General features: G+C 36.8%; 1 protein-coding gene and 3 pseudogenes across 1 annotated transcript; all 4 read left to right on the top strand.

Moving 5' to 3' along the window:
• The first annotated feature begins 19398 nt into the window (after positions 1 to 19398).
• On the top strand, positions 19399 to 42793 carry LOC149158531 (organic cation/carnitine transporter 4 pseudogene; annotated as a pseudogene).
• A 16-nt stretch (positions 42794 to 42809) lies between these two features.
• On the top strand, positions 42810 to 44455 carry LOC149158530 (organic cation/carnitine transporter 4 pseudogene; annotated as a pseudogene).
• A 1397-nt stretch (positions 44456 to 45852) lies between these two features.
• On the top strand, positions 45853 to 46458 carry LOC149158529 (importin subunit alpha-2-like). Its single transcript, XM_089434024.1, has 4 exons — positions 45853 to 45967; positions 46050 to 46141; positions 46232 to 46363; positions 46453 to 46458. The coding sequence occupies exons 1-4, from the start codon at positions 45853 to 45855 to the stop codon at positions 46456 to 46458; spliced, it is 345 nt and encodes a 114-aa protein (XP_089290150.1).
• A 240-nt stretch (positions 46459 to 46698) lies between these two features.
• On the top strand, positions 46699 to 47559 carry LOC149158528 (protein RTF1 homolog pseudogene; annotated as a pseudogene).
• The last annotated feature ends 24530 nt before the right edge of the window (positions 47560 to 72089 follow it).

The raw sequence follows: 72089 nt of genomic DNA, 5'->3' as shown, positions 1-72089 counted from the left end.
GTCTATTAATAATAAAATAACTAATATTATTGGTATATCCTAATTTATTCTATAAACCTAAGGTCAAATAATCAATATTAGTTCAATATTTATTAATCCCAATAAATTATTAAAGGTAACTAAGACCTTAGGTAAATATATTATTACTTACACGATAAATATCAAAATATAGGGTTGATACGTCAATGTTTATTACTATAACTAATATTAAAGGTATATCATAATTTATCAATATTAATCCAATATCAAAGTTAATTATGTCATTAAGGTTTAAAAAGAGTTTTTAGACAATAGTTAAAGGGAGATTCAATTCTAAGGATATAATAGAAATAATTATGAAATTATGGAAAAAATCTAATTATAACATGCCCAATAGTATCATAAACAAGTTAATACAATACTTAGCCCGAAATTAATTCATAACATATTAATGACTCAAACACCCCATAGTAATAGGACAAATCTACCAAAAGAAAAATTAAAGGAGGGGGAAGACAGAAACCCTAAGACCTAACAAAAAGGGAAGAGGAGGCTAGGAAGACAAGGCTGGGACCCAGCAACTGCTAATCCTCCAGCCATCATCCCTATTAAGATTGTTCGGCCTCTTCTCAATCTCCAGGGCCTCTCTAAATTTGCAATGGTGAAACTGCGCAATTTTGGCAATGACTTGAGCCTCCTCTATACACACATGATGCATAGTCTTTTCCGCATGCTCAGCCAGGGCCGAGGACTTAGTCCTCCCATGTCTCAAGTCAGCCGAGTGCTCGCTAATCCGCTGATTGATCGAGCGACCAGTCTCACCAATATAAGGGGTCCCACAGGAATAGGGAATGACATAGACGCCCTTCATGTCCTTAGGGTCAATCGGGTCTTTCACAGACCTGAGGGAACTACGGATCGTATTGAGAGGTCTAAAAGTAGCGGGCACATCATACTTCCTCAGAATCCTCGCAATCCTGTCCGTGGTTCCTTGGATGTAAGGAAGGTTCACACCCATGCTACGATCGTCAGGAACCCTTCGGATTGAAGGCTCCTTCTTGGCCCTGAGGAAGGCTTTTTGCCCGAGGTGCCTATTGTAACCATTCTTCTCAAAGACTTCTAGGAGGTGAGCCTTCTCCATTTCCAGGCTCTCCTCATCCGAAATTCTAACAGCGCGGGTGGCAATCGTGCTAAGAACCCCTAACTTCTGAGCGGGGAAATGATGCGAAGAAGCATGCAAGTATTGCTCAGTATGCGTCTTCTTTCTATACACCTGATGCGAAAAGGAACCATCCACCTTCTTAGAGATGAGAACATCCAAGAACGGAAGGCAACCATTATCTTCTTTTTCCATCGTGAATTTAATGGCGGTGGATTGGTTATTGAGGTGACTAAAGAAACGATCCATCTCGTCAGGACCATGAGACCAGACAACACCAGTGTCATCAACGAATCTTCTCCAAAGCTTTGGTAAGAGACGAGAGGAGGCCAAAGCCTTAGACTCAAAATCCTCCATGAAGAGATTAGCGACGACAGGGGACAAGGGGGAGCCCATGGCAACTCCGCAAGTCTACTCATAGAATTCTCCCTCGAAGCTGAAAAAGGTAGAGGTAAGGCAAAGCTCAACTAACTTAGCCGTATCAGGGTCAGTTAGCTTATTAATTACCATCATGGCCTCATTGATAGGAATGCAAGTATAGAGAGAGACCACGTCGAAACTTACCAAAATGTCCTCGGGCTCAAGATTAATGTTCTTAAGATCCTCAATAAAAGAAGCTGAGACTTTGACAAAGGACTCAGTCTGCCCGGCCAAGGGTCTCAACTTTGCAGCGAGGAACTTGGCCAGGAGGTAAGTCGGACCACCAATGGTATTGACAATTGGCCTCAAGGGGACCCCATCCTTATGGATTTTAGGAAGACCATAAATCCTCGGAGTGATGGGGTTTCCCTCAATAAGTTTCTGGGCTAGAGGAATCGTGGAATTGCATGACTTGATCACAAGAGCGACTGCCCTGAAAATCTTTTTGAGGGGATTCTTCGAAAGCTTCTTATAACTCCCACTATTACAAAGATGGCCAAGCATCTTATTTCTGTAATCCTTTCTATCCATGATAACGACAGCCCCACCTTTATCAGCTTTTAAGACCACAACGTCACGATTTCCGTTCAAGCTCTTCAGAGCCTCAAACTCAGCCTTGCTGATAATGCTATGGGGAGGCTTAGCCCTCCTCAGGGTAACGGCACAATCCTGCCTAATCGTGTCTTTAATCTTATCAGGAAGGTTCTTAATACCATATTCTACATCGCAAATGATGTCTTCAATCGGGATTTTTCTGGGTGCTAAGGCAAAATTAATTGAACAACAATCGTTCAACATTCGATTGAACAACAATCGTTCAATCGATTGAACAGCAAAATCGTAAAATGAAAAAGTGTTGTTCAATTGATTGAACAACAATCATTCAACCGATTGAACAGAAAAACACACAAAGTGTTGTTCAATTGATTGAACAACAATCATTCAATCGATTGAACAACAACCCACACACAAAAATAAGTGTTGTTCAATTGATTGAAGAGCAATCATTCAATAGATTTAACAATAACACTCATGCCAAAACTAAGTGATGTTCAATTGATTGAACAACAATCGTTCAATCGATTGAACAACAACACAAACACAAAAATAAGTGTTGTTCAATTGTTTGAACAAAAATCATTCAATAGATTGAACAACACTTACCAAACACCTAAATATAAGAAAAATCCTCGTATTTACATGGTGATGCCTAACTGAATTGTAATAAATCGGAAAAGAGTATATACATTATTTACAGCTAAATAAAGGCACAATTTTACAAGAGAAAAATTGTCAGGTCATCACTCCTCGCAGCTAAAATTTGCATGGTGGGGTCCTCACATACTTGTTGGAAGAAAGACTCCTTGGTGAGTGGTTTGTGATAAAGACGCACCCAATTCCCATTCACCTTGAAAGAATGGCCAGACCCATCAATGGTAGTCAAAGTGAGAGTACCATTGTTATGTACTTCTTGAGTTTCATAAGGGTTGAGCCACCTTGTTTGTAAATTTCCCAGAAAGTCTTGGAATTTGGAGTTGTAGAGGAGTGCCCAAGCTCCTTTTTGAAAGGTCTATTTTTTTATAAGACTTTCGTGCCACTTTTCCCTTTGCTTCTAAATAATTGTAGTCCGTTACAGAGCAAGTAGTCAAGCCTCATCCACTTTGTTTATTTGTTGAAGTCGCTTGGTTTGGGATTCTGTTAAATCCAGTCCCACTTCTTGAGCCGTTCTTAGATTCTTTATTTCAAATTTAATAGTAAAAATTGGTTCTTTTCCAAACACAATTTGGTACAGAGAATATCCAGTAGTATTCTTCCAAGTTGTGAAATAGGCCAACAAGGCCTCTGGCAGTCTAGCAGCCCAATATCGTTGATGTGTTGAGACTGTCTGGGTCAGAATTTCTTTGATGACCTTATTGGTTCTTTCAACCTGCCCATTCACCTACGAGCGATATGGGGAAGTGATCCTGTGTGTAATTTGATTATTTCTAAGAGTGGATGTAATCTTTTGTCCTACAAATTTCCCTCCCTCATCTATTATCACTTCTCATGGTAAACCATACTGCACAACTAGCCCAAAAAGAAAGTTAATCACAACTTCCTCTGTAGTTCTTGGCAAATCTACTGCTTCTACCCATTTTGTCACATAATCTATGGCAACTAGTATGTAGGCCTTTTGATTTGATGGTGGATGGAATGGGCCAACAAAGTTCAATGCCCATCATTCAAAGGGTTCTATGACTAGTTGGGACTACAGTGACATTTCATTAGATTGGCCAAGACGACCCATTCTTTGGTAGCTATCACAAGCCTGGGCATATTTCTTAGCATCTTTAAAAATAGTGGGCCAATAATAGCCAATATCTAGTACCTTATGCCGTGTCCTACGATCTGCGAAGTTTCCCCCATAGGGCTCGTCATGGCAAGCCTTCAGGATGTCATAAATTTCATCCACGAGAATGCATCCATGTATACACATATTAGACCCTGTGTGAAAAAGATATCCGCTAATCCAAGAGAAACCGACATTGCACTGGACAATCTGTTTCCTTTCCCTTGTTGTCAAATGCCTGGGCAGCTTCCCCACTCCCAAATAGTTTGCTACATCTGCATACCGTGGCATCTTGATTGCTATGGCAAACAAATGCTCATCTGGAAATTCGTCGTCCACTTCCAGTGGATTATTTATCTTTGGGACTCGAGACAGAAAGTCAGCAATTTGGTTTTCCTTCCTCGGACGATCTTTGATAGTGATGTCAAACTCCTACAAAAGCAGTAGTCAACGAGTCACTTGACCATTTTTGATAGGTTTGTTAGCTAAATACCTAATGGCGGAGTGATCAGTATACAGAAAAACTTGATATCCAGTTATATAATGTATAAATTTGTTTATGGTATAAATGATAGCTAAGAATTCTTTTTATGTTACTGTATAATTAAGTTCAGCAGCAGTAAGATTTTTTCTTATATAATATATGGCATAAGGTTTTCTATCCTCCTCCTGGCCGAGGACAACACCTGTTGCTGGATCTGATGCATCCATGGATATGTGAAAGGGAAGCTCCCAGTTTGGTCCACGTAATACTAGTGTCGTCGAAGCTAGTTTCTTTAAACCTGTAAAAGTTGTGTCCAATTTGTCAGACCATTTAAAATCAACATTTCCAGTTAAAGAATATAAAGGCGCAACAATTTGTGAAATTTTTTTGATAAACCTACGATAATAGCCTACATATCCTAGGAAACTACATACCTTCGTCTGAGTATATGGTGTAGGTAGTAAAAGAATTACCTATATTTTTATTGGATCTACCTGTATCCCTGCTACAAAAATATAATGTCCCAAGATTACGGCTTTGGTCATCATCATGTGACACTTGACATTGCTTAAACACAACCTGGTAGCAACACATCGTTCTAGAACCTTTTCTAATGTTTGTAGCACTTGATAAAAGTAATCCCCATATGGAGTAAAGTCATCCATGTAAGCTTCAAGTCCTTCATTTATAAGATCAAAAAAATGTTGAGTATAGCTCTTTGAAATGTGGCTGGGGCGTTGCATAAGCCAAATTGTAACACTCTGTAATCGAATGTACCCAAAGGGTAGGTGAAGGTTGTTTTGTCTTGTTCTTCAGGGGAAATTTGAATATGATTTTAGTCGCTGAAGCCATCTAGAAAGGAAAAGAACTTCTTCCCTGCCAAAGTATCAAGGACTTGTTCAATAAATGGAAGAGGGAAGTCATCTTTTTGTGTTGCCTTGTTCAATTCCCGATAATCCACACAGATATGCCACTTCCCATTTTTCTTGGGGACAACTACCAATGGAGAGACCCATTTGCTATCTGAAATAGGATAAATGAAATTCATGTCTAGCAGCTTATGTAACACTTCTTTTACAGTGTCCTTGAGATGCGGATTCTAAGGCTACCAGATAGGATGAGGATCCTTTTCGGTGTAGATGTGATGTGTACACAACTATGGGTCTATACCCTTCAAGTCAGGATAATCCCAGGCAAAATACCCTTTATATTTTTGCAGGACCTAAACAAACTTTTGTTGTTGATCACAGTCTAGGTTGTCATTAATGTTTAAAACTTTTCCTGGTTCAACTTCAACAGGCTTGCTATTATGAACAACAGTCATCTGGATATGTTGATCATCGGTGTCCTTCAAAGGATCTTCCAAGGCTTCATTATCAAGAATTGCTTTTAACATTTGATATTTTACATTTGTTCACATTATCTGACTGATTGATAAAGTTGTTGATAACATCATCTTCAATCTGATCCTTGAATTCAAGTGCCTCTGCTACTGTGAGTGGTGAATGAATGCTTTCTTCCAGTTATGCGGGTGGTTGTTTACATACTTTTACAATGGGTAGACTTGGTTTGGCAGGAGGATATAAAACAAAAAAATTTACAGCATCCCCCTTAGCAATGGTCATGTTGCCTTCTCGGCAGCCTATATAAGCATCAGCTGTTGCCAGCCAAGGTCGGCCCAGAATCAGAGGGAGCCCATCCAATCGACTCTTTGGGTTTATAAAAAGAAAATCTACTAGATACTCCCATGAATCAAGAGAAACCGTAATATCCTGTAAAGTTCCCTCTGGCCTTACCATTGAACGATCAACAAGTTCTAGCAGGGTGGTGGTTAGTTCTAGAGCTATAATACCAAGTGTCTAACAGGTTTCTGTTGTTAAGATGTTAATGGCTGCACCCAAATCAACTAGTGTATTGGGAAAGGAGAGGCCATATATTTGAAGTATAACTATGGGATTCCCAGGATCTTCATACTTTACCGGAGTTTCCCCTTCCCAAAGTAAATCAGATAAGGTCCCTACAACATGAATCGTGTGTGAGCTTTTTGCTTTCCTCACAGGCTTCTTTACACATAACTCTTTAATTGTTTTAGCATAAATGGGAATATCTTGGATGTCCTGGAGGAGAGGAATTTTAATACAAATATTTTTTAGTTCCCCTACAAGATCAAAATTTGGATAAACAATTGGTTTAGGTATCATTAACCTTTTGGGGAATGGGGGAGAAGTGACTATGAGTTTCTCAGGATCTTTATGTTGATCTGTCTCTTCTCCTTGTTTTATTTCTGTATCAGTTATAGGTGGTGGTATATGTATAGGTGGGGTTTCGATCTAAATTGATGGTTGGTCCTTGTTTTCCTCAGGGGTGATGATACATACCAACTTCAATCTAAGTTCATTACATTTCTTTTGTTCAATCTCATAGTCTGAGATTTCGACAATTTGCACCAGCTGAACTGGTTTGTTATTGGGATTCAAATTCGGTTGAGCTAGCAATTGAGGGTGCAGAAGAGGCTGAGGATTTTGTTGTAATGGATATGGAGTTGATAATGCAGGTTGAGGTTGAGGACCTATCCCCATAGGTGTATTGGATATCCCCAAAGGTCACTACCAATTTGTAGACCAGTTCAGATTTTGAGAAGTGGAGGTAGGCCACTAGGATGGATAGGGATTACCTTGCCAAATAGGAGTAAAAGGAGAATTTGGCCAGCCATTACTCGGAAAGGATTGAGTTGGCCAAGGTGTCATAGGGAATGGTTGGGATTGCCAATTCGAGTAAGGTGATTGGCCTTGCCATGTTGCCCCAGGGTTCTGTTGCTGATTAAATGGTGAAGAAGGAAAGAATTGGGATGTGTCTTGTGACATACCTGTGGGTTTGGCCTACCACTGTCGACGCTGGTTCATTAAATATATTGGCTTTGTCTCTTCTTCTGCTTCCTTGAAAATTTCTTTCAGCCCTAGAAGTGATGGACATTGTTCAATGGTGTGATCCTTGGTGCATATAGTGCATGTATGAACCATTTCCAATGGACACTCCTGTTGGTTGTGCTTCTTCCGGTAGCATGGGCAGAAAATGACCAAGTTCTGTTCTGCTAAGTATTGTTTCTATTTATCCTGTAGGACGTCCAGCTACGTTATGAGGGTGCCCAGGATGTCCATCTTGAAATCTTCCAGGAGGTTAACGATTTCCATTCGTGTTACGCCTCCATTGTGTGGTTTACTTCCCCTGGTCATAGGATATCGGCTTCCTATTCCTATGTTTGCACTTCCTCGCAAACACCTGATACACAAGTGAATGATTTCATCATATTCTTCTTTAGAAATCTCTCCTTTCCCCATTAAATTTAGAGTTTCTATCCATTCTTCTTGCATTCCTTTAATTAAGATATCTCTTAGGACTTGTTTTGGTAAGGTAGTGTGTGGATATCTCTACAAATTATAATGAAACCGTTCAACATATTCTTCTAGAGTTTCACTATCCTTTGCAGCCATCTTAAAGATTTCATCTTTTAGTTCCCTAGTCTTGCAAAAGTCCTCGTATCTTGTGAGGAAGGAAGTTTTCATGTCATCCCAAGAGTTAATAGCACATCTACCCAGACCCATGAACCATCTCAAGGCTGCTCCCTTCAGAGTAGAAGGGAACAGTTTTATCTTTTAAGGGTTAGTGGTATACTCATACCCTCTGTAGAGGACATCAAACTCGAATAGGAAGGCATCAGGATCCTCCATGATCATCCATGAAAAGTTGGGATGCTCTGTAAAGGAATAGCTTTCATAGGAGCTTTGGCCACTTGGTCAACTATGGGGTATTCCAATGTCAAAGTTTGACCTTGAGGTGGCTGATTTTCCATTTGGTCAAAAATGTGCCAATATCCTTCAATAATTTTAGGGGGTGCTATTTGAGTAAGTGGAGGATTAGCAATCCAATTTGGCTTTGCAGCACTGTCTAGATTTGGGATCACAGCAGATCCTTGTTCAGATAGCTGAGGTCCTACCTTAGAAGTTCCAATAGTTTCTCCCTCTCCGTCTCTTAAGTTACATGGTTTTCCCTCTCATAGAGGATCAGAATGCAAACTTGCTGTAACCTGAAGACTCTGTTCAGATCCTCCAATTTAGCTTGAATCTCAGCATGGCTGTAGATGGTGAGCCTACTGCCTGAGGGATTACAATAGAGCTTTTCCTAGATACAGTCTGGAATCCTACTAATGCTTGAGACTTTACTTTTCTTGCAATTTCGTCTATAAAATTTGTCCTCCCAAGGTTCACCGATCCCTTGGGTTTTGTGGATTTAGGTGGGTGTTTCTAATCTTTTTCTATCTTTCTATTCCTATTCATTCATAAAAAACCTATTCCTATTTAACCTCTATACTTTTGCTGAAAAGCGAGCAGGTGAGCAAGCACTTTACTTGCTAGTTACACAAGTTCTTACCTCCTGTTTTTAAAACCCAATTATTTATAGAAAGATAAAATGAAATTACTTTGAAACACTCTCCCGGGAAACGGCGCCAAAATGTTGGTGCACTAAGATGTCTTTTTACATGAAACCTTAATTCTTACATTAATAATCAACCCAGGGCAAGTATTTTTATTTCAAGAGTGTCAGCACTATATATGCAATGAATTCAGAGGTTAACTGATAATGAAAGAAATTGGAATCATTGCAATTGCTAATGACTATTTTTTTAAATTCAATCCAAACCACTCTGAAAGAGATAACTCTAAAATAAAATCATAAGACACTTTGCAATTCTACTTAACCTATTATGAAAGCAAATGAATCTGAATATAGATAGAAAGAATCACACTTGGCAATCTTAACTAGAATTGAAACTAACTCATTTAATCATGAAAGAGAACTATGACAATTGAACAACAAATAGTAATTTAATAGCAATTGATAATTGAACGGAAAATAACCATATAAGCATCTCACAGAAAGCAATCAATTCTATCTTTGAAATCTATGATAACATTACTTAGAATGAACAACGATCTAATGCTGGAACTAACATAACCAATTCAATCAAAAGCATCACGCATATATAACACACGGCTAAATCTTGAATCAGCGAATGTAAATCAGAATCGTTAATCCTCACGATAATCAGAATGATATTAACTTAACAATAACAAACAGTAAACAATAAACAGAAAGGATTATAACACAGGTGAAGCAGTAGATCTTCTCTTGACTGGGCCCAAAGTCTCCATAAGTCCCCGCTATTAGATACTTAGAATATGATTAGGAATTAAACATAATATTCTTCATTAAAACAAGTAACATAGTTACAACATCACCAAGATGAAATTATTATACGTCAAAAAGAATAGTTACAAACTATGAATTTCTGAACTAGTTGTTCAGTTTGCCTTTCAGCCTTATATATCACATTTAGAAAAGTAAATAAATAAAAGTGAATCCTCAGGATCAGGGGATCCTGAGGATTTCACAATACTCGATCTAATTCTATCATAAAATAGCATCGGTCTGCCTGGTCTTCCACTGTCTTGCTTTGCCTCAGATGTTGTCTTTTTCCTTTACGAGCTACTGTTGTTCTGTCGATTGAACAACCATCATCCAATTCACATATTTTGCACATAAATATAGTAAAAGTCAGTTTTCCATGCATAGATTCGTCTAATTTGTTATTGATCACTTTTACCCAACTTCAATTGTTGTTTCCTCTACTTTCATCCATAAAATGGAGATAAACATGTGAAGACGAATGCTAAATAAATCTATTTACAAGGAGAAAACATACCTTTTTCTCGTCCCAATAGCCAAAACCTTAGTGAATTTTGAAATGGAAACAACTCATGCTCTGGAACAAAGAAATGAAGAAAGTTAAAGTGTAGTGGAAGCCCTTTGGGCCCAATGAATCTACATGGGATATGGTTGATCAAATGCCGACTATGTGTCCTTTATTGTTTGTTGGTTAAGGCAAATGAGTTTTGGTATATTTCTATATTTATGTATGGTTATTATTGTAAATACTACAACGCGTTCTATTATAAAGCTCCAATAAGAAGGATAGTTCTCATGTTATTATGTTTGTTATGTTAGTTTTTCTTTTCAGCAAGTTCATCGTAAATACTACATCGAGCTAAGTTATAAATCTCCCTAGGTAGTATGTTTTGGTTTTCATTGGTCTTGCTGGTCATAGGTGTCATAAAACACCAAGGAAAGTGTTCCCCTAAGGGAGAGGGGCCTTTAACAACCCTGTGTTAAAAGTTAATGTAATAAAGGTAATAAAGGAAGAATAAGACCAAGGTCGTGGGACACATATTCCAAGATAAATGTTGGGAAAAACATCCTAGTGGGTATTCATTTGGTTTATTATGCCTAAGGAAATTGGAAATGGATTTGAAAAGGAAAAGAGACATTAATTGCATTTTATTTATGAAAATAATGGAAAATAGGAGAAAATGAAGGTGAAAGGTCACAGATTGCATGTGACGAGGAAATTGAAGAAAAAATAGGGAAAATGGAAGAAAATAGAGGCCTCAATAATAAAAATGCATATGAAGTTGATTTCACAACCTTTATCATTTTTAGCTTGGATTTTTCTCTCTATTCTCTCTCTCATACTCTTGCACACTTAGAGCATTCTTGGAGCACTCTAGCACTGGAAAAGGAAGGAAAAGGAAAGTAAAGGAAAGCAATGATCAAGAAAGGAAGAGTTGGATCAAGTAGCTACATCGGGATTACTTTGCATGTATCGAGTTGCATGTATGATTCCCTTTCTAGTTTTGGCATGCATGCTACATGCATGTGTGTATTTGGTTCTATTTCTATCATTCACATGGGCTTTTCCAGGTGTGACAATGGTTTTTGCCTTGCCTTGACATTTCCAGGTAGTCATGGTGTGATGGGGTTCTTTCCGGATGGTTTTAGAATCGGGTGAGGTGGTCTTAGGAAAATTCCCAAAGGTCTAGGAATCCATTAACTGATAATAGCAAGATTACAATAAATCTTGGTAATGTATGCTTTTTTGGCCTAGGAATCCCTTGACCGATAATGGTGGGATTGCGATAAATCCTGGTTGTGTAGGTGCTTGTTTCAGGCTTATGAGTCACTTGATTGGTTTCGATGGGATTACGCTAAAGCATGAGGAAGCCTATTTGTTTTGTTGTGAGTCACACATTCATGCTTGGAATATGGCACAAGAGTGATTGGCTGAAAGAAATATTTTGTTCGACCCAATCTATGGCCAAGTGGTACATGGAAGTCCCTGACTTGGTTTGATTTTGCAAATGTGAATAAGAGATTTTTCCTCTTGTATTTTATGAGTAAATATACATTTTATGATGTGGCTTTGATGGTTTTTCTATCATTGTTATTATTCTTGTTATATGTTGGTTATAAGCATGGTTTTATGACAGATTATACTTATGGCTCTTATAATGTTTTGATTGGTAAATGATTAGTTACTGAATGCATGACATACTAGATGTTATTGCATCTATTATGAGAGTGCATTAGACCATCTTGATGATTTTCATATAAGTATGAGACCCCTGTGTTCAGATATGCATTTATGACCTATAGATTACATGTTCATAATGTCTTTGACGAAATGTATATTGTTGTTAGGCTTGGTTAGTTTAAGTTATTGACTAATTTTTGCATTAATTAATTTTTCTTTGTACATTGATCATTTTGGAAAGTTATATCAAATTTTGTGCAAAGGTCTGGATAGTAGCCCTAAAAAAGTGATTCAGATTCGAGGGTCACTAGGAAATCTAGAATGCAGTCATTGGGAGGCAGGGTTATCCATGTGACTAGAGAGTCACATCCATTGACTTGCATTATTATGCAAGAGACTAGGAGTCTAGATCACTAAGAAGGCAAGTTAGCTTAGGGTTTGGGCACTAGGAGTGGTTGTTTAGCTCCTGTGGATCTTATAGCTCCTGAGGAAGGTTAGTAAAGTTTTGGTTTGTTGTTTCCACTTTCTTAAATGTACCTAGGAGTTTGATTCATGTCATAGTATCCCTTATGTCATGTTTACCATGGTAGTCCAGTGAATGTGGGTAGATATGGGAGGGGTCATTACATTATTATATTAATGAAAGATATAGTGAAATATCATAGCAAGTTACAAAACAATATTTGCTTTAAGTTTTAGAAAAAATTGTACTACCTTATTTCCAATTACATAAAATAATTTAAATAATTAAATCTAAAAAAACTTCATCTCTCTCTTTATTACATGAGTAAATTTAACAAACTATTGACATAATAAAACACAAAAACACCGCATGAATCAACTAGTGTATGGGTACAACTTATTGTCACCATTGGTTGTGCTACCTAAGGGGAATTTTCTTCTTTATTGTTGTTTTTGATGCTTCCTTCATCATAGATGAGGTCATTGTTATTCCTTCCCTTTTTTATTGGTCTTGAAAAAAAGGAACTAATTGTTTTAGCCTAATCCATCCAACTCACTTGAAAAATATGTTTTTTGAGGTCTAAAATAAACTCTTCCACTGATCTATGTTGTACGAATACTGATTGAGATGGATGGTTTTCTTCTAAAGGAGTCTCTCTAATTTGTTTTAGTTTCATTTCTACGTCATTAGATTATTTTTGTCAACTTTTGGCTCATCCAAGTGAATATTCAAAATAGATGGACCTTCCTTAGCTATCAAGTGAAGTATTGAGGAATCTTTTTTTGAAGATGTTCGAATTTTTTTCAAGGAAGCTTATTTGGAGCCATCTTTTTGAGGATTAGAATTAGGTGATACTTCATTGTGAGTAATTTGATTATCTTCATTTCAGTCATTCCACCAAGTTGATTTATGATGGCACTTTTTTTCCTTCCTTGAACATTTAGGGAATTTTTTTCAAGGTGCATTATTTCAAACTAGGATCTACAAAATGAGTGAAAGGGTTGCTTTCTAACCCGACAAATGAGCGAGAGTCCTCCTTTTAGTATGTAGATGATTCTTTATTTTCTTGCCATAAAGAGACCACTATGCTGGCATGGTGACCAGATAATCATAGTGCCATTCACCAGGATATAAAAAAGTGATCAAGATGGCTCGTGATGAGACCCCCTGTCCTTCTGAAATTTTTAATTATGAAGAAGTTCATTACCTTAGTTTGGTGGCCAAAATGGAATGTCACTTGTTACATCCTTATGATCATGGTAGTTTGGCTTGTACTAAGACCCCCTATCCTCTTTAAGACAATGTTTGTTGCATTTTCATATTTCTTTATTTTCGTATTTTCATATTTCAATGCTTTTATTATAAAAAGAGGGAGGCTCATTTACTCCTTAAGAGTCAGGGATGGTGTAAGAAGTAAAAAAGTACCAATGAAATTTTATACTTTTACCCCCATATAATCATATCAAAGGGATTTATACATTTGAGAGTGTGAAATATAATTCAGCATGGTATTAAAATAATAAATCATTTTATGATGTGTCCAAAGAAAAGATATCCAACCATTCATTATAGAGATGCACCATGTCAGATTTTGAATAAAGATAACCATCAAAAGGTTTTATAGGTCATAATGGTACTAACATTACTAGTTTTCTTTATCTTAGGCACAAATCCAACTAGATGGTTTTTATTCGAAACATAAAAGAGAAATAAAAATGGTAAAAAGAATTACCAGCGATGAAACAGCAAAGAGAAATCACAATTGTTTATTCAACCAATTAAAAAACTACACACAAAAGAAAAATCATGGCTATTCAATTGATTGAACAACATTCACTCAAAAAGTGTTGTTCAATTTATTGAATAGCAACACAAAAACAAAAAAAGTGATGTTAAATTGATTGAACAGCAATCGTTCAATCAATTGAACAACAAAGTCGTAGAAGCGCTAAAATGTTATTCAATTTATTGAACAAAAATCGTTCAATCGTTTGAACATTGAAATAAAAAATAAAAATACGCAAAAGCGTTGTTCAAATGATTGAACAACAATCATTCAATCGATTGAACAACAAAATCAAATGGGAAAAAAACGCAAAAGTGTTGTTCATTTGGTTGAAAAACAATCGTTCAATCGATTGAATGGAAAAATCGAAAAATGGCAAAATGTGTTGTTCAATTAATTGAACAACAATCGTTCAACCAATTGAACAGAAAAAAAGGAAAATAAAAAAGTGCAAAATTTTTGTTCAATTGATTGAACAACAATCTTTCAATCGATTTAACAACAAAAATCGTAAAACACAAAAGTGTTGTTCAATTTATTGAACAATGATTGTTCAATCGATTGAACAAAAAAAATGGAAAATGCAAAAAAGTGTTGTTTAATTGATTGAACAACAATCATTCAATCGATTGAACAACAAAATCGTAAAATGCAAAAGTGTCATTCAATTGATTGAACAACAATCGTTCAACCGATTGAACAGAAAAACACACAAAGTGTTGTTCAATTGATTGACTAACAATCATTCAATCGATTGAACAACAACCCATACACAAAAATAAGTTTTGTTCAATTGATTGAAGACAAATCATTCAATCGATTGAACAATAACACTCATGCCAGAATTAAGTGATGTTCAATTGATTAAAAAACAATCGTTCAATTGATTGAACAACAACACAAACACAAAAATAAGTGTTGTTCAATTGTTTTAACAAAAATCGTTCAATCGATTGAACAACAATATGCACACAATCATAAGTGTTGTTCAATTGTTTAAACAACAATCGTTCAATAGATTGAACAACACTTACCAAACACCTAAAGATAAGAAAAATCCTCATATTTACATGGTGATTCCTAACTGAATTGCAATCAATCGGAAAAGAGTATATACATTATTTATAGCTAAAGAAAGGCACAATGTTACGAGAGAAAAACTGTCGGGTCATCACTCACCGCAGCTAAAATTTGCATGGTGGGGTCCTCACGTACTTGTTGGCAGAAAGACTCTTTGGTGAGTGGTATGTGATAAGTACCATTGTTATGTACTTCTTGAGTTTCATAAGGGTCGAGCCACCTTGTTTGTAACTTGCCCAGAAAGTCTTAGAATCTGGAGTCGTAGAGGAGTGCACAATCTCCTTTTTGAAACGTCTTCTTTTTTATAAGATTGTCATGCCACTTTGCCCTTTGCTACTGAATAATTTCAAAGCAAGTAGTCGAGCCTCATCCAATTCATTTATTTGTTGAATTCACTTGGTTTGGGATTCTGTTAAATCCAGTCCCACTTCCTGAGCCATTCTTAGATTCTTTATTTCAAAATTGATAGTAAAAATTGGTTCTTTGCCAAACACAAGTTGGTACAGAGAATATGCAGTAGTATTCTTCCAAGTTGTGCAATAGGCCAACAAGGCCTCTAGCAGTCTAGCAGCCCAGTCTCGTTGATGTGTTGAGACTGTCTTGGTCAGAATTGCTTTGATGACCTTATTGGTTCTTTCAACCTACCTGTTCACCTGTGGGTGATACAAGGAAGTGATCTTGTGTGTAATGTGATGATTTCTGAGAGTGGCTGTAATCATGTGTCCTACAAATTTCCCTCCCCCATATGTTATCACTTTTCGTGGTAAACCATACTGCACAAATAGCCCAAAAAGGAAGTTAATCACAACTTCCTCTGTAGTTCTTGGCAAATCTACTGCTACTACCCATTTCGTCACATAAGTTGTGGAAACTAGTATGTAGGCCTATTGAGTTGATGGAGGATGGAATGGGCCAACAAAGTTCAATGCCCATCATTCAAAGGGTTCTATGACCAGCTAGGGCTACAGTGAAATTTCATCAGATTGGCCACGCCGACCCATTCTTTGGCAGCTATCACAAGCCTAGGCATATTTCTTAGCATCTTTAAAAATAGTGGGACAATAATAGCCAATATCTAGTACCTTATGCCCTGTCCTACAATCTGCGAAGTTTCCCCAATAGGGCTTGTCATGGCAAGCCTTCAAGATTTCATAAATCTCATCCTTGCGAATGCATCTGTGTATACACATATCAAACCCTGTGTGAAAAAGATATTTGTTAATCCAAGAGAATCGGACACTATGTTGGACAATCTATTTCCCTTCCCTTGTTGTCAAATGCCTGGGCAGCTTCCCAACTCCTAGATAGTTTGCTACATTTGCATACCATGGAATCTTGATTGCTACAGCAAACAAATGCTCATCTAGAAATTCATCGTCCACTTCCAGTGGATCATTTATCTTTGGGACTCGAGACAGAAAATCAATGATTGGGTTTTCCTTCCCTAGACGATCTTTGATAGTGATGTCAAACTCCTGCAAAAGCAATAGCCAATGAGTCACTTGACCATTCATGATAGGTTTGTTAGCTACCTAATGGCAGAGTGATCACTATACAGAAAACCTTGATATCCATTTATATAATGTATAAATTTGTTTATGGCATAAATGACAGCTAAGAATTCTTTTTCTGTAACTGTATAATTAAGTTTAGCAGTAGTAAGATTTTTGCTTATATAATATATAGCATAAGGTTTTCTGTCCTCCTCCTGGCCGAGGACAATGCCTGTTGCTGCATCTGATGCGTTCATGGATATGTGAAAGGGAATCTCCCAATTTGGTCCACATAATACTGGTGTCATCGAGACTAGTTTCTTTAAAGCTGTAAAAGTTGTGTCAAAATTGTCAGACCATTTAAAATCAAAATTTCCAGTTAAAGCATATAAATGCGCAGCAATTTGTGAAATTTTTTTGATAAACCTATGATAATAGCCTGCATATCCTAGGGAGCTACGTACCTCTGTTTGAGTATATGGTGTAGGTAGTAAAAGCATTACCTATATTTTTACTGGATCTACTTGTATCCTTGCTGCGGAAATATAACGTCCCAAGATTACGGCTTCGGTCATCATCATGTGACACTTGACATTGCTTAAACACAACCTGGTAGCAATACATCATTCTAGAACCTTTTCTAATGTTTGTAACGCTTGATAAAAGTCATCCCCATATGGAGTAAAGTCATCCATGTAAACTTCAAGTCCTTCATTTATCAGATCAACAAAAATGTTGAGTATAGCTCTTTGAAATGTGGCCGGGGCATTGCATAGGCCAAATGGTAACACTTTGTAAGCAAATGTACCCCAAGGGCAGGTGAAGGTTGTTTTGTCTTGTTCTTCAGGGGAAATTTGAATCTAATTGTAGTCACTGGAGCCATCTAGAAAGGAAAAGAACTTCTTCCCTACCAAAGTATCAAGGAATTGATCAATAAATGGAAGAGGGAAGTCATCTTTTTATGTTGCCTTGTTCAATTCCCAATAATCCACACAGATATGCCACTTCCCATTTTTCTTAGGGACAACTACCAATGGAGAGACCTGTTTTCTATCTAAAATAGGGTAAATGAAATTCACATCCAGCAGCTTATGTAACTCCTATTTTACAATGTCCTTGAGATGTGGATTCTGAGGCTACCGGCTAGGACGAGGATACTTTTTGGTGTAGATGTGATGTGTACACAACTATGGGTCTATACCCTTCATGTTAGGATAATCCCAGGAAAAATCCCCTTTATATTTTTACAGGACCTCAACGAACTTTTGTTGTTGATCAATGTCTAGGCTATCATTAATGTTTAAACTTTGCCTGGTTCAATTTCAACAGGCTTGCTGTTATGAACAACAGTCATCTGGATATGTTGATCATCAGTATCCTTCAAAGGATCTTCCAAGGCTTCATTATCAAGAATTTCTTTTAACATTTGACATTTTACATTGCTCACATTAGCTGGCTGGTTGATAAAGTTGTTGATAACATCATCTTCAATCTAATCCTTGAATTCAAGTGCCTCTGCTACTGTGAGTGGTGAATGAATGCTTTCTTTCAGGTATGCGAGTGGTTGTTTACATACTTTTACAATGGGCAGACTTGGTTTGGCAGGAGGATATAAAACAAAAAAATTTACAGCATCCCCTTAGCAATGGTCATGTTGCCTTCTCAGCAGCCTATATAAGCATCAGCTGTTGCCAACCAAGGTCAACCCAGAATCAGAGGGTGCCCATCCAATCGACTCTTTGGGTTTATAACAAGAAAATCTACTAGATACTCCCATGAATCAACAGAAACCGTAATATCCTGTAAAGTTCCCTCTGGCCTTACCATCGAACGATCAGCAAGTTCTAGCAGGGTGGTGGTTGGTTCCAGAGCTGTAATACCAAGTGTCTGACAGGTTTTTGTTGTTAAGATGTTAATGGTTGCACCCAGATCAACTAGTGTATTGGGAAAGGAGTGGCCATATATTTGAACTATAACTATGGGATTCCTAGGATCTTCATACTTTACCAGAGTTTCCCCTCCCAAGAATAAATCGGATAAGGTCCCTACAACATGAATGGTGGGTGAAGTTTTTGCTTTCCTCACAAGCTTCTTTACACATAACTCTTTAATTGTTTTAGCGTAAATGGGAATAACTTGGATGTCTTGGAGGAGAGGAATTTTAATACAAATATTTTTTACTTCCCATACAAGATCAAAATTTGGATAAACAATCTATTTAGGTATCATTAACCTTTTGGGGAACGGGGAAGAACTAACTATGAGTTTCTCAAGATCTTTATGTTGATCTATCTCTTCTCCTTCTTTTATTTCTGTATCAATTACAGGTGGTGGTATATGTATAGGTGGGGTTTCGATCTAAATTGATGGTTGGTCCTTGTTTTCCTCAAGGGTGATGATACATCCCGACCTCAATCTAATTTCATTACATTTTTTTTGTTCAATCTCATAGTCTGAGCTTTCAATAATTTGCACCAGCTGAACCGTTTGTTATTGGGATTCGGATTCGGTTGAGCTGGAAATTGAGGGTGTAGAAGAGGTTGAGGATTTTGTTGTAATGGATATGGAGCTGATAATGCAGGTTGAGGTTGAGGACCTATCCCCATAGGTGTATTGTATATCGCCAAATGTCACTACCAATTTGTAGACCAGTTCAGATTTTGAGAAGTGGAGGCAGGCCACTGGGATGGATAGGGATTACCTTGCCAAACAGGAGTAAAAGGAGAATTTGGCCAGCCATTACCCGAAAAGGATTGAGTTGGCCAAGGTGTCATAGGGAATGGCTGGGATTTCCAATTTGAGTAAGGTGATTGGCCTTGCCATGTTGCCCCAGGGTTCTGTTGTTGATTAAATGGTGAAGAAGGAAAGAATTGGGATGTGTCTTGTGACATACCTATGGGTTTGGCCTGCCACTGTCAACGTTGGTTCATTAAATATATTGGCTCTGTCTCTTCTTCTGCTTCCTTGAAAATTTCTTTCAGCCCTGGAAGTGATGGAAATTGTTCAATGGTGTGATCCTTGGTGCATATAGTCCATGTATGAACCATTTTCAATGGACACTCCCGTTGTTTGTGCTTCTTCCGATAGCATGGGAAGAAAAAAACCAAGTTCTGTTCTGCTAAGGCTTGTTTCTATTTATCCTGTAGGACGTCTAGCTGCGTTATGAGGGTGCCCAGGATGTTCATCTTGAAATCTTCCAGGAGGTTAACGATTTCCATTCGTGTTACGCCTCCATTGTGTGGTTTACTTCCCCTAGTCATAGGATCTCGGCTTCATATTCCTCTGTGTGTGTTATGCTCTTAACCTACAAGATGATACCAGAATACCAAATATGCGAAGAAATATACCCAGAACATAGAAAAATGAGTAATAACATCAAGTATTTTATTATTCAAAAAGCAAAGTTCACTTGCCTCTTCTAAGGGGCTACCTCCAATAGAGTTGAGCTCAATTACAAAATAAGACACAATGCTCCTCGAAGGGAGTCTCTATCCTTTATATAGGATTCATACATGCAATACCATGGGGCAATACCATGGTTCTTATTAATACCATCTATCTAATACCATGGCCCATTTTCAATTAACTATGGTCCTGTCATTAAATGTGGGTTAACCACTTACAATTATTAATATGGGCTTTATTGGCTCTTTACTTAAGTATAACTATGACTAGATCTTATTACATAAATAAGGGGGTTAGGGTGGGACCCTAACATGCCCTCCCCCATAAGAATAGCCTTGTCCTCAAGGCTGAAGCTGCGGAAACTGCTGAAGAATAGTGGCTGGTTCCCAGGTTGCATCTTTCGGAGAGGTGTCTTTCCACTTGACAAGGACTTCCTTGATCATGTGGCCATGCAAATGTCATTCGCGTGTGTCCGGGACTTGTTCAGGTTGGAGCCAGATTGACCCTTCTTCATCTAGTTTAGGTAGACTAGTTTGAAATCTGCAATTATTCCCAATCACTTTCTTGAGGCATGAAACATGGAAAACTAGATGGATTTTTGCAGTGGGTGGCAAAGCTGGCCTATAGACAACTTCTCCAATGTGCTGAAGTACTTGATACAGTCCGTAGAATTTTGGAGATAGTTTCTGACAACCCTTGTCTTTGAGTGATGTTTGCGTATATGGTTTCAACCTCAAAAATACCTGATCCCCTTCTTGAAATTGGCGTTCTAAGCAATGTTGATCTACCTGTTGCTTCATGCGGTTTTGAAGTTGATGAAGATTCTCTCGAAGATGGGCCAGCATGGTTGTGCGATTCTGTAGGAGTTGATCCACTGCTTGTACCTTTGAGCACCCCTTGATATAAGAAGTAGGGGAAAGAGGGAGTTGACCATAAACTACTTCATATGGAGTCATTTTGGTGGTGGCATGATAGTTGGTGTTATACCACCATTCAGCTAGAGGTAACCACTGTACCTAGAGATATTACTTTTCTGAAGTGAAACAACTAAGGTAGGTTTCTAGACATTTGTCGATTGCTTCAGTTTGACCATCAGTGTGTGGATGAAAGGAAGTACTGAGTTGTAGTTGGGTACCTTGTAGCCGGAAGAGTTCTTGCCAAAATTTACTAGTGAAGACCGGCTCACGATCAGACACAATGGAAGTGGGCATGCCATGCAATTTGAAGATATGATCCATGAAAGATTGAGGGACCAAAGTCGGTGTAAAAGGGTGGGGTAGGGCACAAAAAAGAGCATACTTAGAAATTCTGTCCACAACCACCATGATGACTGACTTGTTTCCTGACTTTGGAAAACCCGTAATGAAATCCATAGAAACCTCCATCCATATTGATGTCGGGATGGGCAATGGTTGTAATGTGCCTAGTGATTTGACTATTTCTCCTTTGTGGCACTGACAGAAGTCGCATTCGGCTACAAAAGTAAGAATGTCCTTTTTCATTCCTGTCAAAAAAAATGATCTTCGAGTGCGAGCATACGTATTCTGAAAGTCTAAATGTCTTGCAGTGGGAGATGAGTGCAACTCCGCCAAAATGCGGCTTTTGAGGGTGGATGTTGGTAATATTACGACTTTGTCCTTGTAGCGAAGAATCTCATCCTGCCACGAGTAGCCCTCTGTGGAATTTGGATCCGCCTGCAATTGAGTAATGAGTTGGGAGAGACAGGGATATGAAAACCATTCCTTGTGAGCCTCTTCAATCCATTCTGGAATGGGAAGGGAAATTGCGAGCAGGGTACTTTCTTCCTCAAATTGGTAGGATAATGCATCTGCTAAATATTTTCGTGCCCTTTCTTGTAAATTATCTCATAATCATATCTCAACATTTTAGCGAGCCATTTATTTTGTTGTGGTGAGGATAAGTATTGCTCCAAAAAATATTTAAGGCTTTGATGGTCTGTGCGGATTTGGAAACGTCGCCCCAATAAGTATGGTCGCCAGGTATCTACTGCATGTAAGATGGCCATCATCTCCTTCTCATAGGTATATTGTCCTAGATTCTTCCCACTTAGTTGTTGGCTCGTGAAGGCCAAGGGTCGACCTTCCTGCATTAAGACTGCCCCAATACCCGTACCCGAAGCATCACATTCAATGACAAACTATTTGGTGAAGTCGAGTAGTGCTAAGACTGGAGTGGAACACATGGCATTTTTTAGAGCTGTAAAGGCCTGTTGTGCTTCATCATTCCAAAGGAATGAATTTTTTTTGAGGAGTTCAGTGAGGGGCCTCGCAATGCGACCATAATTGCGGACAAATTTGCGATAGTAGCCTGTGAGACCCAAAAATCCTCTCAAGCTCTTCAAGGTCTTAGGTTGAGGCCAATCCTGTATTGCCTGGATCTTTTTTGGGTCCACCCTGACACCATCTTGCCCCACAATGTGGCCCAAATACTCAACTTCTTCCATGCTAAAAGAACACTTGGACATGTTGAAAAATAATTTATGCTTGCGGAGCAGTTGCAAGAGCAGATCTACATGCTAAAGATGTGCGGCCCAAGTGTGACTGTAGATGAGGATGTCATCACAGAAAACAAGGACAAATTTTCTGAGATATGGTTTGAGCAGGTGGTTCATAAGGCTCTGAAAAGTGGATGGGGCATTACAAAGACTGAATGGCATGACCAAGAACTCATAATGGCCTTCCTGAGTTTCAGAAGCAGTCTTTGGAATGTCAACTTCTTTCATGTGAATTTGGTGGTAGCCTAAGTGAAGATCAAGCTTAGTGAAGAATTGAGCCCCATTTAGTTCATCTAGCAAATCATCGACAACTGGAATGGGAAATTTATCTTTGACTTTCAACTTATTAAGGGCCCTGAAGTCTGGACACATATGCCATTCCCCATCTTTCTTGAGCACCATGACCACTAGTGATGAATAAGGACTAATGTTGGGACGAATGACGCCTGCTTCCAAAAATTCCTTGATTATTTTTTCTATTTCATTCTTTTGGGTGAACGGATATCTATATGGGCACAAATTTGGTGGTTGGGCCCCTGGGACCAAAGTGATGATATGATCATGTTCCCCTCTTGAGGGTGGAAGTGCATGAGGCTTGTCAAAGACTGGCAGATGGTTATTTAAGATCTAGTGCATCTCAGGATGAATCTGAAGAGAATTTTGTTCGAAGGCCTAGATGGAATTAAATTGAGCTATAACTCCATGGTGCCCATTTTTTAACAATTTTTCCATCCGATGTGAGCTGATGATAGAGGGAGCTCCCACCTGGAGTCCGCGGAGGGTATGTGTGTGGTTGTTCTACTTAAAGCTCATATATAACTCTTGGAAATCCATTGTGATTGGGCCAAGTGTGCGAAGCCATTCAACACCTAGGAAAATGTCACACCCTCCCATGTGTATGGCAAAAATGTGGGTCTTTAACTGATAATCCCCCATTTGAAGTTTGACATTTTCACAACAGCCTTCACATTTCATTGTTCCCCCATCAGCAATTTGGACCTGGAAGTTAGAAACTACTCGTACAAAACAATGCACTGCTTCTGTGACTCTTTGATGGATAAAATTATGTGTATTTCCACTATCAATCAAGACTACTACTGGGCGATGCTTAATAAAACCTCTGATTTTGAGAGTTTGAGGCAAAGAAATCCTGACCAAAGCATGCAGCAAGATAACTGGTTCTTCAGGTACATTGTCCTACTGGTTATCCTCTTCTTCCTCCTCTGGTTCCTCAAGTGGTGGGGCTTCCTCCGATGAACTGTGATCAGTAGCATCTATTTGAAAGAATTTGGGCTCCTTGCATTTATGCCCGGGGGAGTATTTTTCATCACAGTAGTAACATAATCCTTGCTTTCTTCTTTCCACCATTTCTGTAGGGGACACCTTTTAAACCTTGAGTGTTTGGGTAGTGCTTTGAGCCTATGGGGGGCGACACTTGGCGGTGAAATATGGGCGATTGGATTGGGCTGCTAACGCACGTTCTACTTCACGAGCTATCCTGCAAGCCTATATCCATGAGTTAGGGTGGTGCAATTGGATGTGGGCTTGTATGGCTTCTTTAAGACCACTGACAAAACATTCCATGTAGAACTCATCTTGTAGACCTCCAGTGCGAAAATCTAAGGCTTCAAAGGCTGTAATATTTTCATCCACTGTTCTTGTCTGTCGGATCTTAGTGAGGCGACCCAAAAAGTCAGATTCATGGTCAAAGCGATCCATAAGAGCTTTTTTGAATGTCTCCCAAGTCAAGGGCCTTCCATAGCAACATTGATGCTATTGCCACCATTGCCATCTTTCATTATCCAAGTACATTATACCCACACTAAGCTGAGTGGCATTATCCAGGATGTAATTCAGATTGAAATATTGCTCCATTTGTGTTATCCATGCGGCCGAGTGAGAGCCATCAACTTTATACATGTCAAGCTTGGGTGGTTGCAGATGGGATTGTTGGTAGGTGCCAAAGAGGTGAAGAGACCAGCTAGACTCACCCTCACTGTGTTTAGTGCCAATATATGCCTCCTCGCGTGCCTCTACCTTGCCCTTAAATAGTGTTGCATTTAATTCCTTCAGCTGCAACACTACATCTTTCAAGGATGTTTCAAGGCTTTCCATCCTCTCATTCACCACTGCTTGAGCGCTAGTTTGTACCATGCACTGAGGCAATGTGCTTGAAATTTAAGATCGCCTGAAATTTTTTGGCGCTAATAATTGAATGGTACCACCTTACTCAGCTCGTCATCCTGATTCTTATGGGCTAAGTCACCAATAAGCATCCTAAGGGGTTCTTAGACTTTATTTATTTATTTATTTTATACTCCAAACGGAGTTTTACTCCTTCCTTAGGAATATTGCAGTATCTGAATCCCAGAAATGTCAATGCTGCCAAAAGTCCTGCGAAAATCATGCCCAGGTATAGGAACCCACACAACTACTCAGATTTGGATGGTGGATCTGATGGATCTGAGAGATCTAAATAGCGGAACTGATTGCTGCTACAGTGGCAAAAACCCCACTTGCAAGATCTGATCTGGCCAAGATTATGTGTGATCCAGAGATAGATCAGGGAACTATGGTCTCCAGGAGTGTCAGGTGCTACAGATCGAAATATACATAAGGGTCTGACAGTAGTACTTGGCCCAATTTTTCAGGGCACTAACCAAGGAGGATCAACCGTACCCTTAGCTGTACAACCCGACTACCCTATCATGCACACAAGTAATCTCTTCGAGTGTTGTTCTCGATGTACCGTAGCAGCAAGACGGCCGACAGTTTATCTATGGCGAGGTTACCAAGGGAGCTAGGGGGCTTCCGATATACCCAGAGGGTACTTGGTAGATAATCCGTGCACGGTTTTGTCTAATGTGCTACTACTCGAAGGGGTACCCACAGGGGTTAGAAGGGAGTCCAACAAACATGACCACCTCTTGTATTTCCTGCATGCTTGCCTCCATAAATCCACAGGTTTATGCGCTCAACGACAGATCCTGTGGTTTAAAGACACCGGAACATGTATCTAGCCAAAAAACATTTTGCTAAAAATTGGAGATCCCACGGACCCTAGAAAGCACTCTGATACCACCTTTTATGCTCTTAACCTGCAAGACGATACCAGAATACCAAATATGTGAAGAAATATACCAAGAAATAGAACAATGAGCAATAACAGCAAGTATTTTATTATTCAGAAAGAAAAGTTCACTTGCCTCTTCGAGGGGGCTACCTCCAATAGAGCTGAGCTCGATTAGAAAATAAGACACGATGCTCCTCGAAGGGAGTCTCTATCCTTTATATAGGATTCATACATGCAATACCATGGGGCAATACCATGGTTCTTATTAATACCATCTATATAATACCATGGCCCATTTGCAACTAACTGTGGTCCTATCATTAAATGCGGGTTAACCACTTACAATTATTAATATGGGCTTTATTGACTCTTTACTTAACTATAACTATGACTCAATCTTATTACATAAATAAGGGGGTTAGGGTGGGACCCTAACAGTGTGCGCTTCCTCGTGAACACCTGATACACAAGCAAATGATTTCATCATAATCTTCTTTAGAAATATCTCCTTTCCCCATTAAATTTAGAGTTTCTATCCATTCTTCTTGCATTCCTTTAATTAAGATATCTCTTAGGACTTCTTTTGGTAAGGTAGTGTGTGGATATCTCTGTAAATTATAATGAAACTATTCGACATATTCTTCTAGAGTTTCACTATCCTTTGCAGCCATCTTAAAGATTTCATCTTTTAATTCCCTAGTCTTGCAAAAGTCCTCGTATCTTGTGAGGAAGGAAGTTTTCATGTCATCCCAAGAGTTAATAGTACATCCACCTAGACCCATGAACCATCTCAAGGCTGCTCCCTTCAGAGTAGAAGGGAACGGTTTTATCTTTTGAGGGTTAGTGGTATAGTCATACCCTCTGCAGAGGACATCAAACTCGAATAGAAAGGAATTAGGATCCTCCATGATCATCCATGAAACATTGGGATGCTCTGTAAAGGAATAACCTTCATAGGGGCTTTGGCCACTTGGTCGACTATGGGGTATTCCAGTGTCGAAGTTTGACCTTGAGGTGGCTGATTTTCCATTTGTTAAAAATGTGCCAATATCCTTCAGTAATTTTAGGGGGCACTATTTGAGTAAGTGGAGGATTAGAAATCCGAGTTGGTTTTGCATCACTGTCTAGATTTGGGATCACAGGAGATCCTTGTTCAGACAACTGAGGTCCTTCCTTAGCAGTTCCAATGGTTTCTCCCTCTCCGTCTCTTAAATTACATGATTTTCCATCTTATAGAGGATCGGAATGCAAACTTGCTGTAACCTGAAGACTCTATTCAGATCCTCCAATTTGGCTTTGAATTTCAGCATAGGCTACAAATGGTGAGCCTGCTGCCTGAGGGATTACAATAGGGCTTTTCCCAGATACAGTCTCGAATCCTACTGATGCTTGAGACTTTTATTTTCTTGCAATTTCGTCTATAAAAGTTGTCCTCCCAAGGTTCACCAATCCCTTGGGTTTTGTGGATTTAGGTGGGGGGTTCTGATCTTTTTCTATCTTTTTATTCCTAGTCATTCATAAAAAACCTATCCCTATTTAACCTCTATACTTTTGCTGAAAATCGGGCAGGTGAGCAAGCACTCTACTTGCCAGTTACACAAGTTCTTTTCTCCTGTTTTTAAAACCAAAATTTTTACAGAAAGAGAAAATGAAATTACTTTGAAACACTCTCCCTAGAAACGACTCCAAAATGTACGTGCACTAAGATGTCTTTTTACATGAAACCTTAATTCTTACATTAATAATCAACCCAGGGCAAGTATTTTTATTTCAAGGGTGTCAGCACTATATATGCAGTGAATTCAGAGGTTAACTGATAATGAAAGAAATTGGAATCATTGCAATTGCTAATGACTATTTTTTTAAATTCAATCCAAACCACTCTGAAAGACATAACTCTAAAATAAAATCATAACACACTTTGCAATTCTACTTAACCTATTCTGAAAGCAAATGAATCTGAATATAGATAGAAAGAATCACACTTGGCAATCTTAACTGGAATTGAAACTAACTCATTTAATCATGAAAGAGAACTATGACAATTGAACAACAAATAGTAATTTAATATCAAATGATAATTGAACGGAAAATAACCATATAAGCATCTCATGGAAAGCAATCGATTCTATCTTTGAAATCTATGATAACATTACTTAGAATGAACAATGGTCTAATGCTGGAACTAACATAACCAATTCAATCAAAAGCATCACGCATATATAACACACGGCTAAATCTTGAATCAGCAAATGTAAATCATAATCGTTGATCCTCATGATAATCAGAATGATATTAACTTAACAATAACAAACAGTAAACAATAAACAGAAAGGATTATAACACAGGTGAAGTAATAGATCTTCTCTTGACTGGGCCCAAAGTCTCCATAAGTCCCCACTATTAGATACTCAGAATATGATTATGAATTAAATGCAGTCTTCTTCATTAAAACAAGTAACATAGTTACAACATCACCAAGATGAAATTCTTATACATCAAAAAGAATAGTTACAAACTATGAATTTTTGAACTAGTCGTTCAGTTTTCCTTTCGCCCTTATATATCACATTTAGAAAAGTAAATAAATAAAATTGAATCCTTAGGATCAGGGGATCCTGAGGATTTCGCAATACTCGATCTGATTCCATCATAAAATAGCATTGGTCTGCCTAGTCTTCCAATGTCTTGCTTTGCCTCAGATGTTGTCTTTTTCCTTTACGGGCTACTGATGTTCTGTCGATTAAACAACCATCATCCAATTCACATATTCTGCACATAAATATAGTAAAAGTCAATTTTCCATGCATAGATTCATCTAATTTGTTATTGATCGCTTTTACCCAACTTCAGTTGTTGTTTCCTCTACTTTCATCCATAAAACAAAGATAAACATGTGAAAACAAATGCTAAATAAATCTATTTACAAGGAGAAAGCATACCTTTTTCTCGTCCCAATAGTTGAAACCTTAGTGCATTTTGAAATGGAAACAACTCATGCTCTGGAACAAAGAAATCAAGAAAGTTAAAGTGTAGTGGAAGCCCTTTGGGCCCAATGAATCTACATGGGAGATGGTTGATCAAATGCCGACTATCTGTCCTTCATTGTTTGTTGGTTAAGGTAAAGGATTTTTGGTATATGTCTATATTTATGTATGGTTATTATTGTAAATATTGCAATGCATTCTGTTATAAGGCTCCAATAAGAAGTATAGTTCTCATGTTATTATGTTTGTCATGTTGGTTTTTCTTTTCAGCAAGTTCATCGTAAATACTACATCGAGCTAAGTTATAAATCTCTCTAGGTAGTATATTTTGGTTTTCATTGGTCTTGCTGGTCATAGGTGTCATAAAACACCGAGGACGATGTTCCCCTAAGGGGGAGGAGCCTTTAACAACTCTGGGTTAAAAGTTAATGTAATAAAGGTAATAAAGGAAGAATAAGACCAAGGTCGTGGGACACATATTCCAAGATAAATGTTGGGAAAAACATCCTAGTGGGTATTCATTTGGTTTATTATGCCTAAGGAAATTGGAAATGGATTTGAAAGGGAAAAGAGGCATTAATTGGCATTTTATTTATGAAAATAATGGAAAATAGGAGAAAATGAAGGTGAAAGGTCACAGATTGCATGTGAGGAGGAAATTGAAGAAAAAATAGGGAAAATGGAAGAAAATAGAGGCATCAATAATAAAAATGCATCTGAGGTTGATTCCACAACCTTTTATCGATTTTAGCTTGGAGTTCTCTCTATATTCTCTCTCTCATACTCTTGCACACTTAGAGCATTCTTGGAGCACTCTAGCACTGGAAAAGGAAGGAAAAGGAAAGAAAAGGAAAACAATGATCAAGCAAGGAAGAGTTGGATCAAGTAGCTACATCGGGATTACTTTGCATGTATGATTCCCTTGCTAGTTTTGGCATGCATGCTACATGCATGTGTGTATTTGGTTCTATTTCTATCATTAACATGGGTTTTTCCAGGTGTGACAGTGGTTTTTGCCTTGCTGTGACATTTCCAGGTAGTCATGGTGTGATGGGGTTCTTTCATTTGGTTGAGATTTGTATTTCCAGATGGTTTTGGAATCGGGTGAGGTGGTCTCAGGAAAATTCCCAAAGGCCTAGGAATTCATTGACTGATAATAGCAGGATGCAATAAATCTTGGTAGTGTATGTTTTTTTGGCCTAGGAATCCCTTGACTGATAATGGTGGGATTGCGGTAAATCTTGGTTGTGTAGGTGCTTGTTTCAGGCTTAGGAGTCACTTGATTGGTTTTGGTGGGATTGCGCTAAAGCATGAGGAAGCCTATTTGTTTTATTGTGAGTCACACATTCATGCTTGGAATATGGCACAGGAGTGATTGGCTAAAAGAAATATTTGGTTCAACCCAATCTATGGCCAAGTGGTACATGGAAGTCCCTGACTTGGTTTGATTTTGCAGATGTGAATAAGAGATTTTTCCTCTTGTATTTTATGAGTGAATATACATTTTATGATGTGGCTTTGATGGTTTTTCTATCATTTTTATTATTTTTGTTAGATGTTGGTTATAAGCATGGTTTTATGACAGATTCTAGTTATGACTCTTATAATGTTTTGATTGGTAAATGATTATTTATTGAATGCATAACATAATAGATGTTATTGCATCTATTATCAGAGTGGATTAGACCATATTGATGACTTTCATATAAGTATGAGACCCCTGTGTTCAGATATGCATTTATGACCTGTAGATTACATGTTCATAATGTCTTTGATGAAATGTATATCGTTGTTAGGCTTGGTTAGCTTAAGTTATTGACTAATTTTTGCATTAATGAATTTCTCCTTGTATCATTGATCATTCTGGAAAGTTATATCAAATTGTTGGGTCCCTATAATACTAGTGATTACCCCATTACTATTGTAGTTATACCCCTTATTTATATTGTTGTGCCCCTATTACCCCCATATTGTTATTTCTGTGCCCCATAGAATCCCTCTATTGTTATTTTTGTGGCTTTATATTATTATTGTTAGGTCGGCTGGATTATATTGTGACTCCTTAGACTCCTATATATAGAAAGGAGGTTTTGTCATTTGTATCATCCAAGAATTGTTCATTTATGTAATGTAAAGGAGGTTGATCCCTCGAAGAGGCTGAATTCTAAGGCGTTGATCTATCTTTTCTATCTTTTCTTGAGCTGGTTTCATAACATTTGGTATCAGAGCTTTGGATTCTAGGGTTTCGCTGCTCCAAACAGGTCATCGTGGCATTTTCGCTATAAATTTTTTTCTGTGACGTTTCAGAAGTCGCAAAAAAAACCCATTTGAGAAGAAATTGCGCTGAATCTTGGGTCCAAATTTCAGAGCTTTTCGCGCGATATTTGCGGAGATATGATCTGAGGAAGTTGGTCTTTTTGCAGACTCCTGAATTACATTCAAAACAGGTGACCTGGGGAAAATCGTCATAACTTTCTCTCTGGGGATCGGATTGAAATTTCGTAAGAAGGTACAGAAAGAGGACGGACTGTAGTTTCTTGTGTGTGTGTTTCAGATTCAAAGGTTGAAACAGTGACTCGTGGCACGTCGTACAAGTTCGCTCTACTGAACCAGTCTAAAAGCAAGTCACTGTGGGAGATTTCACATAACTCTTCCTTGGAGAATCCAATTTGGCTCAGACCTGTGGCATTGGAAAGAGGACGTAGAAGGCTACTACAGGTATCAATTTCAGAACTGGATGATCCGAAATTACAGAGATACATCAGATTCAATATCAGGCTTCTATAAAGTGAAAAAAGGTGTGTAGTTTTTTTTAAAATTTTGTGTAAGCTTGGTTTAACGAAATTCAAAGGGCATAGTAAAGCATTATTATCGGTAACTGATGCCCCGAGGAAAGAAAATGCAAACACCTAGTAAGGAACCTGAAAGCTCTAGCATGACTCATGAAGAAGAGGAAGAAATGCTACATGATATATCAAAATTACAAGAACAAGTGCAACAAATGTCACGCTCACAAAAGCTAACAGAAGCTAAGATAAGTGGCGTGGAATCTAAGATAAAGGGCATGGAAGCTAAGATGGATGATTCGAAGACAGATTTGAAGAGAGCCATGGCATATTTGAAGATAGATTTGAAGACAGACATGGAAGAATTGAAGAAGTTGCTACAAGAAAGGGTCACTAATGGTGAAAAGGTAGTAAAGGAAACTCATGATGAGAACAAAAGAAATGTTAATCATGATTCCATAGATGCTAATGTTGGATCGAAGAATCACCATATTCCAAAAATCGATATGAGGAAGTTTGATGGCAAGGATCCCGCCACATGGATATTACAGATGGAGCAATTCTTCGATCTCAATAATGTGCAAAACGCACAAAAGGTACGTATGGCAACTGTATATTTGGAACCAAATCAGTTTGTATGGTATCAATGGCTTTGCTCTCGTAAACAATTTATCACTTGGGCAATTTTTACGGAAGAATTGATAGCACATTATGAAGATACAAAAAGCAACACTTTTTTTAGCCAATTGATAAGTCTCAAACAAAAGGGTTCAATAATGGAGCACATTGAGGAGTTCCAAAAATTGAACATAAGGGTAAAAGATATTCCAGAGGAGCATAGGATTGATGTGTTCATAGGGTCTTTAAAGGATAATATCCAACATGATGTTCGCCTTTGGGAACCTGATTCATTAGAGAAGGCATTCAGGTTAGCAAGAAAAATGGAAAGCAAAATTATGGCAACCAGGAAGCATACCACTCACAACTATAAAGACGGAAGTGTTGTTGCCCCTAGTCTTCCACAACCTATAAGGTTGACACCACAACAATTGGAAGAAAAAAGAGCAAAAGGGCTTTGTTACAGTTGTGATAGCAAATACACTAAAGGTCATAAGTGTGCTGAGAAGAAATTATTCTACATAGATTGTGAAGAGGAAGAAGAAAAGGAGCAAGAAAGGTCAAAAGAAGAAAATATACTCCAGGAACAAAGCCTAGATGAAGAACAAATAAATCCGACCATATCTTGTAATGCATTGGCGGGAATTACCACTCCTCAAACCATCAAGATAGAAGGACAAATCAAGAAGAAAAAGGTAATAGTGTTGATTGATTCAGGAAGCACCCACAATTTTATTCATTGTAGGGTAGCAAAAGAATTGAATTGCTTCCTATATCCAGCACCAGAGTGTCAAGTGATGATTGCAAATGGAGGAACAATAAATTGCTCTGGAAAGTGCCATAATATCAAGCTATCCATGGGAGAATATGTATTGACTAGCCCAATGCTTTCCATTCCAATGGGAGGTGCTGATGTTGTACTAGGAGTCCAATGGCTACAATCCTTGGGTACAATAGCTTTTAATTTTCAAGAACTTTTCATCAAATTTTCTATGGAAGGAAAGGAAGTTGAATTAAGGGGTATTGCAGGGAAACCAGGAAAGATAATCAGCTCTAATGGTATGACAAAGCTTCTAAAAAAGGAGCAAAGAGGTGTAATTGCACAATTATGTTCGCTAGATGTTTCCACATTGGAATCATCTATTTCTCCAGATCTCCAAAAAGTCCTGGACAATCATTCCAAGGTATTTGAGACTCCCAAAGGTCTCCCACCTATGCGTGATCATGATCATGCTATTCATCTGATTCCAGGAAGTGTTCCTCCAAACATCAGGCCGTACAGATATCCCTATGTCCAAAAAAGTGAAATTGAACGTATGGTTGCAGAAATGCTAGAGGCTGGTATAATTCAACCGAGTCAAAGTTCTTTCTCAGCTCCAGTAGTATTGGTGCACAAGAAGGATGGATCATGGCGCATGTGTCCGGATTATAGGGAGCTCAACAAGCTCACTATTAAAGATAAGTTCCCCATTCCTGTCATTGATGAATTACTGGATGAATTGCATGGATCAATTTACTTCACCAAGTTGGATCTTCGTTCAGGATATCATCAAATCAGAATGAAGATTGAAGACATTCCGAAAACGGCATTTAGAACTCATGAGGGTCATTATGAATTTTTGGTCATGCCTTTTGGCCTTACCAATGCACCTTCAACATTTCAAGGTTTGATGAATTCAATTTTCAAACCATTCCTTAGAAAATTTGTGTTAGTATTTTTTGATGATATACTAATCTACAGCAAGTCTTGGAAGGATCATGTTGAACATGTTGACAGGGTGCTACAACTATTGGAGGAGAAACAATTATATGCAAAAAGATCCAAATGTTTCTTTGGAGTCCAGGAGGTGGAATATTTGGGTCATATTGTATCTCATGGAGTTAAGGTAGACCCTAGCAAAATTAAAGCCATTAAGGAATGGAAAATCCCCACATCCATAAAGCATCTGCGAGGATTTCTTGGGTTGACAGGGTATTATCGCAAGTTTGTTAAGAATTATGGGAGAATAGCAGCACCTCTAACAACATTATTGAAGAAAGATTCATTTTCATGGACTCCGGAAGCAACAAAGGCCTTTGAACATCTTAAAGAGGCAATGTGCCAAGCACCGGTCTTAGCTACACCGGACTTCACAAAAACCTTTATTGTGGAATGTGATGCTTCAGGAAATGGAATTGGTGCTGTTCTAATGCAAGATGAAAGACCCATTGCTTTTGAAAGTCGTCCAATCAAGGGAAAGTTTTTAAGCAAAGCTATTTATGAGAAGGAAATGTTGGCAATACTCCATGCACTTAAGAAATGGCGACCCTACCTAATGGGAAGACACTTCAAGGTAAAAACGGATCATGATAGCCTTAAATACTTTTTAGAACAAAGATTATCCTCTGAAGAGCAACAAAAGTGGGTCACAAAGATGTTGGGTTATGACTTTGAAATCATCTACAAAAAAGGGAAGCAAAATGTGGTGGCAGATGCACTCTCAAGAAAGGATGAGGATGTGGAAGCATTGTTGTGTGCCATTTCTATTATCCAACCAGATTGGATAAACGAAGCAAGGGAGGAATGGAAGAATGACGAAGAAGTGTGGGCACTTATTCGAAAGCTACAACAAGATTCCAGTACTTCTGATACATTTAGCTGGAAAAATGATTCGTTATGGTACAAAGATCGCTTATACCTCTGTAAGAATTCCCAGCTAAAACAAAAGATTCTTATGGAATTGCACACTTCTCCCTTAGGAGGGCACTCAGGATTTTTAAAAACTTACCACAGGGTTAAGAAGGAATTTTTTTGGGATGGCCTTAAATCAGATATTCAAAAGTTTGTGGCGGAATGTTTGGTTTGCCAACAAAATAAAGTTGAAACAATTAAGACACCGGGTCTATTACAACCTTTATCCATTCCAAGCCAACGTTGGGAGGAGGTTTCAATGGATTTTATCACAGGTTTACCCAAGTCTGAGGGAAAGAGTGTCATCATGGTGGTAGTTGACAGACTTACCAAGTATGCACACTTTTGTGCATTATCACATCCATTTAAAGCCAGTACAGTTTCTACTGCATTTATGGAAACAGTTCAAAAGCTACATGGAAACCCAAAGATTATTGTAAGTGACAGAGATCCCATTTTCACTGGAAATTTTTGGACAGAATTATTTTCTTGTCTTGGTACTCAGTTAGCTCATAGCTCATCTTATCATCCTCAATCTGATGGGAAAACTGAGATAGTAAACAAATGTTTGGAAGGATATCTTCGTTGCTTTGTATCTGATAAACAGACACAATGGGTCAAATGGTTGCCTCTGGCTGAATGGTGGTATAACACTTCCTTCCATACAGCAACAAAAATGACCCCATTTATGGCACTTTATGGGTATCAACCACCATCCATCACATCATATTTAAGAGAAAATTCTAAGGTTCAGGCAGTGGAACATCACATCGAACATCAACAACAAGTCCTCCAACTCTTAAAGGATAACCTCGTGTTGGCACAAAATAGAATGAAACAACAGGCAGATCAACATCGCAGTGAAAGAAGTTTTGATGTAGGTGATTGGGTATTCCTACGGCTACAACCATATAAGCAAATGTCCCTAAAGCAAGCTAAGAAGGATAATAAATTATCACCAAAGTATTATGGTCCGTACAAGGTGTTGCAAAAGATTGGTACTATGGCATACAAATTGGAGCTTCCTGCAGCTTCTCGATTGCACCCAGTTTTCCATGTTTCATGTTTAAAGAAGGTTATAGGTGACAAGCTCCCAATTCAAACAATATTGCCAGAACTTGACGAGGAAGGAAAAATTATATTGGAACCGGAAGCAGTCACAGAAACAAGAACTCGACAGCTACGAAATCGATCAATTTCAGAGTATCTTATCAAGTGGAAGAACTTATCCGCTGAAGATTCCACATGGGAGGATGAGAATTTTATGCAAAAGTATCCAGAACTACTCAAGCGTTGAGGACAACACTTTTTTGAAGGAGAGGGGCATGTTGGGTCCCTATAATACTAGTGATTACCCCATTACTATTGTAGTTATACCCCTTATTTATATTGTTGTGCCCCTATTACCCCCATATTGTTATTTTTGTGCCCCATAGAATCCCTCTATTGTTATTTTTGTGGCTTTATATTATTATTGTTAGGTCGGCTGGATTATATTGTGACTCCTTAGACTCCTATATATAGAAAGGAGGTTTTGTCATTTGTATCATCCAAGAATTGTTCATTTATGTAATGTAAAGGAGGTTGCCCCCTCGAAGAGGCTGAATTCTAAGGCGTTGATCTATCTTTTCTATCTTTTCTTGAGCTGGTTTCATAACACAAATTTTGTGCAAAGGTCTGGATACCAGCCCTAGAAAAGTGATTCAGATTCGAGGGTCACATGCTCTTAACTAGGAAATCTAGAATGTAGTCATTGGGAGGTAGGGTTATCCATGTGACTAGAGAGTCACATCCATTGACTTGCATTATTATGCAAGAGACTAGGAGTCTAGATCACTAAAAAGGAAAGTTAGCTTAGGGTTTGCGCACCTAGAGTGGTTGTTTAGCTCCTGTGGGTCCTGTAGCTCCTGAGGAAGGTTAGTAAAGTTTTGGTTTGCTTTTTCCACTTCCTTAAATGTACCTAGGAGTTTGATTCATTTCATATTATCCCTTACCTCATATTTACCATCGTAGTCCAGTGAATGTGGGTAGATATGGGAGGGGTGGTTACATTATTATATTAATGAAAGATATAATGAAATCTCATAGCAAGTTACAAAACAATATTTGCTTTAAGTTTTAGAAAAAAAATTACTACCTTATTTCCAATTACATAAAATAATTTAAATAATTAAATCTAAAAAAGCTTCATCTCTCTATTTATTACATGAGTAAATTTAACAAACTATTGACATAATAAAACACAAAAACACCACATGAATAAACTAGTGTATGGGTACAACTTATTGTCACCATTGGTTGTGCCACCTAAGGGGAATTTTCTTCTTTACTATTGTTGTTGATGCTTCCTTCATCATAGATGAGGTCATTGTTATTCCTTCCCCTTTTTTACTGGTCTTGAAAAAAAGGAACTAATTGTTTTAGCCTAATCCATCCAACTCACTTGAAAAACATGTTTTTCGAGGTCTAAAATGAACTCTTCCACTGATCTATGTTGTATGAATACCGATCGAGATGGATGGTTTTCTTCTAAAGGAGTCTCTCTAGTTTGTTTTGGTTTCATTTCTACATCATTAGATTATTTTTGTCAACTTCTGGCTCATCCAAGTGAATATTCAAAATAGATGGACCTTCCTTGGCTATCAAGTGAAGTATTGAGGAATCTTTTTGTGAAGATGTTTGATATTTTTTCAAGAAAGCTTACTTGGAGCCATCTTTATGAGGATTAGAATTAGGTGATACTTCATTGAGTAATTTGATTATCTTCATTTCAGCCATTCCACCAAGTTGATTTATGATGGCACTTTTTTTCCTTCCTTGAACATTTAGGGCATTTTTTTCAAGGTGCATTATTTCAAACTAGGATCTACAAAACAAGGAAATTTTTTGTTAATCTAACTTTTAACTCCATGATTTGTTTTCTCCTATCAAAATTTAATGCAACAAACTCTTTGTTAAAATCCATTTCAAATCATATTCAAACATATGTAAATATGCTAAAATTCTTTCTTTTATGACTTTTGATGTAGAACCTTCCAAGACATTTATTGATGACTTGAAGAGAGGATAGGCCCCAAAAATGGGAAGGTGGATTTGGGAGTGTAACTTGAACTAGAGTGGAGGTTAAAATATTGATCAATGGATCAAAGGAGTGAACCCTTGCATTCATGCATAAACTAGAATTTCCCCAATTCCAAGGTCTTATGGATAAAATATGGTCCCTATCTTATGGGAGATCAAACTCAATAATGAAAAACCCTTTTTTGCATAGGGATGAATAAAATATTCATCTTTCAGTTCTCGCTTCCAAAATTTTGAGATCCAATCATGGATATCAACTATATGAGGCCAAAAAATATTAAAAGGACACACTAAAACATTAGTACTAAGAAGAGCCTCCTTAACAATAGCATATTCCTCCATTGGAATGGATAAAATTAAGGCATCCTATAGTAAAAATGAATGAAAAAAACATTTGTATTGATTATATATCTAAAAGAAGGGCCACATTGAGAGTGACTTTCGAGGAGAGACAATTTCGCTTATCCTAAGACTTTGAATAGAAGAAGAGCCAAAATTCGACCCCACAATGTGTTATGGATTTTTATAACTATCCTATGATAGGGTTGTAGTAATGAAAATTTGCTATCAAGAACAAAACTTATTCAATCATAAAGTAGCAAACATCATCATTATAGTACCTACTAATAAGTTATGGATCACTTATTGAATAGACTAAAAATTGGAGATGATCCCACTATATAGTGTTTACTTTGATCTTCCACTCAAAGATAAAAAAAACTCATTGGAATGGAAATCAAAAAATAAAATTTTACAAGTGAAATGGTAGAAATGATAAACTAAATGTAACTAAACTAACTAACTAGGATCAACAAAGTTAGTATCCTACCAAATTTAAATAAACAATACAACAAAATGAATCAATTACAATGAATTAGAGGAAGGAAAGAAGTGAGCTCTCTTATTATTCAAACTAAATGAAAAATAATGAAACAAAGTCACTCAATACTTATTGTTGGCATTTCTTAGAACCTTCATCTAGGTTGCTCCTCCTGGGCCACTAAAGATATCTAATATCCCTAGAAATCACCTAGAAATAGGCATTTACCTAGGACTAAAACTTCAATTTCTTGCAGACTTAATCAAGAATTCAATAGTATAAGGGTGTTTCATTTCTCCTCCACTATAAGGCCTTATTTACACCATGGAAATATAGTTGGGGCTGTGATTCATATGCTACTAGAATTAATTGACTTACTAAACCCATAAACTCCACCCAAAGAAGCATATTTTGCACACATTTTATATTTTTTTGTGGATTATGTGGCATACACACTTTATCCAACACATAGTAGTGTATGCACACATGTTTCCGAAGAGTAGCTACAACTTCATAAAAGGAGTTTTTTAAATATATTCGGGATTAATATTCATCTACAACTAATGGAGACTCAAGGATGAAGGCCAATAAATTCATCTTAGGCATAGTGGGGTGGAAAAGAATGTTATAACTTATGCCCCTTAATGTCTAAGGTTAGAAGGGACTATGATGGCCAAAATACATTACAAGACCTAGGAGGAACTAGTGAAGTGAGCCTAAAAAGAGTTTAAAAGAAAAGAATAAAAGAATACCTAAAAGGGAGACCAAGTCTGAGATAACTTTGTTCTCAAGGTGGACATGCCCATGCTCGAGTGTAGAAAAGAATGATCATCAAATTAAGTACACTATGGATCGATGAAGTATATATATAAGTAGTAATCATGACCATGAAAATGAAGATACATTGGATCCATGTGAAAGTAAACCATGGCCATGATTAGATATATAATGGAACTATGTATCAATATATATTAGGAGGATAACCAGAATCAATGAAATCAGTAAAGTGATCCTCCAAAAGTACAATTTCATATATGTAAGTGATGTTGTCTGACACAACTTAGGTGATAACATAAATATGTGATGCTACTATGAACCTATGGACTTCAAACCGAACTACTAAAGGTATGAATCTACTCCATGTGAATACATGAGATGAAGTCAGACCCAGGAGTATTTTTATTATTATTAGTATATTGTTAAAAAAAATGCAGGACAACCCACCTATAATGAATGATGGGCATCAAGGTATATAGTAGATTATAGCATATGTGAATGAATGAGTTGACATTGGCAGTTGTATAATTTATGGATCAAGGGACGTTGATGTTCTCCCACTCTCATAAGTGAAGGATCTTACCATTGATGGCTACAAGCGCCAAGGTACCATAAAGTCTTTAGATCCTAATCTTATAGCAAATGATCTTATAGAAAATGAGTAAAAATTATAGGGAGGAAATCCATTAAAAGGAGGGAATTAAGGCATCCCCCATCATCTAACATGAGGAAACAAATGGGAAATGATTTTGAAGGACTAAGACAAAACATGGAAGGGCATGCCATTTAGTACATCTCTCACATGCACTAGATGGAATAACACACAAAAGAGACCCTCCAAACAATTACTGATAATGAAAGTTGTTGATAAAAATGAGGACTTCGCCAATGATGAAAATGGAATCTAAGGTATTACATGAATCCCAAAGTGTAAATAAAGGTCTTGATGTCAAAAAAATGGGAAATCACTCAATCAATGATCATTCATGAAATATAATCTATTGAGCACAAGGTAATCAAATCATGATGAAAATATGCCTAGAGTGTTACTCTCGGTCAAAATATTAGAGCAATATATCATAATTGACAAGAGGTAACTTGCTAAAGATGTAAATGGAAACCTTCCATACTTGCATCAACATAGGACATAGATATTTGTTAAACTCAAAAATCCATCCCAAAAATGCGTATTTTGCACACATTTTATATATTTTTAAAATTCATTATAATACATACATACTTTTTTTAAGGCATAGTAGTGTATGTATGCATGTTATCTAAAGAGTGGTGGAAAACCTAGTAAAAGGAGTTTTTTAAAGAGATTTAAGATGAATCTTAATCTACAATTTACGTAAGCTCATTGATAAAGGATAATAAGTATATCTTAGGCATAATGGGGTGGAAAAGGATGTCATAACACCATGGCCAAACTAGGATAAAAAATATGAGATGAGAAACTTTTTTAGATGGTTGCCACCAAGAAGAAAGGCTCCAAAAAAAGTCTTTAAAAGAGAAAAGCAGCCATTCAATGCCAAATCTAGGCCAAGAGGGAAATTTGCATATAGCTAGGACATAACCCTAAATGCCACTACCTAGAAAGAAACTCTAGCACATTCTTTTTTTAATAAATTCTCTTATTAAACGAAGCTTATAGTTTAAAAGAATCTATGTAAATAAATATTTTATAGGCCTCTCCCAATGCTACATAATACCTTACTATTTTCAACTAATTCAAAAACTATCCATCAACTACATGTTTGGATTTTCCAATTTTCATGCCTATTTCAAAATTTATTGTTAAATTTTATTATTTGGAATATTATTATTAAATTAAAAAATAACTAATATTTTTTAGTTAATAAATTAAATTATTTTAATAAAATAATTATATATATATATATATATATATATTAGAAAATAACTAATATTTTTTTTAAGTTAATAAATTAAATTATTTTAATAAAATATATATATATATATATATATATATATATATATATATATATATATATCTGAAAATTATATTTAAAAAAATAAAAACAAAACAAAACCAAATTTTTTTTTTAAAAAAATTCAATTTTACTTTAATTACGCCGTAAGGCGTTTCCTTTTGAAATGAATTGCCCCAGCCGATGACGTGTCCTATTGTTGACCGTGGATTTGTGGTGTTAGACGATTGAATGAAGTTTGGTCGTTGATCCTCACACTGTCCTTTTGTCTCCCAACCCATTAGCCTCTCTGTCTTCAGATCTGATCTCCGTAGAGTTCGGATGGTGGCAGATTAAGCATTTCTTGCTGTCGAACCTCGCATGGACATTGGAGGCCTTTCATACGATGGTCATGATTTTCGCCGACTATGAACCCCATTGGCATTGCAATGGAGGGAAAACCCCAGAGGATTTCCTTTCCATGAAGCCAAGGTTTGAATCCTGCAGCCCAACGGGATCTATATGCTCCATGGATCGGGCCTCATGGGACTGGGACGGAGGCCCCGGGGTTTCGGCGGTCTCCGAATGGGACCTCGTCTGCGGCCAGAAATACAAAGTTGGGTTTCTGCAGTCTACATTCTTTGTCGAGTGTTTGCTCGGTAATTGATATTTTCAGCCCCTGTGCACTTTTATATCTGATGGCTGATCGCCATTAAGATTTTCTTTCAGTTTCTGATTTATTTTTTGATACAGGTGCAGGGATATTTGGGCATCTATCGGATTCTTTGCTGGGGCGTAAGGGTGTCCTGAAGTTGGTCTGCATCTGCAATGCCATTTTTGGTTTCTTGACGGCAATGTCGTCGAATTTCTGGGTTTATTTAATTCTCTGTCTATTGACGGGAATTAGCAGCGGTGGCCTGGGGTTGTTGTTATTCGTCTTGGCGACGGAAGCCGTTGGACGTCCAAGAGAGGACCGGTTGACATGTCGACTTTCTACTTCTTTCTTCTCGGCATAGCAGTGCTGCCGGCTCTGTCCTACTTTTCCGGCAACTGGAGATATCTATACGTCGCGAGTTCGATTCCCTCGGCCTTGTATTGCATCTTTGTTCTGCCGTTCATTTCGGAGTCCCCGCGGTGGTACCTGGTGAAGGGCAAGCTGCAAGAAGCCATGGGCATCATGAGATCAATTGTGGCCAGGAACGGTAAATCACTGCCGGTGGGAGTTTCTTTGGCCTTGGCAGGCGACGAACAGGATGCGGCGGACTCTGACGAGTCATCGGGAGGCCTCGTGGACGTTTTCCAGTCGCGTGTGACGCGGACCCGAATGGTTTTAATGGTGTTCATTTGGTTGGCCTATGGAGTGGGATACTATGGTTTGAGCCTAAACGTTGTAAATCTAAGTACCAGTTTATACCTGAGCGTTTTCCTCAACGGAATAGCAGAAATGCCCGCCTTTGCCTTGACGGCGGTCATGTTAGAAAAATTTGGACGGCGAGCAATGCTGGTCCCCACGATGTTGCGATCTAATCTTCGTAGAGTTCAGACAGTGGCAGATTAAGCATTTCTTGCTGTCGAACCTCGCATGGACATTGGAGGCCTTTCATACGATGGTCATGATTTTCGCCGACTATGAACCCCATTGGCATTGCAATGGAGGGAAAACCCCAGAGGATTTCCTTTCCATGAAGCCAAGGTTCGAATCCTGCAGCCCAACGGGATCTATATGCTCCATGGATCGGGCCTCATGGGACTGAGACGGAGGCCCCGGGGTTTCGGCGGTCTCCGAATGGGATCTCGTCTGCGGCCAGAAATACAAAGTTGGGTTTCTGCAGTCTGCATTCTTTGTCGAGTGTTTGCTCGGTAATTGATATTTTCAGCCCCTGTGCACTTTTATATCTGATGGCTGATCGCCATTAAGATTTTCTTTCAGTTTCTGATTTATTTTTTGATACAGGTGCAGGGATATTTGGGCATCTATCGGATTCTTCGCTGGGGCGTAAGGGTGTCCTGAAGTTGGTCTGCATCTGCAATGCCATTTTTGGTTTCTTGACGGCAATGTCACTGAATTTCTGGGTTTATTTAATTCTCTGTCTATTGACGGGAATTAGCAGCGGTGGCCTGGGGTTGTCGTTATTCATCTTGGCAACGGAATCCGTCGGACGTCCAAGAGAGGACCGGTTGACATGTCAACTTTCTACTTCTTTTCTCTCGGAATAGCAGTGCTACCGGCTCTGTCCTACTTTTCCGGCAACTGGAGATATCTGTACGTCGTGAGTTCGATTCCCTCGGCCTTGTATTGCATCTTCGTTCTGCCATTCGTTTCAGAGTCCCCGCGGTGGTACCTAGTGAAGGACAAGCTGCAAGAAGCCATGGGCATCATGAGATCAATTGCGGCCAAGAATGGTAAATTGCTGCCGACGGGAGTTTCTTTGGCCCTGGCAGGCGACGAACAGGATGCGGCGAACTCTGACGAGTCATCGAGAGGCCTCGTGGACGTTTTCCAGTCGCCTGTGACGCGGACCCGAATGGTTTTAATGGCGTTCATTTGGTTGGCCTGTGGAGTGGGCTACTATGGTTTGAGCCTAAACGTTGTAAATCTAAGTACCAGTTTATACCTGAGCGTTTTCCTCAACGGAATCGCAGAAATGCCTGCCTTTGCCCTGACGGTGGTCATGTTAGAAAAATTCGGACGGCGAGCGATGCTGGTCTCCACGATGTTGCTCAGCGGAGTGGCTTCTGTGTTGGAAGGCCTGATGTCGGCCCTATTCCATGTTCACAGTTCGAATCCCAACTCCACAATGGGCATGTCAAGCTGGGTTGTCGGGCGCATGCGGGGATTTCTGAGCAGCGTGCAGTTAGCATGTGGCGTGGTAGCAATGTTCGGCATGGCGGGAAATTATAATTTGATATATATATATACACATGTGAGCTGTTTCCAACAGTAGTGAGGAACGCAGCGCTCGGGCTGGCGAGCAAAGCGGGACAAATCGGCGCCATAATCGCTCCGCTGGTGGTGGTGGTGGTAACTGTAAATCCTTCCTTGCCATTTGCAATTATTGGTGTTTCGGGTATTGTGGGAGGGTTTCTGGCTTTCAAGCTTCCCGAGACTTTGCATCGCCCTCTGTATGAAACCATGGCAGCTTTGAAGCGCGCAGAGCCCACTACATGTGCTTAATTTAATTGTTTCAAAACACAGGAGAAACGATGGAATGGGGAGATTTTCCTCCCATCAATGGTTAATGTGATGTTAATGAAGCAACTGCTTTCAGAGGTAATTTTGGACTTAAGAAAATATTGAGATTTGGCAAATTGAAAAATCATACTAAAAAATCATGCTATCTTACCATGAATCATGACTCATGAGTTTTGTAAGGGGACTCAACTTTTCTGCTATTGCAAGACTGTAACATTTTTCCTCCAGAAAATGATCATATAAACAGTGTGAGAATAAAGATGATCATGCCAAGACCGATGGATGAAAAATGAGGCATCCCATTTAGACCAGGTGATAAGAAAAGACCTGAGAATAGCATTTGGTCCTGACACCATAAAAAACCTTTGTGAGATCGATGATGTTTATGATCAAATAATTTTTGCAGCATTCAAGACTGAAATGATCGAAACATTTGAAAATGATAGAAGTAATAGAACTCAGCTCATACTGAATCCCCAACCACTAAATAGAGGGAAGATATGGGAGAAACTGACAGTCGTGCTTCGGATAGGGGTTGGAAAATTAAATTATGGAAAGGCAGGTAAAAAATGATATTTATGCAGTAAACTATATATGTATATGTAATCCACTTCCCCTGGAAAGGCAAGTGCAATAAAAAAAGCAACTTAGAACCAATAAAAATTGATATTTATGCAGTAAATTAGTTCTATTTCATGAGTCCCCAACTGGCCAACCCATGAAATGTTTGGGGCTGTGCTCTGGTCGTTCTAAACACCCCTCCTCCTATCTCCCCAGTTCAGCTGTCCTGGAAACTTGTACACATAGTTCAAATTCAATTGGGGTGCCCAGAAAGTTTGTTTTCCGATCCAAAAAATGGACTTATGCAAATGGGGAGATGTGCTTCCTTTAAATTCCAGAAGGATTACATTTGGGCTAGACTATGTTAGGCTTTGCAAGTGGCCCAGTTTTGGGGTCTTCTAAGATGAACCATGCATCACAATCACTTTTGCTTTGCCAAGCTGCGGCAACAGGGAGTTGCTCTTTCCATAAAAATAAGACAGTGCTTAAATTTTGTCCCAACCGTTTATTCGTGCTGTGGAAGACTAGATCTTTGGTGCATCGCCTGACACACCATTTCATTCACCATTGAACAATGATCTCATTGGTTGTTCAGCTGAAATTTCTATTTTTTGAAATTGCTTACTTTATAACATGTTTTTAAAGGCAACACAACATGTTGCAACTTGCATGACAAGTAATGTCCAACTGTGGGACATGCAAGGACAATGGGTTTAAATTTCTATTTACAATTGTGCATCAATTACATATAAATAATGACTTAACTTAAGCCCAAATATGTTATAGCCAAAATATAACAAGGGAGTCTTACTAAGATTATGTTGGATATGTTACAGTTGGAGAGTCTCCCTGCAATGGTAGCAGGGGTCTGGTCTGATGATCATACCATGCAGTTAGAAGCACCAACTCAATTCAGGAAGCTTCTCTCTGTTGGTAATAGTCTTGAGTATATGTATCTTTATTACCATTTTCTTTTGTCTTTAGGAAATGGCCATCTGAAAAATATATGTGACAGAAGGTAGTCCTCCAATTGAGGAAGTTATCACTGCGGGTGTGGTCCCTCGACTTGTAGAGTTTCTTGCAAGGGATGATTTCCCTCAGCTTCAGGTATGATCTGTTTTTCAGTTGAGATTATAAGTATTGAATTGACATTATATTGTGGTAATCTAATATCGTTTTAATTTTGTCATATTATAGTTTGAGGCAGCCTGGGCTTTAACAAATATTGCGTCTGGAACCTCAGAGCATACCAGAGTTGTGATTGATCATGGAGCTGTGCCCAAGTTTATGCAAGTTCTTAGTGTTGCCAGTGATGATGTCAGAGAACAGGTTGCATTTTGGACCTTTCCATCCATTTATGTTACTTAGAAATATTTTTGAAATTTGCCATCTCTATGTTCAATGTGCTTTCTTTACAGGTCTAAGGGTTCTTTTGAACTAATTGAGATAGTAATGTTCGTTTCATTGTAAGGACCATGTATTACAAAACGTAATGTCGGTGATGTACATTTATTAAGCTCCATGGTGTGGTTTGCCTCTCACAATTTTAATCTGTTTGATGGATAGTAGGTTGCAGGTTTTAGATTTTAGGTTTTGAGAACCGCACCACATACAAGTATTTGAATTGTTTCTGGGGTAGCAAGAGCAATGCAACAAGATGGCAGATGGCCAGGGTGTCTGATTCACCTCCACTTGAGAAAGATTTTTTAGATTGGGAACGGGAAGTAGAACGCAGTGGTGGTCGGATGATTAGTCGAGTAGAAGTTGAGGAAAAAATAAATGCGCTAAAAAAGATAAATCAATTTGTGTATTCTGCAAAAACTGTAAAACAAATGTTGCAGGAAAAGAAGTTGGCTTCCAAAAGGCCATCGAATGTGGCTGCTGAAAAGGACATGGTTAGAAGAGAGATGGAGCTAGCGGAGAGCAGGCATGATTATTCAGAAGTTGAGAGAATTAAAGTGAGATTGAAGGAACTAGAAGTCCTTTCTCTTCAGAGCAAAAGCAAGGATGCAAAAGCCTTGATGTTAGTAGAAATGAATAAGAAAAACAAAGCTAAAAATTTCAAGAATGCTTCTAAGATCAAGCCTCTAAACCTTAATCGTAAAGCAGGTGAAGCAGGGTATGATCCTTTCACTCGATGTTGGACTCAATCTCAAAATTATTATGATACAAAGGCGAAGGTTGTTGAAGACAACACTGATGCGAACAAAGAGGCAGATGCAACCAAAGTAGAGGAAGCCATAGCAATAGAAACTGCTAAGGATGATGGAAAGTTTGTCGAAACTGATGCTCCTATATCAGAAGATGCAAGGGTGTATTCTTTGCATGATTTTGAACTTCCAATTTCACTTGCTGGACTGCAGAAGTATGGGGGTGCTCAAGGGGCCCCTTTAGTTTTTATGGCTAGAAAGCAGAAGATTGAGTCAACTTGTGGAGTGCAAGTTCCTAGCAATGATGGAAGGAGGCATAATCTGACATTAACTGTGAATGATTACAAGCGTAGAAGAGGCCTGCTGTTAAAATAAATAATGATATTTTCTCTGCTTGTTGGTTTCCCCATTTAATTTTTATATGAAAGATTCGGAAATTTCCTTTTGGGATTGCCAGAAACATATGCAGAAAAGCCTTAAAGTGAACATTTTTGTAAATTGTTTCAAATTCTATATGTAGTGTGCCATTATAGGCACTTTAAAACACAACTGCAATAACCTAGTCAACCAAGGATTGTCTTTTAACAGTAGCAACATCATGGATTGTTGGCAGGCATGAAATCAACAATGTGTTAGAAATATAGGCTGTATTTTCTTGGCATCTAAAGTTCAAGGGTGTTTTTTTGTCTCAACCATTCTGCTAAAAAATGGTATATAATGTTCCAAAAGGATTCCTTTCCTCTAAGTAACACTATTCCACTGTAAGTTATCATGCAGTTGGTGAAACATGGCATTTTATGTTGTTTGAGATTGATGTTGAGTGATGCCTTTTTCTAAATTATTGTTGAAATATGTATTGTTTTTCATATTCATGTAATAAATGCTATGTTTTATTAATTTCTGTTGTTGTAGTATAGTTTGCTTAAATGCTTTTAGAGTTGTGGTTGTTTTGTTGTGCTTAGTTGTTTATCCTTGCTTTCGATTGATTGTAATTCTATCTAATAAGAAACTATCTTTTACATGGTAAAAAAGTTTGGCTGAATCGAGGAAAACATTTGAAAATCTGGAAGAACTTTGGTACAGCCAAATAATTCGGTTTAGTTGGGATTCGTATAGTCAATCTGTTGTTTGTCCAAAACTGAACCAAACCAAATCCAATTTTAACCCAAAAAAATCATCTTCCCAAGAAACCCTAAAGAATTCTTAAGAAAATGCATTTTAACTTTCAAGCCACCAATGAATATGATATTTGCCCATTTCTTCTCCCTGTCCTGCCAATGCCTGTCACTACTCCCTCGTTTAGGAGATAGCGATGGGAGATTTCAGGAGACTATGTTGTTGTTGATGCCTAGAGAGGTTTTTCTATTCTGTTCATGTGTGAAGTCTCGAGGAGACTGCATTTGTAGTTGGAAAACTGTTGCCTACACCTTAAAGGCCTGCTTAGACCTTCATAAACAATGTTACACTCAAATGAAGCATGCCAACCGAGCCAACATACTAAATAAGTAGATTCCACTAGGTATTTAGTCATATATTCTCTGTTTGCTATGTTCTTATTTAATTTTTATTTTTCAACTTGAAAGGGTGTACCTAATGTCTGTGCATATCCTTCTTACTTCCAGAACATCTAGAACGGGTTACATGACCTGCATTATCAAAAGTAGAATCACAACACACGCAAACAAATACATATGCCCACCAAGCACAAGAAAATAGTGTGATGGCTATCAACTTTTTAAAATCAAACTTGTAATAATCTCAATAATAAATCTAATGTTCTTTAGAGAAGACCTGCTACTTTTTGCTAGGTTTCGTACAGTTTATTTTGTATGATAAGGAAATACATTTTCTTAAAGGGATTGCATCAGAAGGCTCAACGGACCTTTGAGCATTTTTGTAGGGGTTTATGTTATCCAATCATTAAAAATTTTGATAAAATTAGTCTGCACTATCCACATACCTATTTTTTTCAATAAATTTGAAGAAGTGCATGTTTTTTCTTTAATAATATGTATACTCCTGAATTTTCTGAACTGTTGTTTCGTGGGCCAATTGTTTTCTGTATTGTATGGTATCCACATTTGAATTTAGATTCTATCTTGATAACTATCATTTCTTAGTATGTTTTTATGAATATATTGCATTGTAAGTGTTCTTTCTCTTCTTACATTGGACAAGAGAATATGGCTATCTTTGACAATGTGAAGTTGTTGAAGATGCAAAAATTCCCTTGCTTTACATGAGCCAACTTGACCTTCAATAGAAACGTTGCTAAACACAATAAGAAGTTTCATGTTTCTTTAGAGAGCATCCTGAAAGGCTTGTGTAATTCCTGCATTGTTTTGGTTGATGCCTTGCTGAGGAATCATTGAGACTCGTCATGGTTTTGTGGTCCAATCAGAACCTATTCAATACTCACCTTCATTGCCTATATTAGTTGGACACAAACCCTATCAAAACTCTCAAGCCAGTAGGGCTCGGGCACAATGTTAGTTCCTCAATACGGTGATCAAAGTCTGTCTTCAACATTAGAATTGTCTTCACGCATCCTTTTTCTAAATAAATCTATATTACATGCGCTTGAAGGACTAGCTTTGAAGTCTCTATTCTCCGGCAATGTTCAGGTCTAAGTTCATGTAGGCAATTCTATGTTGAAATTATACTTGCATACCAGAATCTTATATTGGTGAAAGACCGTTACTCAAATGTCTGCCAAAAAGAGCACCCATTCTGACACACCACCTATGCAAAGGAAGAAGCCTCACAAGTGTTTGGGCTCCTTTTCTCTATCATGGCTGGGGAAGTAGCCAAGAGTAAATATCTCTGCAGGCATGAAGTCCAATAAAAATAATGTATAAGACATATTTGACAACCAACAATTGCATCTAAAATGCAAAATATGTTCCCGGCCTTTCAGAAAATGTGGAGTCCAGCAGAATGTGAGGCCAACACTATCATCGAAATTCCAACCAGATATGAATCTTTCAGTCTTACGGTATTATGGGACAATAACATCACTGATATATGAACTATATATCAAGCTTTCAATCCTAAAATATAAGTGTTGGATGCTTCACTGCAAAGCCTAGAAGCCTTCTTTCAAATGTAACAACTGGATGATGCACAAAAGTTGATGCTAATAGAAGTCTGTATGGAGCGACCAACCCTTAACATGGTGGTGGGCTCTTGTACGAGAAGCCTTCTTTCAAATTTAACAACTGAATGATGCACAAAAGTTGATGCTAAAAGAAGTCAGTATGGAGCGACCAACCCTTAACATGGCGGTGGGCTCTTGTACGAGACTTAGTCAACTCAAATTCACCTCCTACACAAACTTTGATATGGTTCAAGCAAGAAATGCAAGATAGGTTATACCTGAAGGGGAAAGCAGAGGAAATCATGAAGCAATGGATTCACGTAAGGCAAGTACCTGGTCAAAGGCATCAAACAATATTTTTGATGGCTTCAAGTCCATGGTGATGAACTTGGAAGTTCCTCGACTCACTTCTCAGAGGTCTCTCAACTAAAATATCCAAAGAAAAATGGACCTGCTTAGTATAAATGCTTTGGAGAATTCTTTACAAGTAGCTTTCGAGTTTGAGGCCAAAGCTTCAGAAGAAAATGTACTAAGCCTCCACCAACTAAAGCAAGGTTCTCGAAGCCTTATCTTTTAGAACTGTCTCTATTAGTAACTCAGAGCAGCCTTTAAATCAGGGAAATGATTACACAGTAGATAAAATTGGCCAGCACTTAACAAAAATTCCATCCAGCCAGATAGTCGATGCTCAATCCTGCTTTATATTTTCTAAGGACAACCAATAACTCCACGAGGATAACATGATCCCTATTTAGCAAATACACCGGCTGCCCGCTCAAATGGCTGGTACCTATAATCATAGCCCTGTATGGATAAAAACTGATGACTACGAGTTACATTGGCTCTATATATTGATGACAGTTTCTTTAGCTTTGCCAACAATCATTGTACTCTAGTATAGACTAAATGGACACTGGAATTTCCATTATCCAGAAGATGGAATCTTACCCAAGGAATTTACAAAAGTTGTTGCCAACCCACAACTGGTTGAAAATAATCTCCATCATCATAATAAACTTTATGCCCATAATATGCACAAATGGTAACACATGATACATCTCCCAAACCAATGGAGTCCAACTAAAGTCTAATCCAAGATCCTCCATTCTCAACACTTTATACATAAAAAAACTTGTCTGTAATCGGCCTCTCTTTGCACTTTTTGGGGCAATTGCTAGTTATATTAAGTTACTTGAAAAATCGGTCTCCTACAATGTATTTTAGGTATCAGAGGAGGGAAACGGTTATTTCCATTGATTGAGGAATCATTTAGGCAATTTCAGGCTTGTAGAAAAGATTTGTGTTGGTTTAGCCTGGGCTCGAAACTTTTTCGTTGTCATCTAATTAATGAATGCATTAGGTTGACCATAACAAAATATCCATTTTCAGAATACACATTATCCTCCACCTTTGCTTTCAACAATGCCCATTCACATGTCGCTATTCTTCCCCACTCTATGCCTTACCACTCTATGCCTTACGGCGTTTCCTTTGCAACATAAGGTGCAAATGCTAGTATAGTAATATAAATTAACAATATCATCTTCTTTTCGTCATTTTTTTTAATTATCCAAAAAACTTTTTAAAAAATTCAATTTTACTTTAATAAAGTAATATAAATTAACAATATCATCTTCTTTTTGTCACTTTTTTTAATTATCCAAAAAATTAACCCTCTTACCAACTTTTATCCATTCATAAATGAATTTTTTTTTCAGAATTTAAGAGCTGATACATATGTGAATAAATAACATTGCTGAGATTAAGACACATTGAAAAAAATGTTTAGAACTAATTCAAAGATTATAATGGAGGGAATCTCTTTTTATATTATTATAATGCTTGAACAAAATGTTTATAATGGAAAAGCTATGTATCAATTAATATGTTCACAATTCAACCTACTATTTTAAGGGATTCTTCGATGGCCTAAATTGCTTTCAATTCACTTATATTCATAAAGTTGCAATCATTTCACTAATATTGTGTATAAAATATAGCCAAATATTTAAAAAAATTTGTCCTTTCTAATTATTGTGTAATATAGAGGTTAGTGGATGGAAATAACTTTCTAATTAAGGTGAAGTGTGCTCGCATTCTGCGCTTTAAAAATGTTTGACGTGTACTATGTTTATTTAAAAAATGTGTTAGTTGACAAAACACCTAATCAGGTGTGTTGTGCTTGGCATTATCACATGGAAGATGTGTATTAAAACAATTCTTGCACTGTTTTCTGGCAAGTATGTACAATGAAATATTTGAAGTTTGAACACACTGGACTACACGTTTCAATATTTCTGATTATAAATGGATAATGGCGATAACGTTTATCGTCTCATAATTTCTAATTCAACGAAATTTCCAGGTTTCGGGGGATCCAGCATTTTTGCGGGTCAGAGATTCATGAAAGAAGACGCGCGAGAACATTGAATTTAAGGTTTCTTCACCAGGAGGAGATTCTGAACATTTTTTAAAAGAAGCTTTTCATTTTTTTATAAAGAGAATTAGAGATTTGGGGTGGAGTCGGTAGGGGTGGGACTGTCATTATAAACCTAACTTAATGTTTAGCGGTAACTACACACTAGAAATCTAGTTAGATAGGTAAATTAAGTTTCAAATTTTTACTTAAATAGGTAAACCAAGTTTCAAATTTCTAGAAGATTTTTATATTAATTAATTAGTTAATATTTTTATCTCTAAAGCAATCACCCACAAATATAGTTAGATAGACCTAGTTTCAAACTTCAATAGAACTCCTCAAGCAACTACCGACAAAGCAACCACCCACAAGTTTAGTTAGACCGGTAAACCTAATTTCAAACTTCAACCAGACTCTTAATACTCTCATATATAGAAAGTTCACCATTTAATGTAATCCAATAAACAGAAAACCCTAAAAATAAGGTGTTTCATACAATTTTTCAACGATGACAAATTCAGAATTATATGCATAACATCCACCATTCAACCTAATCCAATAAACTGAGAGATATATGCATAACATTCACCATTCAACCTAACCCAATAAACTGAGAGCCCTAAGAGATGACCTAACCAGATAAACCCAATAAACTGAGAGCCCTAAGAGATGAGGCGAGAGGCGCTTCAGACTCATGTTTGGCGAGGAAGAGGTTTCCTTTGAGACGCCCGTTTTCCCGATACGTTCGGACGTAGTAAAGATGTTGTGCCTTCTTCCTGCACTGCAACACGAACCTGCCATTCTGTTTATGGGATTTCAGCGACATTACAGAAAGAGAAGGCAGAGGCGGTGGAAATGATGAATTTTCTCTGTATACGTTTTCCACGTTCTCTGCAGTCTCCTCGTCACGAATTTGTTTCCCCAATCGCTCCCTGTGAAATAACGCAGCATCTCCATTCCCATGACCATGTAATTCTTTTTCTGCGCTCTCTTTTAGAGCAGAGCTTCTCGGCCTCTCCTCCTGGTGCGTAATGTGATTTTGTTTCTTGAAAGTGCAGATACCGAAGCATCTCCCCATGGAATCAGAGCCGAACCCAAGACGAGTATCAACCACCATACCCAGTTGTTTCAAAAAGAGCTGATAATAATCTAATTCTAAGAAACACACATCAAGAATGATACACAATCAAGAATGAATACTGGATTGTGATGTTTGTGGGATGGAACAAACCATATTTACACCCCCAACGTCGTATATATATATATCTACAGGCCCTCTCTCCACTCTTGCGTTTCTTTGCTCGTGATTTGTCACCTGTTGTGCAGTCTCCTGCTATTGTGGCTATGGATCCAACGTGTTGCCTCCGACTTTCAAGGATGGAGGATGAAGGTGAACTTTCGTTCTCCTTTGGCCTCTCCTTTGGCATTTCCATTAGAAAGAGGTGTCTATTTTTATAGCTCTAGGTGTCTCGTTCCGCAAGTTTCGTTGACTCCACTCGTCCTTTCATTATTATTCACAACCATACTATCATTAAGATTAAGATTTTTTTTTCCATGGTTAGGCTATGTCTTTTGCCAATAAAGATGTTGTAAGAATATGGAAACGACATTGTGGTGAAGTTAGAAGAGTAGTTGTTCTTATTATGTCGGATATTTTTGTCCTTCGATTTTTTTTCGTTAAACTTGGCCTTGTGTTTGTGTTTTTGTTGGTTAAACTTGTTTTTGTGTTTTTGTTAAACTTTTAAGTTGTTGGCTAGTTTATTGGTACTTGTTTTCCTAAATTTAAAAAGAAAAAGAGTATACATGTACTTTGAAATAGTGTAATACTGATTTTCAACTTTTCTCATAAAATTTAATATAAAATTTAATAAAAGCTACATCTCAAACAAACTATCTAATCTAACTCTCTTAGATCCTATGATTATGATATATCTCTAATTTAACTTTAACTAAATGTAAACATTGATCAATTTCTCTTTCAAAAGTATATTGAATCCCCCATAATATTAAAAATAAATCTTTACATAATTAAAAATAAGAAAAGGAAGGAAAACAATAAAGGAAAGAAAGAGTTCACCTCGTTCCTCTATTTCCTCATATTTTTGAACTTTAAAATCTTAGAGTTATACTCTTAAGTATAACTTTTCTTTCACCTTTAATATTACAAACACATTATTGTCAAAGATCTAAACATAAAGGAAAGAAATACTTCACATATCTTCTCTATTTCCTCATATTTTTACCTTAGAATCTTATATTTGTGCCGTTCAAATATACCTTTTCTTTCACCTTTAATATCACAAACACATTATTATCAGAGCTCTTTTTAGACCCATCCATCATATTATCTTTTTATCAACCTAGATAACTAGAGGATTGAGAACAACACAATGAGGTATTTATTGCTCGAATTCCATAAGGATATTGTTGCTTATATGAAGTAGGCTCAATTAGAGGTATGGGTTATTGGTGTGGATCTAGGTTGCCAACAGATGCAAATGGGATAGGCAAGGAAGTATGACTCATTTGAAAAGCCTGTGTAAATGTAGGAAATAGGTCCAAGGAATTCGACTTGGAAGCCAATTTCCCTTCCTAATGACCTATCCAGGAAGGCTTGTTCGACGAGCCTATGAAGCTGCAAGAAATAGGCTTAAGGAATTCCATGTTGAAGCCAATTCCACTTGTTAATGACCTATTGTTTGATTGCTTGGTGGTAAGTGTGATACTCATTTCACATAATGCCCAAAAGGAGAGTGTAAGTGTGGACCACAATGGAGAGTCGAAGGGTTCTCCAAGATAGGTAATATGTTTTGCCAATTTTCATTTTGGATCCCTTAGAGTTGATATTAATATGATCAACCTTAATATTGCAACTTATTAAAAGAGAACTCATTTATAAAATTGTAAATTAAATTTATATATATATATATATAAATGAGTAGAATAATTTTGATTGAATACAAAATTTGTTTAAAAAAATTGAGAGAAAAATGTTTATGTGATTGATATCAACTCTTAAAATAAGGCTAACAAAAGATATAAATATAATTTTCTATGTCATAAAGCAACATAAAAGATAGAAAATTACATAATGTTCCATTTTAAATCACATGTGAAGATCCCTCTTTTAGTTACTCAACAAAAAATTGGGATAGTTTTTACGAACTTAGATAAATAGCATCTTTGAGATTCACCAAGATTGTGCAGGGACTTTAGTAAACTGAATTTGAAATTAGTAATGGATAGTTTATGATATTATTTTTAAAATTTGAAGTAATGATAAGTCGATAAGAAACACCTTATCAAATTCATTATCAATCAAATTTGTACTTATTAAGGACATTACTTCATCCTTTAAAATAGTTCCAATTATCTAAATAAAAGTAAATAGTTAAAAAAAAATCAGATTAAATTTCTTGATAAGTCACATATAAAAAATATATAATTCACATGGTTTAGAATTTTTTTATTATCTATTGAATATCTTGATGAGTCACATATAAGAAATATATAACTCACATGGTCTAGATTTTTTTATTATCTTTCCAACCTTCATAAAGAATGTTAATTTTTTGTTGTAATAATTTAGTTTTGATTCTTGAGTTAAAACACAAGCAATTTCTTTTGCTAATCTATATCTTATCACATTCATTAATAAATGCAATATTAAAATTATCAAAAGTATAGTCAATATATTGCAAGTAGTGGTGAGAGAACGGAGGAGGGTGGGGGGTGTTATATGTATTAAAGGGTATAAAAAAGTGCATTTGGTGTGTTTATATATATATATATATAGCATCCTAAAGTTCTTGATGAGTCACACATAAGAAATATATGATTGACATGGTTTGAATTCTTTTATTATTATTCAAATCTTTATAAGGAATGTTAATTGTTTCTTACAATAACCTAGTTTTGATTCTTGAGTCAGATCAAAGGGGCTTCATTTTGTCGACTTATATTTTATCACATTCATTAATAAAGTGGTAATAAAATTATAAAAAATATAATCAACATATTGCAAGTATTGGTTGAGGAATGTAGGATGTTCAGGAGCATGAGAATTGAGGAGATGTGTTATAAGTATTAGAGGGTATATATATCTATATATATATATATATATATATATATTTGAAAAGGGTTTTACAAAAGTATTTTCAAAAGTATTTATCAATATCTAATAAAATTAGACATATTATTTAATGTACCATGAATACATATGCTATGTTATAGGTTCACTGTGTAAAAACCTTGTAACTTATATTGAGCAAATTAAATATATATGATTGATATTTGACTATTTTAATAGATATTAAATGTCATAAAAAAATCTATTAAACTTCATAGAATAAGTTTAATAATCTCTTTATATACATATATTATATATACACTTGTAATATAAAATTCAAATTAACAAATATTCAATAAGAAAATATTAATTATATATATTTAATTTACCTTAAAATTAATATAATTCTTAGTCACCATATGGATAAATAATACCATCGTGCATTTTATATTATGTTAAGTTGGAAAAATATGTGGGAAAAATCAAATAGAATGCAAAACTCAAATATAATGCAAAAGTACCCTGATCGAGGTGTGTGCCGAAGGATGGCAGGGACGACAAACAATTATGAGGAGTAAAGGAAAGGTACCACCCACCGCCCCCACACGCTCATGGTGATGGGTGCGATGGCCCTTCACATGAATACATGTAAAGGTGGTGGGAAAGGTGGCAGGCACGACAAGTATGAGGAGGGAGGCGCAACAGTTAAGGTAAGATAGGGGAGCAGTAATTGTATTGTTTTTTGCAGAGTTAAGGCAAGACAGGGAAGTGGTAATTGTAGTGTTGTTTGTAGAGTTTGGAGTTGAAGCACGGGAGTAGGGAGGCACTGGAACCATTGATGGCATCTACGGAGCGAGAACGAGTATGTATCTTGGTCCTGCTACCCTCTTGCAATGGCAACTTGGTCTGTTTCTTGCTCAAGAGATAGGGAGAAACCTGGGGAGGGCAATTGGGGGACTGGCTGTAGAAAGCGTTGTAGACATTGTATGGTTGTTGTCTGGTTCTGCGTCTTAGTTATAAGGCATCCAAGTATCGACCTGGCCAATGACTAGCAAGCCCCTCCCGTGAACTGCAATGTGACCTCGCGTGTGAATTGGGACAGAATGGGAGAGGTTGAGTACTGGGGATGGGTAGATGATAAGAGAAGCAAAGGAGCGGTGTAGTTTGATTAGGCAGAGGGGAATCGAAATGCTTACCTATGCACGGGGACTTTTGCATGGCAGAGAGAGGGGACCGCCAACCATTCAGGGTATGAGTGGCACTGGGAAGGGAGAAGAGAGAAGAATGACAGGCTATGGAGACTGGCCTTCTCTTCTGACGAAGTTGTCACCCAACTTGCAACCTGCTCCGAGAGTAATTGGGCTAGGAAAAGGATTAAGGAGAACATCTGAAATAAGATTCAAAGCGAGAGGTTAACACCTTGTTCCTATGAACAGATCTTGAACAAAGTGGAGATGGATCATCTTGTGAGAGGAAGAGGATGTAGCAGACGTGGGGGGGAGCCTGCATAGGCCAAAGACCCGAGCACTTCAGAACCACATAGAGGAAATAAGTCTGTTGAACACCTCATTAGTGAAGTCGTCGCAGCATTCACAAGGGAATGGATGTAGGAATCTGTAATCTGCTCGAAGAATGGGAGGAAGAAATTAAGGAAAACAATGAGAAAGAGGAGGAGATAGAAAACTAGAGGACCTTAGTCCCGGATCCTTGGAATACCAGAGGCAGAATAACTCAATTTAAGTAGACCCTCTATCTCTAATGGATTATGAAAAGCCTGCTAGGAAAGGCCATGGAGCAAATATCAGTGGGGATGGCTCTGTCCCTCCAAGACATACCCAATTGCAAATAGGATTTGTATTGAATCCAATTCCAGCTACATAAGTAGTACATCCATCACAATAGAATCCAAAGGCACATCCCTTGCATCATCGAGTTAACTGAGATGCCCTGAGAAACTATCAAGGATCCAACACTGGCGGAATCGACATCGGAAGAGCAGCAGGAATAGTTAGTTAATTTGGTTTCTTTTTGTTTCATGCGGGTAGCATTTACTCTACATTATGCATGCTTATGATAGATATGCATATAGTGTCTTGTCATGAAACTAAGACATATTTAGCTTGGGTAAAAACACTAAAACTTTACTATTTTTGGACGCCTTATAATGAGGATAGGTGGCCAACAGTGTTGGTTTCCCACTGAGCAAGTTGAGGCCACCTATCTCATATATGTGGTGTAAATTTGTCATTTCTTAATAGAAAATGAAGAATCATGCCAAGCTTAACAAAATAAAAATATAATGGAAAACTACCCAGTAAAAAATAAGAACAATAAAGGCAAGTGCAAAGTAGCTAGTACCTCCCAAGTGGACATTAAGCTTTTGAATTATAAGTAAATGAAATTGCTTTAAACACATCTGCAAAGAGAAAAAACACTTGATGGAAGCTGAGCAACATGTCGACGAAATACAAAGACAAAAAACACGTAATGTTGACACAATAAGTGATGTGTGATGTGTTTAGGAAATGTTTTTGGATAGTTGAATAAATCTATTGCTGCTTCATTAATATAGGAAATGCTTGAATGATCAAATATTTATGGTGAAAAACCAAAAATCCTGTTTTAAAACTTTCAACTCCAATAAACCTAATTAGTCAAAATTAATTAAGAAAAAGCATTGTGATCTTTTAAATATATATGATGGTAATATCTGGCTCATCGTCTTTTTAATATGTATAATGGAAACCCCATATTGCCATTATTATGAGCTACAGAAAGTATTCATATTTCGTTAACCAATTTATGCATTTAGCTTTCCAAAAATTTGAACATTGTTAGGTGTCATGCATAGTTACCTGAGGAAGAAATTATGTCAGCATTTAAGCTTTCGCCATGATCGTTGTGCAGAGATAGCTGGGAAGCGATAAAACCCTAAAGCCTGCTCGTTGCAGAGCTCTCTCTTGTAGCCGAAGTGTCAAATGACTGATGATGGGAAGTAACCCATGAAGTGGTTACCCTACTTTCCATCTCCGTTAACCTTGACCGTTAGATCATCTGCATGACCGATGTAAGGCTGCAATCTCACTTATCGTAACATTAAGTTAATGCAATACAAATGTGGCTCCTGTGAGATTGTTCAACATAGACAATAGATCTAGAATGATCAGTTCTGACCCTAAGCTAAGATCCCGTTAACCCTAAGGACATGAAGGGTGTCTACTTGATCCCTTGTTCTTGTGGGACCCCTACATCGGAGAAACAGGGCGCTCCATCCATCAGAGGATTAGCGAACATGCAGCTGACCTAAGACATGGGACAACCAAGTCTTTAGTGCTAGCAGAGCATGTGGATAAGACCAAGAATCACGTTAGTATTGAGGAGGCTAAGGTTGTTGCCAAAGTTGCCCAGTTCCATCATCGTAAAATCAGGGAAGCTATTGAGATCGAAAGAAGGCCTAACAATCTCAATAGAGATGACGGTTGGAAGATCAGTAGATGTTGGATCCCTGCCCTTTCATCTTAGTCTCCCCCCCCCTCTTCATCTTTTTCGCTTTCGTCGTTCCCCTGGAGCCTTCCTATCTCCTAGGGTTTATCCTTCTTACTCTGGACTCTTTCTAGTCCTTCTCCTGTGTATTTTGTGTCGCTCCTTTTTTCCCTGATTGATATTGGTATTTATTATCATAACTAATATTTATTTACTTATTTTTATTATTTTTTATTTTTTATTTTTTATTTTTTATTTTTTATTTTATTTTTATTTTTTAATATTATTTTTATATATATTTTAATTAATTAATTTATTTATCTATTAACGAATATATATTATTATTATTATTTATTTATTTTTATTGTTGTGTCGCTCCCTTTTCCCTGATTGATATTGGTATTTATAGGCATAACTAATATTTATTTACGTATTTTTATTATTATTATTATTTATTTACTTATTTTATTAGTTTTTCGTAACTAATTTATATATATATTATTACTATTTTTATATATATTTTATTATATATTTTAATTAATTTATTTATTTATCTATTAATGAATATATATTATTATTATTATCTATCTTATTACTTTTTCGTAACTAATGTATTGTTATTATTTATAATTATCATTTTTATTTTCTTATTATTAATTATTTTATTATTTCTTTCGTAACTAATTTATATATATTATTATTATTTTTATTTTTATATATATTTTTATCTATTTATTTATTTATCTATTAACGAATATATATTATTATTATTTATTTATTCGCTGTTTTTTATTATTATTATTTTTTGATTTAACTATCATCTTACATTTACCTTATTTATAAAAAAGTTAGGTCATCAATTTAACTAATTCCCATTTAATAAAAAAAAATTAATTATTAAATTATACATTTTAACTAAATATTAACGTAAACCCCTTCTAAAATTATTTCATTTATAGAATTATAGAATTATATATAGGTATTAACTATCTTCCTTTAAATAATCAATTTGACATTTTGACTGTCCCTAAGTCAAAGCTAGCCGTTGATCTAGATAGCTGTTGGAGGCCCTCCTCAGACTATTTAACATGCAAAGCTGGATCGGTTTCTTCAACTTGTCCTGACGATGAGCCTCACTTGCTGGTTCGAAACGCATCGACAAAGGTCTTTCTATATGTGATTTACGCCGAAGCTCTTCTTATAATTAATTCTTATTAATAATTAATAATCAAGTAATTAATTATAATTATAATTAATTAGTATTAATAATTAATTAATGTTTTTTATTATTAATTAATATTAAATATTTTTATTTTTATTAATTCCTATTAATATTAATTAATTAATATTACATACTATTAAATATTGATTATTATTAATTAAATAAATTAAATTAGCCTAATTAAATAAGTTTAAGTTTATTTAATAGTTAATAATGAAGTAATTAATTAATAATGACTTAATTGATAATTAATAATTAATAAATTAGTTAATTAATTAATCGCAAATAATACTTCATGTGTTGTCACCAATGAGTTTAATTAATAGGTAAATATAATTTATAATTTATAATTTATAAATAATAAATAATAATTTATAATAAAAATTTATTAATAACAATAAATAATTATAAGTAACAATTAAAAGAAATAATAAGATAATAATTAGGTCTTAATTAATAAATAGTTGATAATTAATTATTATAAATAATAATTAATTGTTATTATTACTAATTAATTATTATTAATAATAATTAATTAATTGATAATTATTTTTTATTAATAATAATTATTTGTTTTTTTTTTTATCGATAATACTACTCTAGGAAATTATATTATGTACATAGAGAAATTACATGCAGTGAAACAAGTTTTCCAGGCCAGCGATGGCACTATGACATTGCAGCCAACAGAGGCGTGCATTGAGCGCTGGATACCCCAAAACCTCAACAAAAAGCCCTTGTTTTAACCTAGACAGTGCCCACGCAGGGGCTGAGACACTGAAACACTACCCACGCAGGGGCTGAGATCCAAAAACACTACCCACGCAGGGGCGACCCTGTAAGTTACCAGACTTCCATAATAAACTTGATGATGAAATTTAAAACAGAGCAGGATCAAAATTGAAAACAGAGCAGGACCATACATAATCAGCGTCCAGAACGAGACCAAGCTAACATGCGACCAAGACATAAGACCAAGTGACCAAGACAGAAGACCAAACATGATCAGACAACCAAGACCGGGTGCATCAAAAAAGGACCTGAAGGGCGGGCAGATGATAGAGTTATTCGTCTGGCTCCAAGTCGGCCAGGTCCATCTCCACGATCGGGTAGCCTTCAAAGGTGTCATCCTGGTCCTTGTTCGCGCCCGCTCTGGACGATGACGCCTCCTGCGTCTGAGTCTGGATAGGCGCCTTCCCTCTTGCATCTTCTGCTTGAGCCACGCCTTGGTCCAGTGGATTCGCGGGAGGCAATTCCTGATTGCTTGCCCCCTCGAGGTCCGGCTCTGCCTCTCTGACAAAGAGGATGGAAACATGGGCATTGAAGTTGCCCAACTTGAATACCGCAGTGCCGATTGCTGGGATTTCAGGCTGCCTTGGCGGTCTCTCATTCGGGTTGGAGGTATCCACGAATTGAGATGCTTGCAGGTGGGGGATTCCAGCCCGACGTAAACTACAACAGCAACAGCACTGGTGATACCCTTCTGCCACTGCTTGAGGGCGAGAAGGTGCCCCACGACCAGGCCCTCTTCGACATGGCTGTCTTTCTCTAGTTCTTGCCATATGAACAGAGAAGCTGCCCAGAATGTCCGCTCTACAAAACAAATGCCAAATCTCCAGAAGCGTCCAAGTGCAGAGAATGTTCTCACTCGTCTGCAGAACCAGAACTCGCCAAGAATGTCGCTGCAACATTCTTGCTCCATCCTTAACCTCCGCGGCCTTCCCTCGGAACCAGAGCACCATGAATGCGCTTCTCCCTCGCCGTCAGCCAGCATTAATGCGCATTAAGGTGTTTTGGAGCGGAGGCTTATGGTATTAAAGCCTTCGTCCTCTTCACGTGGCATCCTCCTCTTGGCATGTGGCACCATGCCATCTACCACCTCTTCACCCGCATCCGGGGAATAATAATTATTTGTTAATGATAATAATAATAATAATAATAATATTATTCTCCCGATCAGGATGTGGAATAAGGTAGGTGAGGGTGGCAGGAGTGATTATGATCTCGGAAGGACAGACGAACGCAACCATGGGTACGAAGCCGCTCTTCCAGCCAAAATAATGAGTAGCAGGACAGTGCAAGTCTCAAGAAATCGGAGTGGGGAAGGAGGAATGCAGATGATCAGTAGTAGTGGCGACGGCAGTGGAAGAGTGAGAACGCTGGCGAAGAGGCATTACATGAAGGTGGCGGAGTATAGAAGACGGGGTAACCTAAGCGGGACGAAGGAGGAGCAGAGCGCAGTGCAGCCAGGAGGAGCCATCAAGGAAGTTAGCAATTCTGGGTATGTTAAACCTGAGATCCCTACACTCCTTTTCTCTGTCTTAGTAGATATAATGGACAAATTTAATACATATGAAGCCCCTGAGGAAGAAAAGGGCTAGAATGAGTTCACCCTTCACTCAGCAATACATTGTGAGGGGCATTTGGGTCAAAATCGGGAGGGGATTCTCAATGAATGGGGGAACTGTAGTCGGGAGCATGATCCGAGAAGAAACTTGGGAGACTATGTAAAACAATCCACTGCAAAAGCAAAGGCGAAGTCTGAAAGAGGGGATTCAAAAATCATGTCCTTCGCCCAACAATTGATATGCATGACAGAGGGCCTTATACGCCTCTTGTATCCTGGAAATGGAGAACATAGTCAAACCCAAAAAAAGGTGGCAACTGTAGCAGAAGCAGAGGAACAACCACAGAGAAAATTATGATGGAAGACATCGATGAGAAACTTAAGAAACTAACCCCTGTGATTGATAATTGTCAACAGGAGGAGCTAGAAAACAGGATGGTGCGCCCGGGTCATGGCAGAGGACGTGGAGGCCGTGGGCAACCAAGGCAAGGGAATCAAGAGAGCCGGCCAACAGATTTTCCAAGAAACCAAAGCAAAGGGAGAAGGTCCACCCTGACAGTAGTCCAGGAAGCGACAAGAGCGTATCGGGAAGGTATGAGTGAAGACATCCATCGAATCATTCAAGACATGGAAACCAATGTGTTGGAGGAGCAGTCGGAATCCGAGACGGAAGAATGGGCTAAAATGATTAGAGATCCGGGGAATACGCGGGAAAGGCTGACCCTGTACAGGCAGTCTCTACACATTTACTGGGTACTAAAATGCCTCCTGGAAAAGGCTCTGGAACAGGTGGCGAAGGAAATGGCAGAAATTGCAAACAACATGCCAAATTTGCAGAAAGTAATGAAGAACTTCCAGGTTATCATGATCAATCAGAACGACAAACTGGAGGAGATGCATCAGCTACTGTCCCGGATGGATCGCACAGACCTAATTAAAGATGACTAAATGGAAGCTCCCATGGACATGGACCAGAATATAGGCACCAGAAAGGAATGATCCTTTCAAGTCTCTTTAGTGTTTTTTTGAACCTTTTATTTTAATAGTTTATGCATGAAAGTAGCTTAATTGGTAGTTTCAGACGTATTGTGCATATAGCCAGAATGGAAAGACTCATTAAATTTTGTTTTTGGAATGCTTATAGCAAACTAAGGTGGCCAACAGACCTGGTTTCCCTTCGGGGCAGGTTGAGGCCACCAAAATGATGTATCTAGTCTCATTGGTTTTTATAAATAGAAAAGAAAAGCACTACCTATACTTACACAAAAAAAAAAAACAAAACAAAACAAAACAAAACAAAAAAATTATTATTATTATTATTATTTATTGATTGGTCAAGTATGGTTAATCATGGTTAACCATGGTTCAATGTCATATTTTCACAAAGATTGTCTCAATATGAAAATCAACTATACTCAGCCATGGTTAATCATGGTCAACCATGGTTAACCATGATCAATAATCATGGTCACGTTGTGAAAAATATTGTCTCTTGGTCCAACGTCACATTATGACAACCATGGCCATCCATGTTCAACCATGGTCTAACATCACATTGTGCCAAAGATTGTCTCAATATCAAAATCAACCATGGTCAAACATGGCCCAACATCATATTGTTACAAATATTTTCTCAATATGAAAATCAACCATGGTCAAATATGATCAACCATCGTCCAATGTCGCATTATGACGAAGATTGTCTCAATATGAAAATCAACCATGGTCAATAATGGTAAACCATGGTTAACCATGGTCAATAATCATGGTAAGATTGTGATGAATATTGTCTCTTGGTCCAACATTACATTATGACAACCATGGTCATCAATGGTCAACCATGGTCCAACGTTGCATTGTTGCAAAGATTGTTTCAATATGAAAATCAACCATGGTCAAACATGGTTCAACATATTATTGTGACAAAGATTGTCTCAATATGAAAATCAATCATGGTCAACCATGGTCGAATGTCACATTTTGACAAACATTATTTCAATATGAAAATAAACCATGGTCCAACGTCACATTGTGACAAAGATTGTCTCAATATGAAAATCAATCATGGTCGACGATGGTCCAACGTCACATTGGGACAATGATTCTGTCAATATGAAAGTCAACCATGATGAACTATGGTCAACAATGTTTATTTTATGGTTTATAATATTTATCTTAGGGTTTATATACCTTGGATTTATAATCTTAAACTAAAGGGTTTAATATTATTTCCTTGGGTTTTTAGATTGATCCCTTGCGTTTGTTAGTCCCTTAGGTTTATAATATCAATCACTTGGGTTTATTAATATAAGGGTTTATCCCTTGGGTTTATAATCCCTTGGGTTTTTAGTATTAATCCCTTGGGTTTATAATATTAATCCGTTGGGTTTATTAATCTAAGGGTTCATTTTCATAGGGTGTAATATTATTCATAGGGTTTAAAATATAAATCCCTTGGGTTTATAATAATTGTCAACCATGGTTAACCATGGTCCAATGTCACATTGTGACAAAGATTTTCTCAATATGAAAATCAACCATGGTCCAACGTCGTGATATGACAAAGATTCTCTCGATACAAAAATCAATCATGCTCAACCATGATCAACCATTGTCCAATGTCACTTTGTGACAAAAATTGTCTTAATATGAAAATGAACCATGGTAAACCGTAGTTAACCATGTTTATTTTAGGGTTTATAATATCTATCGTAGGGTTTATATACCTTGTGTTTATAATATTAATCCCTTAGGTTTAATATTATTCCCTTTTGTTTATAATACCTTGGCATTTTAGAATTAACTGTTGGGTTTATAATATCAATCCCGTGGGTTTATCAATCCAAGGGTTCACATTCCTAGGGTATAATTATTCATAAGATTTACAATATTAATCGTAGGGTTTAATATAAATCCACTGGGTTTATAATATTTAATATAAATCCATTGGGTTTATAATATTTATCTTAGGGTTTATAGACCTTGGATTTATAATATTTGTCCCTTGGGTTTGTAATATTTATCTTGGGGTTTATATACCTTGGTTTACATTATTAATCCCTTGGGTTTAATATTATTCCCTTGGGTTTATAATACCTTTGGGTTTTAGAATTAATCCCTTGGGTTTATAATACCAATTCCTTGTATTTATCTATCTAAGTGTTAATATTGCTAGCGTATAATATTATTCATAAGGTTTATAATATTAATCCAAGGGTTTATAATATTAATCTTTGGGTTTAATATAAATCCATTGGGTTTATAATCATAGTTAAGGATGGTCCGACATTACATTGTGACAATGATTGTCTCAATATGAAAATCAACCGTGGTCAACCATGTTCAAACATCTCATTGTGACAAAGATTGCCTTTATATGGAAATCAACACTGGTCAACCATGGTCAATAACCGTGGTCACATTGTGACAAAGATTGTCCCTTGGTCCAACATTGCATTGTGACAACCATGGTCATCCATGGTCAACCATGGTCACGCCGCATTGTGAAAAATGTTGTCTCAATATGAAAATCAATCATGGCCAACCATAGTCCAACATCGCATTATGGCAAAGCTTGTGTCAGGATGAAAATCAACTGTGGTCAACCATGTTTATTTTAGGGTTTATAATATTTATCTTAGAGTTTATGTACCTTGGGTTTATAATATTTATCCCTTGGGTTTACCATTATAATCTTGGCTTTTTAGTTTTAATCCCTTGGTTTTATTATTCCTTGGGATTTATATTATTTATCTTAGGATTTATATACCTTGGGTTTGTAATATTAATCCCTTGGGTTTATAATGTCAATCCCTTGGGTTTATCAATATAAGGGTTCATATTCCTTAGGTATAATAGGGTGAGAGCATGAAGATGGGTTACACTTTTGGGCCAAATGTGGCAATGAAATTTCAAGTTTTTCCTCTTTTATCAAATTGAAGCCCTAAAAAATAATACAAGAATAGTGAATTTTGATTCCAAGTAAAAAGTTAAATTGTAGAGAATTATGTTATTGTCATAATAATATTTTTTGCAAAAATATTTAGTGTCGTATAATATGTCAATTTTCCATTAAATGAAGTTTGTCTACAAATTTTCACACATCTTAAGAGGTTGTGTGTGTTCACGTAGCATAACTTAATATAAAATGTGTAATTTAAAAAAAAAATTATAATAAGCATAATCTACATGGAGAGAGCTAATTTTTTCATATTAAAAAAATATTTTTTTATGCAAAATTATATTTTTTTATTTTATTTTTTGAAGTTGGAAAATTAATATTTCAATTGTATGTTTGCATACACATGTGCTCATGTAAGTTTTTTTTTCAACAATTTAAATAAATTTAAAAACTAAGAGTACCACTTTGAAGAGGACTCGTAAAAAAAGATAGTGGTATTTTTTGAATTTTTTTCGTTGTGTATATTTTATGATATTGATTTTTTATTCAACATCTCTACAACTGTTCAAAAAAATTTCAAGCATTATGTTTAAAATAAATTAGATAAAAAAATATCATATAAATTCGAAAATGTCAAACCCATATTCCATTGGATAGAGGGTCCCTTCCAAAATCAAACATGATCAACTCCACCACTTAAAGACAAATTTTGCTTGGAGTCCACTAGGGTACAAAATGGTGTTGCAAAAAAAATCTGTAGAAGAGGAGCTTAAACTATGTTTCTTAGGCCATCAACAACTTGATCAACCAGTTAAAACACTCAATAGAGTGTTTGAAATTCAAATTTCAAATAGCACGAATGAGGGTTTAAGAAACCCTCAGATGTGGTTAAACTGAGGCTCAATAGAACTATTCCAAACTCTAATTTTCCTTAATTATAAATCCAAATTTTATTTTATTTTACCAAGAAAATAATTATAATAATATATAGATAACTTTTTTCAATTTTGAATTTCTTAAAAATAATAATTTGTTTATTGTTTTGATTTTAAATATAACATATTTTTATACTTAATCATTATATATATATATATATATATATATATATATATATAATATGTAGAAATTTTAATTAAAAATAAATCAAATTATAATAAATTTTATAATATTTTTATTTTAAAAATAATTTCATACACATTTAAATCTAGATTACTGATATTCAAATTAGTTAAATACTATTTTAAAATTTTTGATTTTTTTATGTTTTTATTATTTTAAAAATATGTATTGCAAAATTAAGTCAAGAGTAAAAAATTCTATATATACTTCGTATTTGTGTAGAATGAGGACATAATTGAGTGCAATCACATTTTACAGGTTGGGAGAGATTCATAGCCGTAAATACCATTGCATCCATTAAAACTATATTAATTATAACTTACAATTATTACAATTATCTAAATTATTATCGTACTCATTTCTTTTCCTGAACAAGTGGATATTACTGCATTATGTGTGTGTGTGTGTGTGTGTGTGTGTGAGAGAGAGAGAGAGAGAGAGAGAGAGAGAGATGACTATGACCAACAGAATCATTTTTATTAAATATTTAGTGAATTTTATAAAATATACATTTCGAGCAATGTCGAATTCACATTTTTGAGATAAACTTATTGATATAAAAATTATAATATTTATTAAATCAAATTCATAAATTTTCTTATGTTTAATTGATTTACTATTTAAATTATATTTATGATAAATTTATTATTTGAATTACAACAATGAAAATTTAAATCATATTAAAATCTAATTTTTAAGTTATCAAATTATAAATATAAGAATATTATAATTTCAATTGCAAGTGAGATAGAATTTTTTTCTCAAATTTGTACACCAAAATGCTAGAAATGCAATGTGAAATTAATCCACACCATTGTTAATTACCTATTTAAATGTAATTAATATTTTTTTTAAACTATCGAGTACTTAAAATTTTAAAGTTTGCATATCATTATTGATATTTAAATAAATCTTAAATTTTCCAGCTTTAAGTCTTCATGGAGCTTTAGGGCTCGATCGAGCCTTAAAGTTCGATTGAGCTTCTAATATGGGGTTACACAGGAGCTCGATTGAGAGTTAGTTTTAATGCTTTATCAAGTTGTTTTTTTAGCGCTCGAAGAGTTCGGTCGAGTGCTTCAAAAACGCTCGATCAATCGCTTAAATGGCTTGAACGATCCATTATTTTTTCTACCCAAACATACCCTCTCTCACCAAAAAGTGTAACCCAACTCCATGCTTTCACCCAATATTATTCAGAAGGTTTAGAATATTAATCTTAGGTTTTAATATAAATCCCTTGGGTTTATAATCATAGGGTTTAATATAAATCCTTTTCGGTTTATAATATAAATCCCTTGGCTTTATAATATTTATCTTAGGGCTTATATACCTTGGGTTTATAATATTTATCTTAGGGTTTATATACTATGGGTTTATAATATTAATCCTCTAGGTTTAATATTATTCCCTTGGGTCTACAATACATTGGGATTTAAGAATTAATCCCTTGGGTTTATAATATCAATCCCTTGGGTTTATCTATCTAGGGTTTCATATTCCTAGGGTATAATACTATTCATAAGGTTTATAATATTAATCCTAGGGTTTAATATAAATCCCTTGGGTTTATAATCATGGTCATACATGCACAATCATGGTCCAATGTCACATTGTGATAAAGATTGTCTCAATATGAAAATCAACCATGGTAAAACATGGTCAACCATATTTGTTTTAGGGTTTATAGAGTTTATATTAGAATTTAATATTAACCATAACAATAAATTAATAATATTTATATTAATAAATAATAATATTAATAATATTAACAATAAAAATTGTTGGCTTAGGGGGTCATGACCCAGGTTTAGAGTTAGTTGTGCCAACCAACAAATCCCTACACTACTGGACCTTTTGACAATAACCCACGTAGCGCAGGTTGCAATCTCACCCAAAGTAGTATGGGGGGATGTAAGAACCAAGTTTCTACATCCAGAGACTAGTGTGATGTCTTCCAGCGCCTTAGATCTGCCTTCACGCATATCGATACCGTCTTAGGGCACACTGCTGCAACTCTATCAAAATGGCCTTCAGACCTTCGCGAAGGTCAACAATCGGTCTTTGCGAACCTTTAACAGTCAATCTATCTACTTACGTACATCAGAGAGCAGTCCTAAATTAGGGTTCGTGTAGATTTACTTAAGTTATTAGTAATCATCAGAGAATGCATCAGAGTCTATGCTAAAGTACTTAGACATGAATTGCATACATCATTAACAGTTATTCAAAATAATCGCACAACATTTAACCAATATTCCATAAAACACATCCTTTATTAACAACATATATTATAAACAGAAGTAAACAAAAATACGCAAAAATTCTTTGGAAACTGTCTATATTGATCTTCACTTTAGGATTACTGACTCGAAACTACCCTGTGCACACAGCTGCAGGGGTCTGTGCACTCAGTTGTGGACTCTACCTAGGCCTCTATGCACTTAGCTGCAGAGCCTTTCTTCTCCTATCTTACCCACTTCTCTTTGCTAGCACTTCCTTTCTATCTACCCATTTCTTATCAATCTATTCATTTCCTTAGACTCTCTAAGGCACACTTATTTATATCCTTTTTCATGCAATGCCATGGTCCGCAAACCATGGGTGGATTTCAAAACCGTCTCAAACTTTACATAAAAGAATGGGCTAAACCCCTTTGACTCCTAATCATCTACGCACTCTGCATCCACAAATTGCTGAGACTTTACATTAATTACAAGACTGTATCAAAACTTGGGTTATTTTAACCCCAAAAATGACCCAGGGGACCCCATCCCAACAAGCACCCAACACAAAGATCGTGACTCACCCTTGACTCACTTGACTGGAGCTACAATCTTATAGAGAAGATCCCCCAGCTCCACCTGGATCACTGCAACTTTGGCAACGCTTTGAGTTGTTGCCTGCTTGAATTCCTCAACCAATTTTTTTGTGGCTAGTCCTTCTACAACCAGCCTGATCATTTGTTGTGTCTGTTGCAATCCTTTGAGCTTATCCTGAATAGTATTCATGACTTGATAAGACTCCTCTAACCATGGATGCAACCTGGCCTTTAGCAATGCCTCCTTCTATCCCACATTTTTTAGCACTTCATAGGTAAACGGTGTTGGGAATGGGTCGTGGAAACACACATCATTAAGCTTTTGCAGGTCTATGCAAATCCTTATCTCGCCCCTCTGTTTCTTCTCCTGCACCACCATCAGGCTCACCCAGTCATATTCTTCAACAGGTTCTATGGTGCTTGCCTCTAG

The sequence above is a fragment of the Pinus tabuliformis genome, chromosome 5_2, assembly GCF_031772625.1.
Source record: "Pinus tabuliformis cultivar Carrire ecotype Pingquan chromosome 5_2, CPIR1, whole genome shotgun sequence".
Classification (NCBI taxonomy): Eukaryota; Viridiplantae; Streptophyta; class Pinopsida; order Pinales; family Pinaceae; genus Pinus; species Pinus tabuliformis.
The sequence above is the reverse complement of the archived record's forward strand: the minus strand, read 5'-3'. Positions and strand labels throughout refer to the sequence as shown.

Coding starts and splice junctions, on each gene's coding strand:
- LOC149158529 (XM_089434024.1), top strand. CDS start 45,853: ATGTTGGATATGTTACAGTTGGAGAGTCTCCCTGCAATGGTAGCAGGG. Junction 45,968..46,049: donor CAGGAAGCTTCTCTCTGTTG/GTAATAGTCTTG, acceptor TATATGTGACAG/AAGGTAGTCCTCCAATTGAG. Junction 46,142..46,231: donor ATGATTTCCCTCAGCTTCAG/GTATGATCTGTT, acceptor GTCATATTATAG/TTTGAGGCAGCCTGGGCTTT.